Source organism: Epinephelus lanceolatus, chromosome 22, assembly GCF_041903045.1.
Source record: "Epinephelus lanceolatus isolate andai-2023 chromosome 22, ASM4190304v1, whole genome shotgun sequence".
In the NCBI taxonomy this organism is placed as follows: Eukaryota; Metazoa; Chordata; class Actinopteri; order Perciformes; family Serranidae; genus Epinephelus; species Epinephelus lanceolatus.
The window spans coordinates 29,425,948-29,481,001 of NC_135755.1; the positions used below are offsets into that span (position 1 = coordinate 29,425,948).

At 41.0% G+C, this 55,054-nt stretch overlaps 7 protein-coding genes across 10 annotated transcripts; 6 read left to right on the forward strand and 1 right to left on the reverse strand.

Annotated features, from left to right (window-relative positions):
• The first annotated feature begins 570 nt into the window (after positions 1 to 570).
• On the forward strand, positions 571 to 4,318 carry LOC117272778 (G-protein coupled receptor 4). The gene is made up of 3 exons (XM_033651826.2): positions 571 to 1,056; positions 1,155 to 1,999; positions 3,405 to 4,318. Exons 2-3 carry the CDS (start codon positions 1,419 to 1,421, stop codon positions 3,826 to 3,828), a joined length of 1,005 nt encoding a protein of 334 aa, XP_033507717.1. The 5' UTR covers positions 571 to 1,056; positions 1,155 to 1,418; the 3' UTR covers positions 3,829 to 4,318.
• Positions 4,319 to 4,387: 69 nt separating this feature from the next.
• LOC117272775 (prostaglandin D2 receptor 2-like) lies at positions 4,388 to 30,205 on the reverse strand. Of its 2 annotated transcripts, none has more exons than XM_033651824.2 (2): positions 30,093 to 30,205; positions 4,388 to 7,298 (listed from the first exon to the last, which is right to left on the reverse strand). In XM_033651824.2, the coding sequence occupies exon 2, from the start codon at positions 7,233 to 7,235 to the stop codon at positions 6,102 to 6,104; it is 1,134 nt and encodes a 377-aa protein (XP_033507715.1). In that variant the 5' UTR covers positions 7,236 to 7,298; positions 30,093 to 30,205; the 3' UTR covers positions 4,388 to 6,101. The 2 variants fall into 2 exon arrangements, with proteins under 2 accessions (XP_033507715.1, XP_033507714.1); XM_033651823.2 differs by lacking the exon at positions 30,093 to 30,205 and adding an exon at positions 9,161 to 9,336.
• On the forward strand, positions 26,732 to 29,649 carry LOC117272777 (tyrosine-protein phosphatase non-receptor type substrate 1-like). 2 transcript variants are annotated; one of them, XM_078164068.1, is made up of 5 exons: positions 26,732 to 26,890; positions 27,000 to 27,701; positions 27,829 to 27,960; positions 28,041 to 28,084; positions 29,388 to 29,649. In XM_078164068.1, exons 1-5 carry the CDS (start codon positions 26,848 to 26,850, stop codon positions 29,511 to 29,513), a joined length of 1,047 nt encoding a protein of 348 aa, XP_078020194.1. In that variant the 5' UTR covers positions 26,732 to 26,847; the 3' UTR covers positions 29,514 to 29,649. The 2 variants fall into 2 exon arrangements, with proteins under 2 accessions (XP_078020194.1, XP_033507716.1); XM_033651825.2 differs by having other exon boundaries at positions 27,844 to 27,960.
• Positions 30,206 to 33,407: 3,202 nt separating the features above from the next.
• LOC117246362 (immunoglobulin kappa light chain-like) lies at positions 33,408 to 37,160 on the forward strand. Its single transcript, XM_033610224.2, has 5 exons — positions 33,408 to 33,471; positions 33,607 to 34,305; positions 34,407 to 34,532; positions 34,679 to 34,722; positions 36,934 to 37,160. Exons 1-5 carry the CDS (start codon positions 33,417 to 33,419, stop codon positions 37,051 to 37,053), a joined length of 1,044 nt encoding a protein of 347 aa, XP_033466115.2. The 5' UTR covers positions 33,408 to 33,416; the 3' UTR covers positions 37,054 to 37,160.
• Positions 37,161 to 38,596: 1,436 nt separating this feature from the next.
• On the forward strand, positions 38,597 to 43,647 carry LOC117246379 (uncharacterized). Its single transcript, XM_078164408.1, has 5 exons — positions 38,597 to 38,660; positions 38,773 to 39,480; positions 39,560 to 39,694; positions 39,946 to 39,977; positions 42,533 to 43,647. Exons 1-5 carry the CDS (start codon positions 38,606 to 38,608, stop codon positions 42,650 to 42,652), a joined length of 1,050 nt encoding a protein of 349 aa, XP_078020534.1. The 5' UTR covers positions 38,597 to 38,605; the 3' UTR covers positions 42,653 to 43,647.
• Positions 43,648 to 45,908: 2,261 nt separating this feature from the next.
• Positions 45,909 to 50,971, forward strand: LOC117246242 (immunoglobulin kappa light chain-like). Its single transcript, XM_033610072.2, has 5 exons — positions 45,909 to 46,025; positions 46,135 to 46,845; positions 47,216 to 47,344; positions 47,437 to 47,477; positions 48,577 to 50,971. The coding sequence occupies exons 1-5, from the start codon at positions 45,932 to 45,934 to the stop codon at positions 48,694 to 48,696; spliced, it is 1,095 nt and encodes a 364-aa protein (XP_033465963.2). The 5' UTR covers positions 45,909 to 45,931; the 3' UTR covers positions 48,697 to 50,971.
• A 1,765-nt stretch (positions 50,972 to 52,736) lies between these two features.
• Positions 52,737 to 54,511, forward strand: LOC117272704 (uncharacterized). Of its 2 annotated transcripts, XM_033651731.2 has the most exons (5): positions 52,737 to 52,849; positions 52,983 to 53,690; positions 53,808 to 53,924; positions 54,007 to 54,050; positions 54,202 to 54,511. In XM_033651731.2, exons 1-5 carry the CDS (start codon positions 52,795 to 52,797, stop codon positions 54,319 to 54,321), a joined length of 1,044 nt encoding a protein of 347 aa, XP_033507622.2. In that variant the 5' UTR covers positions 52,737 to 52,794; the 3' UTR covers positions 54,322 to 54,511. The 2 variants fall into 2 exon arrangements, with proteins under 2 accessions (XP_033507622.2, XP_078020535.1); XM_078164409.1 differs by lacking the exon at positions 54,007 to 54,050.
• The last annotated feature ends 543 nt before the right edge of the window (positions 54,512 to 55,054 follow it).

Here is a 55,054-nt window from a genome sequence, read left to right on the forward strand (position 1 = left end):
TGTCTCAACATACCCATTCTTCCCCAAAACAATTTCAATTGTGTAAGATTTTTTTTTTTCCTCCCAGTAGTACATGAGCAAAGTTCACCTCGGGTAAATCAAACATTTGCTGGTTGTACACTGGATAAATGATATAAATCATTTTCAGTTAAGAAGGAATGCTGTCAGTGACACTGAATTAGATTTAAGCTCTACATTGACTTCTTTTTACTGCAACAAATGTTTGTTCTACATGGCTGTTTGTGTGCTCTCACTTTCTGTGGTCTTACAGTAGTCTTCTGTCAATCAGCTGTCTTGCAAATCTGATTCACAATTTTCTTGTTTTTGTCAGTAAGAAAGACATTGTATTGACATGTATTCATTCTCTGGAGACAACCCCCCTAACCCCCTAACCCTAACCCCCTAACCCCTAACCCTACCCCTAGTCCCAACCCTAGCACACACACAAAAGCATATCAAAATTTGATGGTTTACTCTTTCAGTCCACACACACACACACACACACACACACACACACACACACACACACACACACATTTAACAAGATGCACAATATAAACAAAATCTTACGGCTCTATTTAATCATAAAAACAAATCTAAGCTGCTAAATTAAAATTCTGTATACTTGCAGTGAAAACACTATTCAAATGTGTAGAAAAGCATGTTGAAAGACAGCACAGCAGAAGGGTTAATGTCTTTACTGGCACATAGCCAGCAACCGACAATCTAAAGGGCATTAGTGGACACCCTACATCAGTTCCTTCCCTCACAGCTCCTGTTCACCTCAATCATCCTGTCTGCTACTGGAGTAAGAGAGCCGGAGACAGGGAGAAAGAGAGAGTATATGTTTTTGTTCTGGGACAGAAAGGCGTTCTCCTGCCTCAGGATGTTGCCTTTAAAGCTGAAGAAGTGGGTTTCCTGTGGAGGAAACGATCACAGAATAGAGGAGGCTTGGTCGAGACACCGTGTTCCCAGCATTTTTTGAGCACAGGTCACCCAGCTGCTGAGCGGGCAGCACGCTTTTGTAGAACAAAGTCAGCCTCACAGGCTTGAGAGGTGAGTGAAAAGTCTTAGTTTGAGTTGTACAGCTTGACTGTTGATGCACCTGCTGGCACCAATACAATCTGAGAATGCTTTTGATATCTGCTCTGTAGGGTTGTGTTCCCTAATGGATCCTGGATGCCTTGAAGACTGGTTGACTGACAGCACTCAATCCAAGTCTGAGCTTTTCTACAGGAGAATGCATTTGTGAATATTATGCAATGGACAGATAACAAGTGGATGCATCAAACTGATAACTTTTGCCTTGAGTGAATGAATGGGTTTTTCCACACCAGCTCATCATCCTGCAAGTGTCAATCCATGTCTGAGCAAGGCCACCTCTAGTTTCCCATGTCAGGTGCTTGACTAGCAGAGACATGTCCAATGACAGCTGCAACCTTCCGTTGGACACGGACACATTTGGCCTGACCTGTATCTATGGCCTGAGCTTCTCATTGGGTCTCCCCAGCAACCTGCTGTCTCTCTGGGGACTGTACCACCTGGGTCGCTCAGGTGGAGGAGGCTGCCAGCTGGTCTACATCCTCAACCTGCTGCTGTCAGACCTCCTCCAGTTGCTCACCCTGCCACTGTGGATCCTTTATCTCCAAGGTGCACACCGCTGGCCATATGGGCAGCTAACCTGTGAGCTGGTGGGCTACGTGTTCTACGTAAACGTCTATGCCAGCGTCATGTTCCTATGCCTGATAGCGCTGGACCGCTGCCTGGCTATCGTGTACCCGCTGAGCAGCCGCAGGGTGCGGACTGTCAGGGTGGCAGCAGTGTCCGGTGTGGCGGTTTGGAGCCTCACCTTCCTGTTCTGCCTGAGTGGGCTGCTGCCATCAGTGTTTGATGCTGACAGACTGCTGTGTCTGGAGCAGTACCCCGTCAGCCCCAGATATGCCCACTTCAAGATCACCACCGTGGCCCTGGGCTTCCTGCTGCCATGTGCCATACTCGGGTGAGTTAACCCTAATGTCCCAGTGAGGATACTCCTGCATGTTATGCACTGTCGTGCTTCCAAACCTATTCATGTAAAGGTTCTGTGGTCAAATGAGTCAACTTTTTTCAAATGCACAGGAAATTTTTCACGTCCAAATTTTTAAGGGGAAAGGGAATTTTCAAGTTGAAATCATTCAATTCAAATTTGGTAGACAATCGCAACATAAACTGAAAACATTTGTATATACAAAACATCAAGAAAACCCTTGTGACTGAGCCACTGCGCTACTTTCCTTGTGTGTGACTGCAGTTAAGCAAAATAAATGGTGTAAGTTCCTTTATTATCTATTTTCCTATAATAAACATCAAACCATTGTATATTCTGACTGCTAGAACTGCACTTAATCTAAGTATACTGAAGGTCCAGTGTCTAGAATTCAATGGTGTTTAATGGTGAGGTTGCAAAACTGAAATCTCCCATGTGCCAAGCATGTAGGAGAACTATGCTGGCCAACACAAAAACATGAAAACAGGAATAGCCCTGTCTATAGCCATTGTTTGATTTGTCCATTCTGGGCTACTGTAGCAACAACATGGCCAGCTCTGTGGAAGAGGGCCCGCTCCCTATGTAGCTGTAACAGCTCATTTTAAGATAACGAAAACATTTTTAGTCTTAGGTGATTATTTACTCATGAAAACATAAATATGAAAATTAAATTCCATGTCCCCAAATCCAGCACAATGGACACTTAATATACTTATTAGCAATGTACTAATAATGTACTCAGACCTACATAAAAAAATGGAGTACAATGAACTAGACTTAATGTAAGTATACTCCATGTACTTATTAGCAATGCACTAAAAGTGCGCTTTTTTTATGTACTAACAATGTACTTAGTATGCTAATACTATATCATTAGTAATATACCATTAATACTGTATGCATTAAAACATACCTAAATATAACTTTAAAAAAATATTAACTTTGATTCCACTTAAAGTATTTTTAAGTAATATTTTAAATGCACTAGAATTCATTACAGATTTAAATAAATTATACTTAAAATGTATTTTTTTACCTTTTAATTCAAATATGTTTATTGCAATATTAGCATTCATCTGAAACTACATTGAAATATATTTGAAAACGTAAAGCATTAGTGATAAAAGATGTACTTAAGAATATTTAAGTGCATCTTAATGGTGTCTCAAAAGGTTACAGTCAAATACACTTAACCGTATTTCAGTGTGTCTTAAGTAGGATAAATGGTATGTGTTAGTTTGTTAAGTACTCTGATTAGCACACTTTCAGTACATAATAATGTGTTAATGGAAGTTTACTAAATATACATAAGTATACCTTTTTTTTTATTTGGGCTGACAGGCTGAGTACTCATCTGCATCTCTGCTTCCTCCCTTAGCTACACTTCAGCCCACATCGGGGTGACTCTCCGGCGATCCCCCTCCCTCTCTGACCATGAGCGGCACAAAATCGTGGGCATCCTAGTCGTGATCACCGTCAACTTCATTGTTGTGTTTGGACCCTATCACCTTGTGGGCGGATACAGATTTGTGTCCTTGCTGCTGACTGATGAGCCGTGTGAATTTGAGCGTTCCATTTTCCTCGTCTATCGCCTGTGCTACGGTCTAACCAGCCTCAACACCCTGCTGGATCCCCTCTTCTACATATTCCTGTGCCCTGACGCCAGGCTGGAGCTGCAAAGATCCCTGCCCTGTTTGGGGAGAGGGCAAAACACCCGCAAAAAGATTACCCTCAATACCAGAGCTCGCCCAGACAACCAGAGGGAGAGTGAAACTGGACATAATAGTCTTCTAGCAATATGACTTGGACTTGACCACAGAGCTGGGATTTGGTCAAAGCAATTGTGCCACCCAGTGGAAATGCAGAGTGTGTTTCAGCTCTCGGTGAAGACACTCATTTCAGAGAGTTTCAGCCTCATCAGCAAAAACACTTCCACTCGGTTTATAGTTTCTTTCGCTGATCTAAATACTGTGTGAGAGTAGGATGGAAATAGAAACATTTGTGTGCAGCACACAGATCTCAAAGTGCAAAGACTTGAACCGTTTCTTAACATGAACTCAACACTATATAACTGAGTAGAGACATTGTTTCATATTTGTCAAAAGATCCACTCTTTTGTAATATCCATACCTATCCACTGTAGCCTCAAAGCAGACATATACAGCCAAATTCTGTCTTTTACTACATCTGCTTTTGGTTAAAAAGTCGGAGCAGTGTATGGAAATGAACCATTGTGGACATTTTACAATCAAACTACTTTTACTGTTTATGACAATTAAAAATGTATCTTAATCACCGGTTTACTGTCAGTTACTTTTAAGATGAAAGGGGTGTGAATTACTAAGGAAACAAAAACATGACTGTGGTTATAACAGCAAGGCAAGTGTCACACTGCAACAGCAGAACACTTCCCTTTGTATTTATTAATGCTTACAAAAAACATACAGACATTACATAAGTGGAAAGCATTAAGCATTGGAGCATATATACAGTACAACGTTTAATCTCTATCATCTGTTTTCTATTATAGAAGCAAGAGCATACTTTATGTAGCATCTGCAGCAACTGATAACATCAGGTGAGAGAAATGTTTTTTTGTTTTTTTTTTAACCTCATGTGCCTGTGACTTACAGTGCGATCTTTTTACGAATCATAGAGGCAAAAAAAAAAAGGAGCAATAATGTACGTCCACCAAAATATACACATCTTTTAATCATCTGATTAAAAACTAACAAAATCATAAAGTAGGCGGTATGTTTGTTCCAGCAATTGCCATTCATTTGGGGTTTACACACTGCAGAGCAATGCTGACTAAATCCTAAATCCTAAATCCACTCTGCTGTCTTTTTTAAATGATTAGGTTTCTACCAATGAAATGTAATACTTCCTGCCTGTCTTTCAAAGTAAAAGCCTACCAAGAATGGAGGGGGTTATTCCAACTGAACTTGTTGGTAAGCTTTATGACTTGCATCCAGTGGGCCCTGTCCCCTAACTATTTTATACTCCTTTTTCCTGGTTGATTGAAAGTATGTCTTAGTTAATTATTTTAAAGGGACAGTTCATCCCATTATTAAAAATACATATTTTTCCTGTTAGTTGTAGTGCTGTTTATCAGTCTGGATAGTTTTGGTGTGAGTTGCCGAGTGTCTGAGATGTCGGCCGTAGAGATGCCTGCCTTCTCTCCAGTATAATGGAACTAGATGGTACTCGGCTTGCGGTGCTCAAAGTGCCAAAAAAATGTATATGAAAAACTCAACAGCAATGTCTCTTTCCAGAAATCACGAACTGGTTACCCAAGATAACCCACAGACCTTGTTGTGAGCAGATTTATGTAGGAGCTATTTTCTTTCTACCAAGATACACTCACCAACTTTATCACTGCGCAGAAAAAAGCGTGAGTCTACTGCTAGCTCACCTAGCACAACTGAGCTAGCTAACACAACAGCTTACCCTCACACTGTCATGAGCATTAGCCACTTTCTCATGAGTAAAGGCACACTAAGATACGTATTTTTGATTTTGAGGTGAACTATCCCTTTAAATGTAATAATGTTTTGAGCACAAAGAGATATTTATTTTTTTCTGTTTGTTTAAGTTATTTCCTTATTATTCATCTACCTCTCTTGTTTATTCCCACCACGTTGGAATGAAGCACCGAACACTTTCAGAGCCGCTGGATGGGTTTTACTTTGAAACATCAGTGCAGGAAGAATTGCGTTTCACTGACAGTATCAACTCAAACAAACCCATCATGGAAGCAAAGGGAATTAGAAAGTGATAGGAGGTGGATGAAAACTATATTTCTTAGCAGTAGATAGCTGAGTATGTCTTAACTGTAGTTGTAGTGGAAGTATTTACAGAGACGGCAGGTAAACATGGTATATGTTTTGCTTTGGAATTAACATCAATTGCTATCAACAGCAAATTCAAACTGGAGCAGATCAGAACACTAACTTCTAACTGAAATATGCTAAGCTATAATTGTTACAATAAAGGCCTGTGTCATATATAGATACGTTTTAAAGAAGCAAATAATAGCCTGGGCACTGTTAGAGCATTAACACAATATTATCGCTCAGCTCTGAGCAGAGTTAACAAGATCTTCAGTTTGGTCTTGTTCATCTGCTTTTGTATAGGTGGTAATAGCATTCTTCTTTAACATAACCTCGGTGGTGTTGCTGATAGAGGTGCGAGCGGTGCTGCGGCGCCGGGACAGCTCTGCCAGATCCTCAGCCAGAACGCTCTCCATCACCGCACCCAGAGAGTGCCTGATCTTCCTGCACAGATCAGGGCAGCTGAACACATACAGAATGGGGTTAAGGACACTGTTCAGGAAGCCGATGGTTGCTGCGATTGGGAGCGCACGACTTGCAAATTTCTGTGCAGAATGCTCATTGGGGGCCATCACCTCCAAGACTATGAAGAAGTGGTATGGAGCCCAGCAGAGAATAAAAGTCACCACCACAGCCACTACGAGCCGAACGAAACGGAAAGGGCGTCGACAGCCTCTGTGCGCCAAGCTGGTATTCACGGCAGCATAGCTCAGGATGATGATCAGTAGAGGGATCAGGAAGGCGAGGAAGAGTCTCATGAGGGCCAAGGCCTCCTTACGCTGCTTACACAAAGCTTCTAGGTCAAAGGGTTCAGCAGGGAGGAGGCGAGCATAATTGTAGTAACACAGGATCTTGCCACCAGGAAGAGGAATGGTATCACGGAAGATGTAGAAGGGGATGGTGAATAGCACAGCTAAGGCCCAAAGCACCCCACAAATCTTCCCCACTAGTCGGATGTTCCTGTAGTTCTGCGCCCAGACGGGTCTCAGCACCACCAGACAGCGGTCCATAGAAATGGCCGCCAGCAGGAAGGCACTGACAAACATGTTGAGAAAGAAGATGGAAGAATGGATGCGGCAGAAGGTCGGGCCCAAGGTCCAGGTGTTGCCGCGGGCCATGTAGAGGGTGAAGAAGGGCAGGGAAGAGGTGGCCAGCAGGTCAGAGGCGGCGAGGTTCAGGATCCAGATGCTGATGACAGAGCGACGGACATGGAAGCCCACTACTCCCAGGATGAGGAGGTTTTCAAATATACCAATGGAAGCGAAAATGCCATGGAGGGAAATGGTGAACAGGTTCAAGGAAGTCACCTTGTCTGTTAGGTTTGATGGGAGAAATATGCTGGTGTTTGCTTTCTGGCTCACAGGACAGTACAGCATCTTGGAGGGAAGATGTCTTGATGTTGTCCTTTAACTCAGCCCTTGGCTTCACAGTGCTGGGATCTACAACAGAGATTGGAACTTGTTAAAAACAGGTAAGTTACAAAGCTTAGGGACAGAAAGTTTTCTAAAATACTTGCTCTTGTAATGTACACAGATGATGATGGTGTCAGGGCTTAGAGGTAAGTTTAACTCTTTTCTCTATATGGCTATTGAGATGATTCTAAAATAACAAATAAGGCATTTAAATCCATCGTAAAAAACAGTTTCAGTTATTTTATAGCATGAAAAATTCACAGTTTGTGGTTATCCTGATGAGTGGTGTAGTGAAGGGGAAACACATGTATACAGGGCATACCCACCTCTTTTTCTGGCTGTTTACAGTTTACCCACTTTTCAGCCAAAAAGCCACAGGAATGTATAGAATATATACCCACTTCCTCCTGGATCACCTCCACAATTGTGCACCCACCTTATGAACCACCACTACACCACTGTTCCTTATTGCACATGCGTTGTTTTGTGGTTCCCAACTGGTCCAGCCACGGGGTCCAGATTTCTCTTTAGTCATTAGTTCTATGTCCACACAGTGGACACATTCAGTGTCATATTTGTGTTTGGCCATGCCATCAAGCTGGTTTGCTGTCTTTGTTAAGTAGCTGTCCGTTAGTCACTCACTCTACAGCAGGAAACAGCATTTCAAAATAAAAGCTCTGTGCTGGAAATTCAATGTACTTCAAAATAAAGTGTGATTTTTACAAACTTCACATGTTCGCAAGTCACTTGCTCTCCATTCAGAATGATCCTGCAACCCATTTTTGGACCGCAACTCACCAGTTGGGAACCACTGGCCTAAATGTTATACCACCCACCATCCCCTCCTGTTTATTGCAAAGAATAAACATAAAACATTTAGGCCAGTTAGTTAACAGTTAGTAGTAATTGCTTTGACACCATTATCTTTCCTATGTGGTCAACCAGCAGTACGATGATGAGATGAAGAGCCACAAGTCCCACCATGAGTTTACCCCTACTGTATTGAACTAGTGTATAAAAACCTCACTGACCAGTAGCCATTTGTCTTTGCAGACTTTTATTGTAAAACTTCACGTTACTTCTTATGTGTGAACCTTAAGTCAAAGAACTGCTTTTCTCACTGCATTTTTACCTCTGAAAGAGGCATCTATCACTCTGTTTGCAGACTTGTGGTGCCACTGTGTTTTTCTGCAGTCTTATCTTTCACATTTCCCCACATCCTCTCTATAATTCTGTTCTATGTCACTTGCGTTACTGTCAGCCAGTTTCATATGATCATGTAACACAACATGAATACACTATATCTGCATATGAATAAGTTTAACATATTGTAACAAACTCAAAGGCTTACATCATATCTGAGTAATACATTTTTTTGGGAAGTTATGCACCAAGCACAATGCATGTGGCTCATCTTGTTAAACGCAGATGTACATGCTTAAATTGGAAATACCATTGCAACTAAATGCACTAACACAAAGATTAGAGCTAAAACCACAGGACTTCAGTGTTAGCATTTGAAATAAAAAACTTCAGTGGCGAAAACGTATCACTTGTGTATCACTTGTGTATCACTGACTACAGCCATTGCTCGGTTATTTCTGGTAACTACTCTGCTGCTGATGTCAACTCTGCAAAAGCAAAGAAACAAACTTTGCAAAGATAATCCTCGTGCAAAGTCTTAAAATCATCCTTTATCTTAACAAATAATCAAATGACATTTCCACTGCACATTCACTTGATTTAAAAGTTAGTGAAAGTGGATATATCTGTATCATTGCGAGATACTGACTTTAAAAGTGGAACTTGTGAAAACAGTCTCCTCTTTCTTACCCCCGGTGCTAAACATGCTAAACACATAAACCTTCCCTTTGCAATAAATCACCTACCTGTTTCTCAGTCTCTGGCAGGTCTGATGAGATTTCTGTTACTGTTAGACACGGTACTCAGCACTAGCCTCATGGGCGTACAAGTCCTAGATAATAGGAAGTCACAAACCTCAAAGGAACAAACTTAGAAGATGAAGTAGAGCTAAGTGTGACACCAAAGTAACTTGACCAGACCTCTAAGGGTCACGCCTTTGAAGTCTGTTAGCTTTCTAAAAAGAAATTGAGTGAGGAAATGAGAGTTGTAATTCATAGTGTTTTATGTGTTATGATTTGAGTTGATCACATTATCTCAATATGCAAAGATATTTGTAGGTTACCATTTCATAATCATTTCATTTTCAGTCTGTTGATCTAAAAAATATTTTTTATATACTCTTACGGTTTTTGTTTTGCACAACATGTTGCTTTTTGGCATCATAAAAGTGTATAAACATGACCAATATGAACAGAGTGCAGTGACCTGGATATGCTCAATTAACAGGAAAACATCAGACAGTTATGATCATGCAGCATAAAGACAGAGAAATTCACATACTATCAAGCACTGGAAAATACTATTCATTGTGAGGTGCCAGCTTTACTTCCTAGATCACCAAATCATAGTCAGATATTCAAGTTTTGGAAGTCATTGCCCATAGGCTGAGTAAAACACAATTAAAATCGTCTTTCTCATATAATACATCTTCAAAAAATGGCAGCATCATGGTTTGTATATAAAAACAAATGATAATAGAAGCAAGATCATTGAAGAGCAAATAAATAGATGCACCGCACACAAGAGGGCTGGATTTCTTCTTCAAATCTTCATTTGAAATGTTACAATCTGATGTTTCCTGTAATCACCTGCGCTAAGCTAAAAGGACTGACAGCGCTGTGCATGGGGCATGTGCTTTTGAATGAGATCTCTTAAGGGCCCATACAGTATAGAGCTTTTCTACCGGCAGTTTTGGCCGCGCCATGTCAAACCATGCCACATTGATTTACAATGCTCCTCTTCCACTTCACAAGAAACCCACAAATGTCTGGCTTTTGTATTTAATGGGAAAGGTTACAATCAGCATTCACTCCAGGGTAAAATGACTCTGCCAACACATTCTCACTCCGACCTCATTGCATATTGACATTTGGTCATTGACTTTCCTTGATGTTTTGGGACACCATGAGAAATTTACTGTTTACATTCAGTGTCTTTCAAAATAAACGTGCTACGTCGGAACGACAGTGAGAATTTACTTTTTTTCCCTTCAACAATTAACACATGTGGTTAGGTTTAGGCAACAAAAACATGTAGTTGGGTTTAGGAAATAAGAACAAGGTTTGGCTTGATAATCTTACGGGATGTGAACACAGCTCTCCTGGGTGAAAGTCAGTGTTTGTTGGACCCATCCACCAACTTTCATTCCTATCCCACCACATTTTCTCCTGATGCCGTGTTAAAGGCTGCCTTTTTTCACGGGTGTCCGATGCCAGAAGTCACTGTTCAAGTGCTGGATTTCGTCAACTTTGGAGTGAGACCCGATTGATTCTGCAGTAGTCACTGATATTTACAGGCTCCAGCTCCTATTTGCTTGAAGCTGTAGTAATAAAAATACGATGCAATGGCAGACCACTGCAAAATACTGTCCATCTTTGTGCAAGCAGAACTCAAAGAGTGTTTCAAATTTATTCGGCACCTAGTTTGAGAGACTGAATAAGAAACAGATATTAAAAAGATGTAACCTCTGTAATACTGGCCTTCATGTTGCTTTCTACTGTTTACTTATCTGTTTTCTGGCCTGTCTGTGATGTCAAACGTGACACACCAGAGAAAAGAAACAAAACAGATAAAGTCGTCTACTGCCAAGTCATGTGCACGGCTCTGGTCTACTAGCAATGGGAAAACAGTGTATCATCTATCACCTATAAATGACGTGTCATTACACTGTGATGAATGTAATTCTGCCACAGCTACTTTAGTCAAAGCAGTATTTCCTGTTCTAAGGAGGTTAACTACTTTTTTCAGCAAGTTGTAAGAAGGTGTTGCTGATCGTTTTCGGCACATCAGAGACCCTGCCCACACTGAGGGACAGTTTGCTGCTTATGGCGATGAACTAATAAGCAGCAAAGTTTTACATTCAAACTCCCTTCAGTGTAGCATTAGCGAAATGATTTCAGGAACCTTCCATCTTGTATTAGTGCACATAAAGCCCCATTAATGAACAATATGTGGTGGTGGTTTAACTGCATTATTTGATCTCTTGGAGTGATATGCAGATTAAAGATGATGCATGGATTTTTATTTGCAAGTCATAATTAAATGCAAGTAAAAATGATAAGTTTTTTCTTAACACAGTGTGCTTACATGTGAGTGTCATTATGCAGAAGACTTCAGAGAGAAAGAGAGAGAAACCAGGCAAAGCAGAAGTTACCAAACATGTGAAAACATGAGTCAATCCCTCTTTTACATCAGTGCCAAACATCACTGCTTGTGTAAATGCTGAGAGATGTGGGTTAATGTTTGCCTTATCACTGTGAGCATGTGATGTGTCCTCAAATCAAATACATGCTTTAGGTTTAACTGTGTTTGTGTTGTAGGTTTACGCTGACACCTGCTGGGCCACTGTGGTGCTGACACTTTTGGTATTAAAATTGATTTCCTGTTTGATTGATTGATTTCCTGCTGAAAGAAGCATTCAAAGCTGCACATTTTAATGCTACATCACTGTCTTTTGTCATCTAAGATTTTTAAATACATGATACATCCTCCTAGATAATGTTCATATGGTGAATAAGCAATAGATGAAGTGACAAGCACTTCCTTCTGCTTTTTGGCTTACTGCTGTGTGCATTTGGGTGTGTGTGTGTGTGTGTGTGTGTGTGTGAGGGAGAAAAAGAGAGCATGTCTGTAAACAGAGTGACATGACAAACACGTACTCCCATGGAAAATTTACCAAACCTCTGTCCTATAAAGAGTAAAACTATAAAGAGAAAAAAAATCACTTTTAGCAAAAATGAAACACAAAGAATCATTGCAAGTCAGAAAACATCCCAAACATCAGCAGTCTGCTGTGTAAAGGCAGATCTATAGTTGTTTGTCAGACCCTACATCATAGCCTACGCACATAGCTTACACCCTTGTGAGCCTTTATTCTTGTGCGGCAGTGTGACAACAACACTCTGCAGTTACGCTGTAGTGCTGTAGAGTTTGAGTAACTCAAAACACACCTAAGACACACATTAAACATGGCTTAGTAGCAACAGCTTCAAACACAAGTAAACAAATTGGCTTCCTAACTCGCAAGAGTCACAGTCAAAACACTTGCCTTTTGCTAGATGTGTACTCCCCACAAAAACAACATGCTAATGTTATTAGCACAAGCCCATGGCATTTTACATTGTATAAATTAGCCTAGTGGTTAGCAGAGTATTCCTCTATGAAGCCAGGATAAATCACACACAAGACTTAAGGTTCCATTGTGTGGGGGTTTTATAGTCTTCAGAATTCATTGTTTCTTATCTGAAGAATGAAAGTAAATAAAAGCCTTGTTTTCACTGAGGTGAATGGTTTGAAGTTTTGTTTTTTGTTGCGTCACTGCAACATATAGTTACATCTCTGGAGAGGCTACGGTGTGGGGTATGCGTCTACACAGAGCCTACAGCATAGGTACGACGTTGATTCAACGCTGACGTATAAACCCCACTGGAAATTAGACTTGCAACTGTCAATATGTCACAGCACACCCACGACTAACCCACTTTCGTCCATACTGATGCTAAATGAGTGATTCTGTCGTCTTTTTTGTTTTGTTTTTAAGCATTGAGTGGTTTAGGGCCAAAATACATTTCTGCTCTGCCTTGCTCTGGGACAGGTCTGCTTACTGTCCATCAAAGCTAAAAGTGAAGCAGCGTTTAGTTTTTATGCAACAAAATCCCGGAAGACTTCAGATCTTCTCCAACTCTTTAAATCAGAGATCAAAAAAATTCTGTTTGCAGCTGCACTGCTCTGTGACAGTGTTCCTGTTTAATCTGTTTTATTGTATTTGATCTAGTTCATTTCTATAACCTCTTTATTTCACACTTTTTAAATCCTTTTCATATGTATTTTTACATTGCTTTGTGTTTCTTTTGTGTGTTTTCTTAAAGCTGGGTTGTTTAATTTTGGTGTAATTGGGCAAAAATCCCATTATACACTTTGAGCACATTGTAAATCAAGTGGACTGAGAGAGAACTACATTTCTGAACCTCCTCTTGGCTCAGTTTCCAGGCTTTAGAAAATCTAGTCAGTGACAGGAGACTATAGCCAATCACTCAGGTCATTTCAGAGAGAGGGTTTTCTACTGGCTGTTCTACAGATGGAGATGAACATGCACGCCCCCTTCAATGAAAACATGATTCAATGGTAGAAAATCCTGCAGAGGAAGTTCTTACCCAACCCCAAAAAAATGACAGTAGAAAGAGAGTCTGACAATACATGAACTAAAAACATGTTGATATCGGCGAGAGAAAATGTTGCTAATAGCTTAGCTATGCTAACCGGAGCTAAAGACTTAAAGCTGCAGTTTCAACTCCATATTTATGTAGCTAACGTTAGCTAGAGCCTCAAATCAGAGAGCCTCACCCCCAACACTACAGACCATCATGCCTAAAGGAGAGTGGGCAGCAGATCAGGGGTCTGGAGACGGACCCCCAGCCACCAGCTCAAATCCAGCCAATTTCAAGCTGCTACAGCTGCCAACGAAAGCTCCGTCTCCCAAGCTGCGGCCCGCTCTCCTCCCGAGACCACGGAGTGGCTAGATAGTAAATTTTTGTCTCATTTGGGGTCTGATTAAAACAGAGAGAGAGAGAGAGGCAGGGGCAAGAGGGGGCTGAGTGGCCAACGCCACCTTGGGAATTTCACCCAAGATAATTATTGAGAATGCTTTGAGCTAATGAGGTCGCACAGGTTCAAATTAATCCACAGGGTCAGAGATGTGTTACCATAATAAGAAGGAACTTATTTAATGGCCAGGATTTAATGATGAACTGATCTTCGATAATAAACTAATAGAACTAGCACTAGGCAGGGGAATTTAGGGGACTGAGGACAGGTCTGGGCCTTACCACGGCAGGAGGGAATTAAAAAGATGAGAGGGGTCCGCGAACTAACCATCCGTTATATGACATAAGATTTAATAAATCGATGTATGAGAAACACTGGGTTACTGTATGAAGCAAATGCAGAGGGGCCTAGAACAGAGAGGAGCAAGCTACAGGAGAAGCTGTATTTTCAAATTCTGCCTTATTATTTCTTTTCCAGATTTCTGCCTACCCCAGCTTTAGTGACATTTTTTTGTCTCATGTCTTGGATTGCCTTGTTTTTGAAATGTGCTGAACAAATAAACTTGCCCTGTCTTGCCTAAGAAAAGAAAAAAGACACAAGGGAATAGTAAACATCTCATTCTGTGAAAATGCTGCAGTGTAGTTGGCGCCCCCCTCAGGCAAATTATGGTATTGTTCAAATAAGTGAAAACAGTCGTGAAGCAGGCATGTACACAGATAGACCCCTAGTGGTGCCCTTTTACCCTCTGTCTCAATAAGTGCCCTTTCTGCAATGCGAACTGAAACAGTTTAAAGTGTATATGGCCGTCAACTCTCAGTTTTCCAATCATACCTAATTTCTGTAATTGCAAGACTATTTAGGGACCCCAGTGTGCAGAACTAATTTTGAAAGGTGTCCATGTTCCTTTTTCCCTCGCCAAAATTTAGCGTAACTTTGGAGCGTTATTTGGCCCCCCTTCTGACACAACATGTTTAGTACCATTGGAGTTCTTATGTCCTCTAGTTTAATACAATATCTGTGTCTGAGCCTGATACAGCAGGTTTTATTTGCTAAAAACGAGTCTGCCTCACTTCTCACCTTCAGCTCTGCCTGGTGTACCTGCTGCTCCTGTCATTACTTGCCTCTCTTCTTCTTTTAGACCTTTCAAGACAGACCTTTTCATAGCCCCTCCCTCCCCATTGGCCTTTGGCTGGGGTCATCTTTACCCTTTGACGCCCCCTGATGGCGGGCCTGGTCCCACATGAGGAAATTCTTTATGCAGCAAGGCACCATAAAACTGTGACTGTCAAGGAAAACACAGTCTGTAGGCTCAGAATGGTCGTGATAAAATATTACTGATGAAACATGCTATCACTCTCATGGATAATTCCATAGTTCACCTTGACCATAAATCTACTGTGGCCTCATTTTTCTGCCTTCAACTCTCAATATTCATGTTATAGGCGTCGGCAGCACAACAAGAAGAGAAGTGGAAAGACAGGCAAGTGAAGGTGTCATAAGGTGGAAAATGATGTGTCAGTCCCTCTTTTACATCAGTACCAAACATTTACACTGTTTGTTTGTGTAAATGCTGAGAGACATTAATGTTTGCCTGTGTACCCACTGTGAGGATGTGAATGCCTGAGGTGTGTCGTCAGGGCAAATACAACTGTCAAGTTTAACTGAGTTGTCTTGTAGGTTTACGCTGACACCTGCTGGACCACTGTGGTGTTGACACTGTGGTATTCTCAAACCTTTTCTGGCAGCTTCCTGTTGTGAGAATCCATCAAAGCTGCCCAATGTGCTTTTTAATGTTACATCACTTTCTCTCTCTTATTTTGTGTTGGGATAATAGAAAGGATGTCACCAAAACTTTTGTCATCTAAGATTTTTGAACACATGACACAGACTTACATTTTAGTAATACTTATATGGGGATTAAGCAAAAGATGAAGTGACAGGCACTTCCTTCTACTGTTTGAGTCACTGCTGTGTGTATTTGGCTGTGTGTGTGAGAGAAAGAGAGTGCGTCTTTACACACTCTTTACATGGTGATATGACAAACATTACCAAATTTAGAGGTCCAACACGCAGACAACAAAGTAGTGTTCCAGTCCATATTGATAGAGCATTTTGTAATACAACTACTTAACTTTCATTGAAGTCATTGTCAGGCATCATGAATGCATAATGGTAATATTATGAAATATTTCTAACTGTGTCAAATAATGACATCATTTGTTATTTGTTGTATATATCATTTGTTGTATTCACAAGATCTGTGTGTCCTTTGAAATAACAATAATCAATCCAAAAAAAGAGACTACTTTGGACTTGTATTTATTGGTACAAAAGGTAGTGAGAAGATTTTCCAGCACTTATTATAACTGACCTATTGACCCTACGTAACCCCAGATCTTTCCAAAACGTCCTTAGCTGGTTTTGGCTGAACGTTATTTGACCTTCTGTGGTTTAGATGTGTTTTCAGATGTATAAAGTGTACCGGGCTTGCATGCACTATTACTCTGTATACATTTGTACATGCAAATGATGCTTCACATGACTATTTCCCTTTAAAAATTATACTAATTTGTCTGACAGGGGTGTCAACAACACTGTAGTATTTTTACAGAATGAGATTTCTACTATTGCCTTGTGGATTTTTTCTTTTCTTAGGGCTGTCTGTGCTGTACACAATTCAACAACATGGTAATCCAGGGCATTAAGACACATGACAGAGACACCAGACAGTTTAAAATGACACTTATGGAACAATAGCCACTTAGTACTATTGTAAAGTGAATGTACATGGCATCCATATAGTTACTGTGTAATAATAATCTGTATTTAGGGTTCAATGATGGGTTTTAACCCTTTTGTTTCTGCTTTGACTTCATTTTTTTCTCTCTTCCAAACCAGTGTAATAGCCTTTCACAAAATTTGGCCATCAGTCAATGAGGGTTTGTTTAAAACATCATCAAAGTTGGTGGCCTTTTTCAACTAAGCCATTAAAGCATGTCCTGAAAATGTTTCTGCAGTTGACCAATAGGCCAAAGAAAAGTGTGGCCCAGTAGGAATTTGGATGTTAATAACTGAGCATAAAACCTGTTGTTTATCTTTCATGCCAGTGTCTTAAACTGGCAATGGTCTTGATCTTACCCAGATTTACAGTTTTAAAAGTCCATGCTGGCTTGAACCCTGGAATTGCTGCTTGAAACAATATTTTTTTTTGCTGTTTTCTGCAGTTTGAGCTAGCTGTAGCACTTAAATGTTAATCAGAGGAGGCCCGAGATTTATTCCTTGAGGAACTCCACATCAGGGTTTTAAATATGATGGAGCTATGGGGAGCTCGACTCCCCAGAAACAGACACGAGTTCTCCAGAAAGCTTCCTATAAGACATTTAAGTGAAGCTCTAATATTGTAATTTCTGACGACATTGTTTATTTCTGTATATTTTTATGCTTTCCTGTATATATAGGTTTCTGAGTTAAATAATGGGCTAGTAGTAAATTATCATGCTCGTTCGTAAGACTAGCAATTTCTGATCATTTGTATCTAATAAATGCAATGCTTTTCTGCTGTGGCCTCCATGTGTGGTGGTACACTCAGCACAGAGGTGTATTTGTATTTTAACGTTATCTCCAGAATGTTTTACTGTGTGGCGAGCACTGGGTGTTGTGTTTAAAGTATCTGTTGAAAATAGTGATCTTAATATAGTTTCTGTAAGACCAACATTTGAGGAAGTGGTTCATAATTGTCCTGGGATGCGGTCTAGCGTGGTTCTGTTTAATTAATTTCCTGACATGATGTCGCATTTTAATTAATTTCCTGACATGATCAGGACAGTAGAATGTGGATCCTAGATCTGTGTTTAAACATCTCTTCTCACAATCTCTTTCCAGACAATCATGCTTGGTGTACGCTATGATGAGGATCAAGCGTGTAAGATTTTTTTTAATATTTGGGGGGATAGTATATGATGAAAAGGGGGTTTAGGGGTCCTCCAAACACCTAATTTTTTAAATTCTGAGATAGAGTCAAAAAGTCATTCAGAAGGATGTTTTATACCCTTTTACACCTGTTTGTTCTCATGGGTATGACTTGTACGATAATTTTCCTCAAAATATGACAGTTTCAGGTCTCTACTGCCATAGTTTTACATTTCCGATCTAATATTGATCAGAACTGAAAGAGAAAAGGCCATGATGCAGCAACTTTCAGTCCCCAGTGTGGGTTAAGCTCTAAAAACACTAGATCTTACATCTCAGATAATGCAACTCCGCAGACATCACCAGACTTTGGAGAGCTCCAGAGTCACAAAAGGCTCTATCCAACTCTTTTCACAGACTCAGTAGTTCTCTTCTTGATGAATTATGTGTAAACTTGCTGGGGTGCCTCTTTAAATGTACTATGAGACCTTGCTTCTGTTCAGTTTGTTGTGTGCAGTTGAGCTCTTGGTCAGTAGGGAGCAGCAGTTCACCTACAGTAGATATCACACAGCTGTTACATCATGATGCTGATACCTTTTTTACCTTTTTAAAATAGTCAATACATCTTACTTAACTGATCCCACAACAGTTACATGTGATGACCAGGCGGCTAAGATTGTAAAGATAAGTTATTTAAAGTGAACACACCGCAGAGAAAGTGCTTCTGAACATTTCAAAGACACTTGCCGGGTGTGTCTACTTTGGTCCACCCACAGAGGGATGTGTTTGGAGAGACTGTTGTGGTCGACTGACGTACATATCTCTACCCTTTTTTTGAGAGCACCATCAGTACCATGACATCAACATTTCATGTCATGAGGTTAGTGGCAGTGCTCAGTTTTATGGTTTCCAGCAGAATGTACATGTATTTTGAAGTTATGGAATTTCAGCTGCCAAATTTTCTCAGTGAGCATCTTAATACATGCATGCATTTTTAATGCATCTTAACGATCATTCATTATTTTCTATATATATATATATTTATCATGGTCACGGTCTCAAATGTGTTTTTTTAACCATCCCTCTTCAAAAAACGAACGAAAAAAAAAAGTCAAGTCCAGCACTACGTCATTAAGGTTCTGTGTTTGGCTCAACTTTGGAGTTGTTTGTCTCAAACACTCATGAAGACAGTGATGTGTTTTTAAGTCCTGCAGCCATCTGACTAATAAGAGAAGAAAAGAAAAAAAAACTTCTCGCCTCTGAGTTCCTGCTCTGGTCAAGCTCACTCACATCGAGTTCAACCCAAGTGGTTTTGTCGCCCTCCTCTCCCCCCACCTCCCCTCCTCACAGGATATCTATGTGGTTTTATATGTGATGCTGTTTGTTTGTTCCACTTGCCTCACAACGACGCCTCTGCTTTTTCACCCCTCAATCTTTTGCATATATTTTTACGCGTCAATAAATTACAAGCTGATACATGTAGTCCCACATAACATAAACATAAAAAGCACTGATAAAAGGGCGCTGATGCAGCCGCAAGGTATAGAGGAAAGAGGAGGAGCATTATGACACGGTTATAACGGGGGCCGGGCTTTACTGTCTCTTGTCTGCAACCACATGTTTTTTATTCTGGCTAAAGCTTTGCCTTCATCTTTCTGTTTTTAATATTCATCTTTTGACAGATGTAAAGACCAAAACATTTAAGTTATAAACTATGAACTGCAAATAAGCCACATAAAGGTATTTATGTGTTTAACAGTGCAGAAGTATAGAGGAAGCATATTTGCCCCTTACTGACCTGATTTACTTCTTACTGTCAAAAGTGCAATGAAAAAGTAAAAGAAATAATATATCAGCTGTCCAAGGTGAAGCTGTGGTAGCCAGTTCACAGTGTTTCTGACCTATTTTCCAGTTGTGACAAACACGTTGACTACGGAAAACAAACAACCCCATGCAGACAATCCACCCCTACTGTTGATTTCATGTCCACAAAAACCACTATCAAGATGCTCTATTTGTGTATGAAGAGATACAACTGGCTTTAGTGGTTATAAAGTTTGATAAGGAGAGGGTATCACATTTAACAGCTCAAAGAAATAGCAATGAGATAGCAGATGTCGAAGTGGTAAGTGCAAAGCTGACCTTTTTATATCTTTACTCATTAAAGCTTCCACTCCACAAATGACTTATGCAGTAGTGGATCTCCTGATAGGCCACAGAGGAGGCCCCACTACCTACATGGTTGCTACCACTCCGGGGGGGGACACCATCCATGGGGGGGACACCCCTAGCCCCCATCCGCTAAAAAATAAAATAAATAAAAATAAAACACATTAAACATAAATGAAAAATTACCCAAAGACTTAATGATAACAGTCACTCTGTAGTAGTACCACCTCCAGTACGAGCCCGGTCTCACTCTGAAGGTGTCGAAATACGGCACTTGAGCAGTGACTTGCTGTGTCAGAAACCAATGAAAAAAGGCATCCTTTAACATTGGCATGATATGTGGCCAGTTGCCATTGTAGTTTAACAGCGCCCAGCAGCATCATGGGGAAACGCAGCGGGACAAGGGCGAAAGTAAGGCGGGGAAAGACCGACTGGGGTGGGTTGGATGGGTGGTGGAAGGATCCAACAAACAACAAATTTCATCCAGGAGAGTGGTGTTCCCATAAGATTCTAAAGCCAAACCCTGTTGTGTTTTGTTGAAGAAAAAAAAAAGTCAATTTGCGTTGTTGTACAGACGTAGTGCATTTATTTTGAAAGAGACTGTATGTAAATGTTAAATTTCCTGTGAAAACAGAAGTGTATTTTGAAAGAAGACAATGCATGTAACAAGCAGAACTTGACATGGTGACCCAGAACGTCAACAACCAACGCAGCCAGGGTACCTTGCACATCGTATGTGGACATGGAAAGTCCATGACCAGACGTCAATATGTGACGAGGTCGGAGTGAGAACATATTGCCAGTCCTGGCAATGCAGTTCACCTTAACGTGTTCATCAGTGAGTGATCATCACAGTCAGAACACGCTAGAGCCTGGGTCTTTAACAGGGGGTCCTCAGAGCTACTAAGCCAGTACACATAATTAATGATACGCTAACTGTTACCCATGAATCTTTATGCAATTATGTGAGCTAGCTAGCGCTAAATCACTGTGCGATACCTTTTTTTTTCTTCTTTTTTTTTCACAAACTGGCCGATTAGTTGTATGATTATTATAGTGTGCGGACATTCTAGTGAGCCACAATGGATTGTTTTGTAATTTTTCGAGCAAGTGTCTCTGACACACTGGCCACCTCAGAAACCACCAGCAAAAGTGCAGAGGGTGAGGCTAGAACACCTAGCCATGCTACAACTGCTGCTGACTTAGCAGCTACAGGCAAGTAAAAATGAGAGAAGGCCAAAAACTAATTAATTATCTCAAGTGCACCTCAGTTTAAAACAAAATATGTAGTAAGGAGTCCCTGCTCCATCTTTCTTTCAGCTAAAGGATGTTTGCCTGAAAAATGTTGAGACCCCTGTACTAGAACATTCAAGGGTATGGTGGAGTGGCTAGCATTAGAGTAAGATAAAATGAATGTTATCACATTGTTCGTCAGCAAGTTGTTCATTTTATTTCATGCTAACACTTTACAATAAGGTGCACAAAAAAGAGTAGTTACTAAGGAACTAATGAAGAACAAATGAGTTACAAACCATTAGTTAATGGTCAGTTCATGAGTAACTCCCAATCAAATGTCATACAGTAACTAATCATTAGTTAATAATTAGTTAACTGATGATGACTGAAGGAACTACTTGTTTTTTGTGTACCTTATCAAAAAGTGTTACCTACTTCATTTATTTATTTTTGGTAGTGGGGGGTTGGGGGCACCAGTGGAAGCTTGCCCAGGGCGCTGAATGTGTTATGTGTGGCACTGATATAATGACATGTACTGCTCTGTGGTAGAAGAGTTTGAGACCACATGTGGTTTGGATGAAGAACAGTGTAGTCATGAACAAAAGCGATAAAGTCAATCAATTTATTATGACATTTTATTTTTATACCTTACTGTTCTAAACTGTCCGATTAAACTCACGTCAGCTCCATACCTTTCTGGATATTTGCCAATACTGCAACCCTGCTTGCAGCAGCTCCTTGTGGCCCTGCTGTAAAGAGATTCTGCAGTAAAACAGACAAGCTACTTTTGTCAGTTCAAGACATTGGGCATACAAACTACAGGGCAAAATGTGAGCAAAAATTTTGAATAAAAATATAAAAAAGAAAGAAAACCTCTGGGTTAGCCAGACTTAAAAAATAAAGGAGCCCTTTCTATAGTGAGCTGAATGTCAGCAGATGACCTGAGCAAAAAAAGTCCTCAGCACAGAAACACGACAGCATTGATCACTTAGCTTCAAATGATACTGAAATGACTTTGACAGAGTAAAGTTTGACAAGCAACCACGTGCAACAATTCTTCTTAATAAGAAAGTTCCTTTTTTGCTGGTACTCAGCAATTGTTATTTGAGTAAAGGCTTGGGGCTCTGCTTCCTCTTTTCATTGTTTGCCACATGGTCTGACTCACATTCTGTTGAGACAAGAATGGGAGGGTCTATTTTCCATTTAAGGTTTGAGAAACAGCGAACATCAGGCTGTCCCACTGTCACTTTGCACAACTCAGGAAGTACGGCTGCAAGTGAGAAGAGTGTTGGTCAGTAATGCCTCGTCTCTACTGAGTCAACAACTGTAGAGCTTTCACCGCAGGTCTGTTAAAGCATGTACATGCAGACCACAAACATCAAAAGAGTTTGAGTTGCACGCAGTGGCCTGCTTTTGCTTGTTAAAGTCTACTGCATGAGTTGACGGTGCTGTGAAAACTGCAAGGCAGAAGCCAGTGGAGACTGAATACTAAATTTGCTTAAAGCGTGGGAACAGATGCAAATACAACAATCATATTTTTTCTCACCCCGACAGAAACACAAGCTCCTGCTTCATTATACACGCATAAACAGTGAAGTATCTTAACCACATGTTAAAATCAACCAGTGTGAGGCCTTTATGCAAAGCAAATCTTCAACCCTCTCCAGCCAGCTACTGTTTTAAAGGATAATACCAGTATTATGTGTATTTAAGACCTTTTCATAAATATCTTTGTTTAATATGGTGGATTATATTTAAAGCTACTTTCTGAGAATTGCCAGCTGATTTTACCATACTGAAATTTTAAATTTTAAAGTTTAACCAACAACTGTCTGGGCAGCAACAATACATTCGTCAGTCTAATGTGAACTGTAACAGGTTAACTGTGATCTGTAATAGGCATTATTAAAAAAAAACAGTCTTATTTATCACTTTATCTCATGTTATGTTAGTAAAACTAGTCACCTCACTTGCAAAATATTAGTCACAGTGGCACTGTTAGCTCTTTATTGGCTACATCTCAAGAAACTTGTAATTTTTTGTTAGTTAAAGCCATCATAGACTGTGAAATTTTCCAATCATTGCACCACAACTTTGGACAGTCTGGTAATTTATCAAAACTGCATCATGACCGACGAAAAGAAGACAGCCAACGCTAGCTTGCACCATTCTTTTCTCAGTGTGGTAAGAACATAGCAACGAATGTGCAGGAGCTGCCAGTGACTCAGCAGGTGTTGCAATAACATTCAAGTTTATGTGTAGTGGGAACTAGTCTGACTCACCAGAGGTGGCTAAACATTGCCCCACCTCCGCTATCTTCCGCTACCATATTGATACTGGACTCCAAGTGAAGCTGTTCACCTAGCACATATGCCAATAAAAAGTTTCTAGCTTCCAGGTTTACTTTCGCAGCTAATGAATTTGTGCAGTAATGTTTCTCCCACTGGCTCCGCCCATAAGTTCCCTCTCAGCTCATGGATTTTGAAATCGCTTTTCTTGGCTCCAGGAAAGTTTTACAAATATGAAACTGCCACGGCTCCAAAAGTGTCCTGTCAACACTTGATACAGGTGTCCCTTTAATTATGGTGGCCTATGGGGAAAAGTCTTTTTGGGTGACAGGGGATATTTTTGCTGCAATACCATGACTGGCCACTAGGGAAAATTGGTTGTAAGGCTGAGTGGCTTTCCTACGGGCCTGTCCAGACACCCTGGAAGTGCACCAGACTTTGAGGCCAATTTAACATACAGTTGCAGCCAAACCATGTAACTACAGTTCTGGGTCTGTCACAACATGACATTGTGCCCAAAAATACTTTTTTTCCATAGACTTACAATGTGAAAGAGGTCAGTGGATACATTTTATAGGCATCACAATCCCCACATAATGACTTGTTTCACAATAGGGATATGATCCATTTGCTTTGATAACATTTCAAAGTCTAGAAGAGCCGCACTATTAAATCATTTCATCCCCATTAAAGTTAGAGGGGAGCTAAACTTGAAGTTAGCCGCTCCGCTGCCATAGTGTGCTTGCTCTTTGGGCCCTATGGTGCAGAAGAGCCAGGTAATCTTATACCCGGGAAGTCAAACGTTTTTGGCTTCATGCATCGATGAGGCAAATTTCATAGGAAAGAATGGGGCCCCGCCTCCAATGCTGCATTTCTCTTCATACAGCCATGGTGTGAACTAAAACTAGGCTATCTAGCTAGCAAGCCTCCAGTTATTGAGTGCAATATCACCTTAACAGCACAAATGGTAAATGGACTTGTATTTGTATGGCGCCTTTCTAGTCTTCTGACCACTCAATGCACTTTTACACTACGGCCTCTAGTTTCGCAGACCGGGCGAGGCGGAGGCGGAGGCGCAGCGCACCTGCGCTTCGCCAACCGGATTTTGCAAGTTTGGCACACCGTGAGCGCTGCCGCAGCTACTCCTCGATCCCACTTCCGTCCCTCCTACCTGCGCAAGTCGGAAAGAGGGAGGAGAGAAGGCGTGGAGTGGGTTTTACACACATCACACCAATCAAATGAGCCCCTCTCCTCGCCCTTAAATGCGCCGCGCGAAGGCGTAATGAGAGTTTACTCAATTCACCATGGCAGAAGAGAGCAGCAGCGTCAGACGGCCAAACTTCTCCCAGGAGGAAACTGATGTTTTGGTCTGGGAGGTCCAAGCTCGTAGTGTCCGAATATACAGTCCTGCGAGCAGACCTCCACGGGTTTCCATTACGTGTGCCAAACGGTGCCAATCCCCTTTGATCTGACATGACATCAGATGTAACGGGACAGTCGATATAGAGATACATTTATGTGCTGATTGCAGATAGTTGCATTGAATAGTGGTTTTGTGGGTATTTATTGCATTGTTAATGTGCCTGACATTCTGGAAACCTGCCTGTGAGGTTTTGGTGACGTGTGCGCACTGTCCACCAGTCAGCCAAACTTCGGCTTACACCGGCTGCGCTTCCCCTGCGTTGACAGTAGACCTGGTTTCAGCTGGCGAGCTTTTAGCGCACCTTCGGCGAAGCCTTTTGACACGAAACTGTCACTGCGCCAAGCTGGATCTGTCGACACTTCCCCCTGCTGCGCCGCCACACCCATCTCAGCGCACCTCGGCCTGCCAAACTACCAAACTGAGCGCACCTCTGGTTGTGCTGCTCGAAACTAGCTCTGCGCGGGGTTCGCCACCCTGCGCCACCCTGTGCTGCGCCGGGAAACTAGAGGCCTTCATGTCACCTTCACCCATTCGCACATACTCATAAACAGGTGGCCGAGGCTACCATACAGGTGCCATCTGCCACTTAGTTGCACATGTACACACACTCACACACCAATGGCACAGCAATCGGAGCAATTTAGGGTTCAGTATCTTGCCTGAGGATACTTCGACATGCGGACTGGAGGAGCCGGGGGTCAAACCGCAGCCCTTCCGATTAGTGGATGATGCACTCTTACTAAATGTGGTACAAGGACAAATGTCCTAAATCACTACTGGTGAAGGCTACTTTACGTTTGTACGTCTTTGTATGTGTTAGAAAAGAGTAGGGTTAGGCAACAATAACAGGCTATATAGAGCTATACCATGCTTCAGTCAGCAGCACACCACGGTAGTCAGATCCCAGTCACACACTGCCATGGAGGATGCATGTTTAAAATGAAAATATATAGCCACAATAGCTGCAGTATCGTTTTTATTCAGCAATTTGTTACACAAGCCCCGGCTAAGGGGCAGCTATGGCTCAGGTCGAGCGATTGGATTCCCAGCTATTCCTGTCCATGTGTCAGTGTCTCACATAGCATCGAGGCGAATGTGCAACATAACCTTTCAAAAATATGTAAGGAAAAAATCCAAACACAGTAGAGGGCAGTGATGCAACACTGAATTAAATACATCTCGCAGTCAGAAACACCAAAAGAAGAACAAAAGCAATGGCTCTGTGCAACATTATTGTCAGTCTTCACATGTGGTTTCCCATTAAGGAGAAGCATTTGACCAAATGCCACATCTGACCTGGGGGACATCACTGGCATGATGGGGCATTAAAAAGACCAACCTGTAACCCCAGCTTGTAACTGTGAGTTATCAACAGTAACTTTAAAGTACAGTACAAGTATATGGGTTAAATGACTTGACCTGATTGTGTTTTTCTTTCTTGGCTACATCCCTCCCACACACTCTCTTTCAACCCACACACATCCCCAAAAACACTTTCTAACACAAGCAATCCTATAAATAAACATAAAGGCACGTCTAAATCTAACAAATATAATAAAAACCTGAAGAAAACAGGATGTTTCCAAATCCCCTGTAAGCACTGCGCAACACTAACATGCACCAAGCTCTACACCTCCATTCATTCTTCTCATGATACACAAACATGTGGTCACACCTACTGTTCTCCCCTGTACAACAACAATGATGTAAACAAAAAGACCCTATCAACCCCAATTACACCTCTGGTCACCTGATCATCTTTTGTAAAAGACAGTCAGTCTAGCCAATCACAAACAACCTACGTCTCCTATAAGAGTTGGATGCATCCGTCGCCACACACGATAGAGACTGCAGAGCTACAGGGATGATGCCACTTTGCATTTTTCTGGTGCTTCTGAGTCAAATGTGTGAGTATTTTACGCCCCTTTTCACTGTTTTCATGTGCATTAATATCATTTTGAATGGGAAGGATGAGATTTAACTACTCATATTATAACTGTATGCATTTCTTTGCAGATGAGGTGCCAGCTGATGACAAGACCTCAAGTATAATTCAGCCCAGTGGTGTCGTAACAGCTAAAGCTGGGGAGAATGTGACTTTGCATTGCATTTGTCAGGATGAAGCTGTAACTTTCCTTTCTTGGTACCAGCAAAGCTTAGGAGGCAAACCTCTCATCATAGCGACTCGCATGAAGCACAGCACACAAGCTTCCATCTCCCCAGCGTATAAAGAAAGGTTTCAAGTCCACGCAACAGGTCAAGACGGCATCAATAATCTCATAATCACAAACCTCCACCTGTCAGATTCAGCAACATACTACTGTGGGATTTTAGAATTCAACGCAATTGAATTCGGACAAGGAGTTTTCCTTCACGTCACAACAGCGTCATCCAACACTCAAGCTGAGGTCCATCAGCCAGAACTGGAGCCACTTTGGTCAGGAGAATCTGTGAATTTGAACTGCACAGCATACTTTGAACCGTGTGCAGGAGAGCAGAGCTTCTACTGGTTCAGATATGGTGCAGACCAGCCTGCAGTCATGTATCCCAGTGTAGGACAGTGTAAAAATATTCCCAATGAAGATTCTCACATGAGGAACTGCACTTTAAATCTCTCTTTAAAGTCTGTGAGCTCTCCTGATGCAGGGATGTACTACTGTGCTCTGGCCTCGTGTGGGGAGATCGTGTTTGGAAGAGGAGTGAAGGTCAAGATTGTAGGTAGGTGATAAAAGCTGATTTTTCCATCCTGACTTTTGATATTAACCATTACATTAATTAGATTTATTGTATGTCCAGAAATATACATACATAAAAGGGACATTTTTTTCTCTTCACTGCATGTTAAAACGTTCTACCCAAGCCACTCCTCTCCTTGTGTATTCCCTGATTGTGGCGCTGGCAGTTTCCATTGTCGTGCTCCTTGCCTTGGCTTTCATCATGTACAAGTTGCAAAAAAAGTCATGCTCTGTCTGTAAAGGTAGGACTTTCAGAATAAAAGTGTTTAACATTTGTTCTACACTGACATGGCTTGATCATTCATGTTCCTTATTTTTACAGGAACTGTTTCTCACGTTGCATGTTCTGCAGCTTCTGAAGCCACGGTAGGTGAAATAACTGATGAAAGCCCATATAATACTTAAAGAATCATGACATAAGATTTAAAGGTCCAGTGTGTAGGATATAGGGGGATAAAATGGCAGAAATGGCATATAATTTAGCATGTTGTCTTTAGTGTATAATCACCTAAAAATAAGATCTGGCTTGTTTTCATTGCCTTAGAATGAGCTGTTTTCTGCAAAGAGAGCAGATTACCATGTTGCACCATAATGTTTCTATAGTAGCCCAGAACAGACAAACCAACAGGCTTTAGATAGGACCATTTGCATTTCTTGTGTCGGGCACCGTAGGTAGCAGCCCCTTCACAGAAGGCATTATAAAAACACTGATTTGTCAAAGTTAATTGCTTTATTCAGTGTTCTTAACAGTTTAAATCACTGGGTCTGTTGGTTCTTGAGAGAAAGAGACCTCTGCGGATAATTTTCTTATCGGTAAAAACCTTCTGAGAAGCTTCAGCCAAAGTAATAAGAGACAATAGGTGAGCACACATTAGCAGTTTCTGTGCTAGCAGCCAAACAGCATTGGAGAAACACTGATTTGTTGTGTGAAACAGCTTTATTTAGGGTTTTCACCAGTTTAAATCACCTGGTCTGTTTGTTCGGAAGAGGAAGAGATCACTATGGATGATTCGGCTCCCCGTAAAAACGTCCTGAACGTCTGGATCTCAAGTCACACAAGAAAAATGGGCGAGCACACATTAGCAGTCGCTGGGCTAGCAGCCCATCTGTGGGAGCTGAACAGCACAGGAGGAACACTACATTTTTAATGTGTAACTACTTTATTTAGTGTTTCTAAAGGTTTTAATCCCCTGGTCTGTTTGTTCGGAAGAGGAAGCGGCCTCTGTGGATAATTCAGCCCCCCTATAAAAATGCCCTGAACATTTGGATTTTAAGTCATCAGAGAAAAAAGGTGAGCACACATTAGCAGGTGCTGGGCTAGCAGCCCATCTGTGGGAGCCAAACAGCAAAGAAGAAACTCTGATTTGTAACTTTAAAATGCTTTATTCTGTGTTTCTAAAGCTTTTAATCCCCTAGGCTTTTTGATTTGGAGAGTGTAAGACCTCTGCGGATAATTCAGCTCCCGGGACAAACATCCTGACCAGTGAAAACTACAGTAATCCTAACAAGGAGAAGTTTCAGCCTGTTGCAATCTGCAGTCCTCACTGCTAGATGCCACTAAATCCCCCTTCATCCTACACATTGCTCCTTTAAATAACAACTATTTGATTTTTTTCTTCCAGCATTGTATTTCTCATGTAATTTGCAATTGCTATTTTGTCATCACCAGAGCAAGGATGAAGATGGTCTTCATTATGCTGCTCTGAGTGCGATCAGAGCCAGCGAACGACATCGTCAAGAGGACAACATGGAGAGTGTTTGTGTGTACTCTAGAGTAAAGAGCAGGAAAGAGTGAAGTAGGGGCTTTGCTTTCACATTCAACCACTTCAACAAATGATAACTCTGTCCTGTCAATCACTTGCAAGACAACAACACTTCACGTGACTAAATATACAATGTAAAATAATGGTGGAAGAAAATAAAATAAGTTTTGTCCAATGTGTTTCATTTACAGTGTGTTCTGCCGAAGTCACACGCGTCTCCGCACATACAGAATAAAACTGGATACAGATACAGATGAAGCAGGCTCATGTAAACCCCCTATGATCTATTTATATCTTCTTCTTGCCAGTAACGTAAGTACAGGTTGCACCTTTCAATCTGTAGCCTAGTCTCACCGTTTACCTTCACTCCTGTGGTGAAGGTGGTGTGAACTTCAGAGTAGAAGTTTCCATGAGTGGAAACACAAGTCCTAGCAGAGCTTAAACACAGGAAGACCCATACAGTAGCGTCCAGGCCACAGTGTCTTGCACATCAGTGAACCTGATCTCAGAACTTTGCAAAACAAGCATCATGTCTTAGATGCAAAACAATGGTGTGCATGAATAAAGGGAATGCACATTACAGATATACAAGTGAAAGAATTTATACATACCTACAACTCCAACAGTCCAGATTGATTTCTTAGCTCATGTGGAAGCTGGTCTGAGTGAAGCTGGTAATTCAGTCAATCAGAATGTTGTTTCAGTCACCAGGAATGGTTTAAGTTTCACAATTTCACTTCCCTAAAACTCATATGTTCAAATTTAACTTGAAGATCTTTCTTTCCTAGGAAACCCGTCTTAATGCTTCATTAAGACGGGTTTCCTGGTTGACTGCAGTAAGTCACAGTGAACTGATCATGCAGAAACATTCATCCGCTCATAAAAACAACCACATTTTACTTTACTACAAATACCATCCCAAAGAGGTGGGCAATAGTGGCTGCAAATAATATGAAAGATTTTCTATTACTGTCAGTATCATGGACATCATGTGCAATTATAAATTAATAAAAAATGATACCAGGGGTGAACCATGAGAAGAGGAATCCTCCAGTAGGATATCTCCACAGTGAACTTGAAACACCTTTCACATAACCAAACTGGCCCTTTTCAGATACTGTCCACTTCCAAAATATGATCACATAAGCAAGCAGAAATGATGATCCATATTTCAGTTTTGTTTTTAGGTGGTGGCCTTTAGTGGCTATAGTAACTATTACGGAAGGAAGTCAGGCAACTTAAAATAAAGAACGAGAAGCTGCCTGTTCTTACTTCCAGGTTGTCAAATACTGACACTTTGTCACTCCCCTTGGCATGTCATATCATTGCCAAAGGCACACCTTAGTGTCTTTCTGAGATGCCCTAGGCTTTAAAGGGATTATCTACTCACCCATATGCCGATGGAGGCTCAGGTGAAGTTTTAGAGTCCTCACAACACTTGTGGAGATCCCAGGAGAGAGAGGCTAGCAACAAAACTCCACCTAATGCAGGCTGGGCACCCCAGATTAAAACGTCCAAATCACAAAATATCTCCATACTGCTCGTCCGTAGTGATCCAAGTGTCCTGAACCCCCGACATAAAAAGTTGTTTGGAAAAACGTCATTTGAACTCTGTTTTTAGCCTCATTGTAGTCTCTATAGAAAGACTCTACATTCAGTGAATGTGAAGAAGAGCGGAAGAGCCTTGGTTTCTGGTTGTAGGCTGTTTGTAGTCCGCGTGATATTGACCAATCACGTTTGAGCCGGCTGCAGTTGTTGCCAGGTTAAACGGTCCATGCGGTGAACTAACGAGGCGGAACATAATTGGCGTTACTGCAAACTCTGAATCCATCGCAATGGTTCAGCATATTTACTTATATATAAATGGAAGTCAGAAACGGAAATTCGCCTCCTCCGCCCAAATCAAACCAGAATGCCAAAAAATCGGGGGTCTGCCCCCAGAAGCTGTATTGCCGTCTGCCGGAAGTCAGATGCCGAATACAGCTGATGGGTTCCGAGGATGGCCTCATTGCAAGTGCGCACGCGTGAGCTCGGTGTATACAGAAGCAGTCAGAGCTACAGGCTACAATGAGGCGAAAAACAGAGTTCAAATGACGTTTTTCCAAACAACTTTTTATGTTGGGGCTTCAGGACACTTGGATCACTACGGACGAGCAGTATAGAGATATTTTGTAGTTTCAATTATGTGTTTTTGGACATTCTGGGGCGCCCAGCCTCCATTAGGTGGAGTTTTGTTTCTACCCCCTCTCCCCTTGGATCTCCGCAAGTGTTGTGAGGACTCTAAAACTTCACCTGAGCCTCCATCGGCATATGGGTGAGTAGATAATGGCTGAATTTTCATTGTTGGGTGCACTATCCGTTTAAGCTAACTCCAATGTAAACCCATCTGTGGCAATACTTGACACTGAGAGCAAATGTAGTATAAAGAACAAGAAAGTCTGCATAAGGTGGGAGGGTGGTGAGGTGGATGGGTCAAACAAAACCAGACTTTCACCCAGGAGATGGCAGTTTGTGTCCCATGTAAAGCCAAAATTCACGGTTGTTTTTTTAAACGCAACATTGTGTAATTTACATGCAGTCACTGCACACTGAATTCACCCATGTGACATATTTGTGTCACACTATGATACTTGACAAACACTCTTATTTTAAGCAAGAGGTGATCTTTTTTCTAAACCTACCCAAGTAGTTTTGGTGCTTAAACCTAACCGCTACCATTTCACAGCATAATTTTTAATTGTAATGTTTGTTTTTTTTTATTTTATATACTTTATTAATCCCTGAGGGGAAATTAATTTTTTCACTCTGTTGTCAATTACACACAGGTCCAAACACACACATGCACAAACAGGACCTATACATGCACTAAGTGATCTTTTTTCTAAACCTAACCATGCAGTTTTGGTGCAAACTGCTACACATGTTAACACTGCGACTGCTAATAGTCATACGGGAGCTATTCTATTGTCCACTGGTTAGGTGCGCTAATTTCGGTAATGCTCCAGTGGGTCATATTTAGAGGTAGGAACGTAGAACCTTTGTAGTCATTTGGGTTGGAGGACTTGAATGGTAAATGGATTTGCACTTACATTGCGCTTTTCTAGTCTTTTGACCACTCAAAGCGCTTTCATGCTACTTGTCACATTCACCCATCCACACACACTTATATACATTAGCATACCATGTGCCAGCTGCTTCTCATTTTTTTAAACATTCAAACGCACAGAGCAATTTGGGGCTCAGTATCTTGTGGAATAAAGGAGCAGGGGATCAAATTGCAGATCTTATGATGAGTGGACAACCTGGTTTGCCTCCTGACTACAGTAAGGCACCATATATCTTCTTTGTAATTTCATCTATACAAAAAAAAAAAAAAAATCTGAACAAAAGAATATAAATGTTATTATCGGGTGGTCAGATAAAGCTCAACCTCTCCAATGTGTCTTTTGTAGAATCACAGATTTTATTTTAATTGGTGACAGGGAGTTAACACACATGTGTAATATGTGTCTTATAATGTCAATAAAAAAACAGCAGGTCTAAATATACCAAACAGTAATGGAAGGTCAAGGGGAGGAGTCTTGTCCCTCCTCCTCATAACACATCCCAGCCACAACCATTTTGAACAGTGTTATTTTTAGAGACATTTCACAATCTTCTGCATTTAAACTGCTACGGGTTACAAGGCCTTTAAAAATATCATTTAAATTTGGGGTCCAACTCTCCTAAATAAGTCCTGCTTTCTTGCCAGATCCAAATTCTGCTTTGATTTCCATTTTTAAAAAATCTCTCAAAAACCAAAATCAACACTGTAGGGGGCAGTGACCATGTGATTCTTCAGAGGCATCTCTGATTGGCCAATTAAACACAGTCTTCTCTTTAAAAAGCAGACAACGTAAAGAGATTCTGTCAATTGGTCACAACAATTCAACAAAATGACACCTCCGATGTTTGCTTTCTATGTGACATGTCTGCTCTTGGGGAGAGTGGGTAAGTTTTATTTTTTGTTGGTACATTTTATCACTTATCTTCTGGTATTTTCTAATACAATTTGAGTGTTATAATATGACCGAGTCATGATGTAAAGATAATTGTCCATTTTCTTGTTCTCCATTTCCTCCTCAGCTGATATGACGGCTCTTAAACTATCATCATCTTTACGCTTCATGTCAGTCAGCGTTGGTGAAACAGTGACTTTGGAATGTTTCTATAAAGATAATGTGGCGGTGATGTTTTACTGGTATAAACAGACTCCAGGACAGAAACCACAGTTGTTGTCTAAATTCTACAAGCATGACAAAGATGCCATTTTGAATGGTGAATTTAAAAATGACCCACGCTTTGGAGTGGATGTAACCCCTGGTAAAAATCACTTGACGATCTCAGATGTGCAAATTTCGGACTCAGCTACTTACTACTGTGTAAGTGGTTATTCATATGTGTATGACTTTGCGGAGGGCTCTATTATCCATGTAAAGGGTTCAGGTTTGAATGTCCCAGCTTCGGTCCATCAGTCAGCGTCTGAGACCATCCGGCCAGGAGGCTCTGTGACTCTGAACTGTACAGTACACACTGGGAGCTGTGATGATGGAGAACACAGTGTTTACTGGTTCAAAAACTCTCAAGAGTCTCATCCAGGACTCATTTACAGCCACGGAGGCAGGAATGATCAGTGTGAGAGGAAACCTGACACACAAACACACACCTGTGTCTACAACCTGCCGATGAAGAGCCTGAATCTTTCTCATGCTGGGACCTACTACTGTGCTGTTGCCTCATGTGGACACATACTGTTTGGAGACGGGACCAAGCTGGACTTTGAAGGTCAGTAACCCTCTGGCAAAGCTTCTGTTAGTGGTTAAGTAGTGATTGACACTTTCTATAATATTTGGTGGGAGTAAAAAACTTAAAATGTTCATCTGCAGATGAGGAAGACTTTTTTGTCTCGGTGTATTTCTTGAGTGGAGCGCTGGCATTCACCACCGTCCTGGCTGTTTTCCTGGCTTACACAGCATGTAAACTGTACATGACAAACAGCTGCAAATGCAAAGGTTGGTAAAACTAATGTTGTTAAGTTTTATAGCATTTCTAATGTGGAAGATATTGAAGATCAGGTAAGTATTTAATATGAATTGGCTGTCTTACTATAAGCATGTTGAATTTTGAAGAAGGCTTTTGTTATTTTTTTCACAACCAGACTCTCAAGCAAGATCCTCAGCTGACTCGACTTCTAATGCAGAGGTAGGAATTTTCAAAGTGTTGCAACAAACAGAACGAGAGGGTGCACACAAAAGAGCAAAGATTAAAGGAATACTTCACCCACAAAATGATCATTGGTATATCAGTTGCTCACCCCATGTTAAGTGGAATTCCTTTCATTTTTCTTGCATGCCTCCATAGTGCACGAAGAATCCAAAAACAGAAAATTCCTGATGAATTGGAGTGAATGGTGTCCACATTTAACAACAGCAAAACTATATCAAAACATCAGTTTACAAACTCTCACACAGCTCCTGCAGTATAATCCAAGGCCCAGTCCTAATACACCCGTTGCCCCTACCACTTAGCCCTTACTCCTACATTTTGCGTGCTTATGCCACGGTTTGGGCTACATGGCCCTCCAAATGATGGCTTTTCAGAGGCACACACCAAACTGACTGTGATGTAAAATTGATGGCAAGATGGCTGCACAAGCAACAAAAGAAACCCACAAATGTATTTTCTTCATTGTCATAGAAAAAAAATGGCCATAACCATCCTAGTGTCTTAGTTTAATGTCATTTCAATGTATTGTGGGCCTTTTGTTTATAACAACAGTAGTATGCTGATGTTGAGGTAGCTAACTAGGTAGCTAGTTAATGTTACATTGGTATTGCTGATTTGCTGCATGACAGTTCAGCATTTTGACATATTTCTATGTTGCTCTAGGGGATAGTCTCTATATACAGACTCTACATTCAGTGAATGTAGAGTCTGTAGGCAAACCCCGGAGATCTTGCCTCCGGAAGAAGAGCGGAAGAGCCCTGGTTTCTGATTGTAGGCTGTTTGTAGTCTGCGCTATATTGACCAATCAAGTTTGAGCCGGCTGCAGTTGTTGCCAGGTTAAACGGTCTGTGCGGTGAACTAACGAGGCGGAACATAATTGGCATCACTGCAAACTCTGAATCCATCGCAATGGTTCAGCATATTTACTTAAATATAAACAGAAGTCAGAAACGGAAATTCGCCTCCTCAAACTGGAATGCCAAAAAATCGGGGGTCTGCCGCCAGAGGCTGTATCGCCGTCTGCCGGAAGTCAGACGCAGAATACAGCTGATGGGTTCCGAGAATGCTCTAGGGGGACGCTTTATCACTCCCCAATATCTCATGTACACACATCTGTGGGGAGTTATGAGGCCAGAGTCCAGGCGCTAAACTGTTTGTTCTGTTGTTGAAATAAACATTTCAAATGTGAGTCGTCTGACTGAAATCCAGTTGTATTCTCAGTACTTCCCAAACACATGTATTTTCACTAAAACCATAATATTTAAAACACACGGGCATAGGAGTAGCACACCAGGGCAAGCACACAATTGACTTGTGGATTCCACTGAGCAGAGTTCAGACACATGCGCTTGCCTAGGCATGCTGTGTGTGAGAGTATTTAATATACAAATGATCATTTTGTGGATGAAGTGTTCCTTTACCACCTGTACATCTGTAAATCCAGTTCAATATTTTACATTAAGTACTACATACCAGTTGTGAGGACTGATTGAAGACTGTTAAGCACTGGCTGATGGCCATTGTGCAACACAGAAGTTGGTACTGTTGTTCTGGATTGCATTATTTTGGGGGGTGCTTTTGTTATTTTTTTCACCGCTTGAAATGCTAAAACCACAACAAGACATCTCTTATGTTGTGTTCACACCAAACGCGATGTGAATTTTCATGTCCCATTACTTGCGCCAGTTTGAACGCTAGAATATTTTGTGTTGATTCGCTTCATTTGCATGTGAAATCGTTGAATTGATGAATGAACTTCCGGCAGTATGTGCTTGGCATCATACATCCCCGAAGAATTTCAATGCTGATTGGCTATTGCGGTGCAAATTGGTTGCTGTTCAGATTTTTCAACTCCCGCGAAAAGGAATTTGGCGCAAAATCTTGTTACTCACGTAATTCGTGCTACTTAAAAACAAAACGTAAATGTCATTTGCACGACATCCAATGCACCGCCTGGTGTGAATTTGCATCAAATTGCATCTTTACATTGACTTTTCATGTAATTCCCTCACATGAATTGTTTTACTTGCGCCCCATGTGAACACATTAGAAGTTAGTTTTGGAGGGGTTTGCTTAATATAAATTGCGTTAAACCCTGCAAATGTGAGTAATGCTGTTCTTAATCTCTATATCAGTCATGAGACATACACTAATATGACAATGAACTCTTTTATATTTAATTCCCAGGGCTGCCAAGGTGCAGACAGCCTCCATTATGCTGCTTTAAAGGTGAACAGGGCCAACAGATCAACAAGACAGAGAGATGACACCTGGACTGAGTGTGTGTACTCCAGTGTGAGGCAGTAGAACTGGACATTTGTACTTTGTGTCTGTGTTACTAGATGACAATTAAGTTTGCTTTCACCTCCATATACTGAATGTAAAAACTGACCTTGCAAATCACCCAATAAAGTCTTCCCTCAGCTACAGAAAAGCCCGGACTCCTTAATGTCAGGTGCAATATTTCCACTCTCACTTCACTCGTTGTCAACGATGCACAAAAGCACAACCACACATACTAACTGATGACTGTGGTGACTGTGGGCTCGAGAGACAGAGAAAGTTTACACGCCTGGAAAATCAATATAAAAATAAAGTATCCACTGCTGAAGGCGTAATGTTTCCCCCCTTCACACAAAAAACATATCTGGTTCTTGACTGTGGTTATTCAGTGAATCAATAGCACATCAAACTGTCGTCTACACTATCTCAGAGCTTGTGGGACAATCGGTACGGCATTGCAAACATCAAGCACGTCTGACTCCTTCAACACATGGTAGTGTGCAGAAACATCAGAGCCGCCTTTCTCACAGCAGGGTGAAAACAAGCCCCGCCAACATGTGATGTATAACATATACATTGCATGCAGCATGAATTAATGGGTGAGAGCCCACCCTAAGTGTACCGATAGTGTGTATTATTCCACACAGGTTGTTTACTGTAAAGATGCCGATTGCACATCACAAAGCCAGAGATGTAAGGTTCATTTTCATAGCCTCGCTGTGGTCGGCAGTCAAAGATTAACTCTCAATATACTTTGGTCACGTGCTCTCTAGGACCCTCTGCTCTCTTTGTCTTTGTGGTTTCAAACAGGAAGTTTGCAGTGCTTGTATGCACAGAAGCCACACAGCATCTACTGCCCAGACTATTTTAAGATAGAGAGATCAGAGAACTGTTCTAAAAAATCAAACTAATATATTAAACTGTGACATATGCAGATTCAGAGCATGGGCTAAGACACAGGCATTCCATTTACTACTGTTGTATCAATCCAACAGTGGAACAAAGGCCATGATGTGTGTACTTGGGAGGAAGTGACTGAGGCAATGAACATCCCTGTAAAACAAGTTATTGTTACCTGCAAAACTAGTCACATGTAGCAACAATAACCACAACAAAAGAAATTGCTGATTTATTCCAGCAACACAACAGCATGCTCTTCCCATTGGCACTGATCATTTTGTTTGTTTAATTCTGAAAAAATGTTCCAGCCCCTGTTGTCCCAAACAATATTGGTCAAAAGTCCATAGTGGATAAGAATTCTGCATATTATAGACCCATCATACCATTGCTAATATGTGGAAAGAAAAAAAAAGTAAAATAAATGAGTCTTCAAAGTGCCTGATAGCATGCAGCTAATGAAAAATTTGAAATCACATGAGTGCAACGTCTCTCTACAGACCTTTTTTGAGCTTACAGACCTCTCTTACTGAAATGCATCTAAGGCAGCACTGAACATGTGTTGTTTCCAAATCAAAATTTAGGCGTCACTTCTCGGTAGCCAATCAAACAGCATTTTCTCTCTTAAGGGTGGAGAATGTGTTGAGATTCATTCATTCAACGCGGCATTTTGAACACGATGACATCTCCGAGGTTTGCTTTGTATCTGACCTATCTGTTCTGGGGAACAATAAGTGAGTTGTCTACTAACTAATAACTCCACAATGTTTTATTTATTTCATAAGATTACAATAGAAATAGCTTATATTGTTGAATTAAATGTGCTCTTTCTGGATGTCTTTTCAGCTCAGATGACCCATGTGGAATCGTCCATTTATGTGCGCCAAGACAGCGGTTTTATATCAGCGGATGTTGGTGAAAGCGTAACTTTGCGATGTTTCTATGAAGGTGTTGCAGTGATCATTTACTGGTATAAGCAAACTGTAGGACAGAAACCAAGACTCATCTCTACCTCCTATAAACATGATAAAAGCGGCACCTTTATGGATGAATTTCAGAATAATACTCGTTTCACACTGGACACAGGAAACGGTAAAAATCACTTGACAATCTCTGATTTACGCTTTTCAGACTCAGCTACATACTACTGTACAGGTTGCTATACATATGATTTAGAATTTGTAGATGGGGCTACTGTCAGTGTAAAGGGTTCAGGTTTGAACGTCCCAGCTTTGGTCCATCAGTCAGTGTCTGAGACCATCCAGCCAGGAGGCTCTGTGACTCTGAACTGTACAGTACACACTGGGAGCTGTGATGATGGAGAACACAGTGTTTACTGGTTCCAAAACTCTGACGAGTCTCATCCAGGACTCATTTACAGCCATGGAGGCAGGAATGATCAGTGTGAGAGGAAACCTGACACACAAACACACACCTGTGTCTATAACCTGCCGATGAAGAGCCTGAATCTTTCTCATGCTGGGACCTACTACTGTGCTGTTGCCTCATGTGGACACATACTGTTTGGAGACGGGACCAAGCTGGACTTTGAGGGTAAGTAACTTTTCATACAGTATATACTGATCACTACCACCTCAGTGTTCTAGAGCTCTGTAATGTCTCCTATCATTAGGGTCTGCAGATGAAGGTGATTCTTTTGTCTTGGTGTATTTCTTGATCGGAGCTCTGACTTTCACCATCATCCTGGTTGTTTTACTGGCGTATGCAACGTATACAATGAACAACAGAAGAGGCTGCCAATGTACAGGTAGGCTAACTGTCAATTGTTGCTTTTGATAGTGTGATTTTTTTGCACTTACAAGTTAAGGCAAAAGTTGATAGGAATAATAAAGGCAAATATCTACTAATTCTACCATGCAGATTATTGTTTACTGATTCATTTAATGTGAATATGTGCTGTGGTTCATTTTCCATCATATTACTCATAAAATCAAGAATGTCAAAGCATCAGTCGTCTCTCTATTAGCTTAATGAAATTTGATTTTTTTCCCCCCCCAGACTCAAGACCTTCAGCTTCCAGGACTCCAGTGGTGAGTATTTCTAAATTATTTTACCACTGCAAATAAATGTTACAGCACAACATCACTGTATAGGGGAAGAAAACAAAACAACACTTGTGCAAACTGATGCAATTCAGTACAATAGCTCTGAAATACAAATACAAGCATGCAGCTGTTGGTCTTTCTCACTACAGGAACTTACCAACCAATAATCTGGACTTTTAAGACACTGTTCTACATGTAGTGCACAAATTACGTGAAATGGTCAATACCTCTGAACATCACATTACACTGCGGTGGCCTGAAATGTGTTACAATTACTTGCCGGCACCACGGAAACAATGCCAATGGAAAGTCATCTAAAATCCTTTGTCGTTGGTGACACAGGAATTCCCTGAACAATGTAATGCAGTAGGTTGTATAAGGAGCGAGGCAGTCTGCATAGGGAGGAGGTCTTTGAGCCAGGAGATTGCGTTTGTGTCGTCTTTGCGCAGGGTGGCGCACCCCGTGCAGAGCTAGTTTCGAGCAGCGCAACCCGAGGCGCACTCAGTTTGGTAGTTTGGCAGGCCGAGGTGCGCTGAGATGGGTGTGGCGGCACAGTAGGGGGAGGTGTCGACAGATCCAGCTTGGCGCAGTCACAGTTTTGTGCCAAAAGGCTTCGCCAAGGTGCGCTAAAAGCTCGCCAGCTGAAACCAGGTCTACTGTCAGCGCAGGCGGAGCGCAGCCGGTGTAAGCCGAAGTGTGGCTGACCGGCGGACAGTGCGCACACGTCACCAAAACCTCACAGGCAGGTTTCCAGAATATCAGGCACATTAACAATGCAATAAATACCCAAAAAAAACACTATTCAATGCAACTATCTGCAATCAGCACATAAATGTATCTCTATATCGACTGTCCCGTTACATCTGATGTCAGATCAAAGGGGACTGGCACCGTTTGGCACGTTTGGCACGCGTAATGGAAACCCAACCTGATTTAATTAACACAGCTGCTCTCAGCCAACCACAAACAGCCACAGCATCAGATACGGAGTATATATTCAGCATCTGTCATCTTAGAAAAGCCAAAAGAAAAGAAACAGAGTGAGACTGCAAGAGAGAAAGAGAGCGCACGCCCGCACGAGAAAAACGCAACATAGATTTACAATTGTGGTGACCTCCTCCCAGGCTACCTTTGCATCATCAGCCCATGGAGGTCTGCTCGCAGTTCCGTATATTCGGACACTGCGAGCAGACCACCCTGACCAAAACATCAGTTTCCTCCTGGGAGAAGTTTGGCCGTCTGACGCTGCTGCTCTCTTCTGCCATGGTGAATTGAGTAAACTCTCATTACGCGGAGTAGCTGCGCCAGGCGCACGGTGTGCCAAACTTGCAAAATCCACCTGGCCACACCCAGTTGGCGAAGCGCAGGTGCGCTGCGCCCCCGCCTCGCCCGGTCTGCGAAACTAGAGCTAAGTTATTTGAACTTTAAGTAATTATGTACAGTACTTTATGGAACTTTGTCACATTACGTGGCATGGTTATGTTATATGGTTACGTGATGTTTTGTGGCGTAATTATGTCATTTTGCTGCATACTGGCGTCCTGGATGTACTTATTTGTACTGAATCTATGACCTTTTACTAAACCGAGTCCAATATTATTCCACTAAACCTAACCATACCTCAACCCTTCGTGACATAAACTGTGACCCTTACTTAATGTTTACCATGTGTTTAAAACTGTGACTGTTTGTAACTGACTTTCCATTGGCACTGTTTCTGTGGTGCCGGTAAGTCATTTTAATACATTACATTCCAACACCATGTAATACAGTTAAGAGGTTGTGGTCATTTCATGTATTTCTGTGGGACCAGGTTGGTACAAACAACAATGTTTGGATATATGTCACTGATAACATTTAACAGTGTATATGTCGCATGAGAATGCCAATGGACTACATGTGTAGTTACAGGTTGTTTTGTTCCTGTGGTAGAAATAGTCGGTGACAACCGTAGCTGGAAGCATTATATTTTTGGGTTGCCTGGCCATCCGTCCTATTCTCGTGAACTCAATATCAAGGTTGAACTGAAGAATTTGGTGGTCAGAGGTCAAAGGTCAGGGTCACTGTGACCTCACAAAACATGTTTTTGGCCATAACTCAAGAATTCACACATTAATTCTGACAAAACATCATACAAATGCCTAATAGAATAAAATAACGAGGTAATGACATTTTATATCAAAAAGGTCAAAGGTCAACTTTCGTTGTGACATCATAATGTTCTGCAAAAATATAACTGGTGACACTGATCTTGGGTGTCCACCTTGAAACTGCTTAATATATAGATCTTATGTGCTGCCAGATTGAAAATGTGTGTGAAGCATCAACATTTTAGAATTTGTAGTGTCTTTGCAGAGACGTCCATATTTGAAGCACAGTCTGTGCTACAGCTACATACGAGTCTGGACAGACGTGGATGTAAAGTGTTACTGCACTGACAACTTCACTGATTTCAGGAGTTCAATGCTATGCATGTGTGTATCATACAAGTGATGTGTATTAATATGGTGATTAAAAGTTAAAATATGTTTCATTACCAGGATTACCAAGATTCTGACAATCTGCATTATGCTGCTTTGAGGGCACACAAGGTCAACAGATCAACAAGACAGAGGGACGACACACAGAGTGAATGTGTGTACTCCAGTGTTAAGCACTAAAGCTCACACTGTTTCATCTTATCATACTATATAATGACGAAAACTCTGTGTGTGTGTGTGTGTGTGTGTGTGTGTGTGTGTGTGTGTGTTCAAACGTATTTCTCCTCACTGACTTGGTCAATCCATGTGAAATTTGGCACAGTGGTAGAGGGTCATGGGAGGATGTGAATGAAGCAATATTACATCAATTGGCCAAAGGGGGGCGCTATAGCAACCAATTGAAATTGCAAACTTTGAATGGGCATATCTCATGCCCTGTATGTTGTAGAGACATGAAACTTTGCACAGAGATGCCTCTCCTCATGAGGAACAAATTTGCCTCAAGAACCCATAACTTCCAGTCATATAGATTTTCCGCCATTTTGAATGTGTGTATAACATCTCAAGGGTTTCACCGATCACATCGCAACTTTGTAGGCATATGACCACACATAATCTGAGGGGACCCCTCCATTATTGACCCAATCAAACAAAATGGGGGCGCTAGAGAGCTAATTTCTTATCTAGGCCTAACCGCCATATCGATTTTCACTAAACTTGGTAGATATGTAGGACGCCTCAAGGTGACTGGAGAAATTTAACTCTAATTGGCAACTGGGTGGTGCTATAACAACAGAAAAATGCTTAAAAATAGCTAAAATGCGACGGATCGCTGTGGCTCCCCCTGTGGCTGAATGTTGTTGTTTTTCTGATTTTCTGTATGACTAAGTCATGGTATGGTATGCTGTACATAATCACAGAAATTGTGTGTCATTCTGTCAGTCAGTCATTCTGTCTGTCCCACATTTTTTCTACTCGCTGACGTGGTCAGTCTATGTGAAACTGCACATAGGCATTGAGGATTGGCATAGGTAGAAGGTGACAAAGTTACCAATGGGTATGGACTAGTCTATAACTATTTTATGAATGTGTCTATCAAGCTGAAGTAAGGATTTGTAGTCAGATTTCACCTCAAGATATTGTATGTAAAGTCCTGCCTTGCAGTAAACTAATAAAACCATTGCTTTCAATTAAGGCTCTGCTTCATCATTGAGTGTGTGTGCATGATTACAGAAAGCGACCACACTTTAGAGATGCTTTGTCGTAGTTACGTCTCACTTCCTGGGTGTTATTGAAACCTTGATATTTGTACGGTGACCACACTGGACGATGAGCTGACATCATGCGGCAGCACATTGTGCAATTTGTGCATATGCTTATTCAAAAAAATATGCAAGGACCTTCATTTAGCCTTGGTGCTGACGGCCAATCAAAGATTAGCTGTATATATACTTCAGTCATGTACTTCTCTAAGACCCTCTGCTGTTTTTGCCTTTGTGGTTTCAAACAGGAAGTCTCTGCAGTGTTTTTAAGTACAGCAGCCACACAGTATAACTCTAATGCCCAGGCTATTTAAGTAGATCATGTCAGTAAGTTAATCTGTGTCAAAAGCTAAATCAACAACAACTCTGTAACATTGGTATATATAGCCAACCATTCCATTATTTTAAAAATTTGTATAATTTAGAGCATAGAGTAGAGCTACTTGCTGCAACAGCTATAACTGCTCTCAATAAACATGCTAGCGGCATGCTAGTGGTATGGCTCAATGATGGTTGTGCAGTTGGTCCACCACTTTGATCCAGACTCAAATATCTATGATTTAATACCTTGTGGTAATTTCTTCAATCAATTCTTGATTTAAACCCCCCCCTCTGTGGGTGTGAATGAGGGGCCCACTTTGGAAAATGTTGTCCCCCTGCCCATATATCCTAACGGCTGGCCTGCCTCTAGTGCCACCATCACAATGAAATATTTGGTTTTATGTTGGATGTCTTGCACTCTGCTTTTGCCCAGTATCACAATTTATTGTTATTGTTTAATGAGTATTTGATGAAGGTCATAAAATTCACTTGACAAAAGTCAAGAGGGACCAAATGTTAGCATTACCAATAAATTGTGATGTAGGGCAAGAGCAGCATGTGGGGTCTTCTTTTCAAGAGTCAAGTGATACTTTCTAATGCACCTGCGCCTGAGATAGCTGGGTGGGCTAATATCTCCCTTCAAATATGTTACATTTCTTGACAGCTATCAACTAGATGGAATTTGGTACATATATGCATGCAGAGGATAAACTCTGGTGACTGTAAGGATCCCCTGATTTTTCCTGTAGCACCCCCAACAGATCAGAGTTCTGCCCATCCTATCACTACGTCTATTCTATCTACTATTAATAACATGACAAAATATTAATGGTCATGGTCCCCAGAGGCTGACTCCCTCTGACTTTGATGATCCCATGACTCTTCGACAGCCACCAACATGAGGTTCACGTTTGCAGTTGTGAGTGAAATGTCTTGACTGCGACTGCTACTGGATGGATTGCCATGAAATTTGGTATGCCCATTCACCTTGCCATACATTGCCATCATCCTAAGCTTTATTTTGTCTCAGATAAAGTAAACCAAGATGTATTAGCACAGCTGTACCTAAGTACAGCCTAAAAACCTAAGCCTGTGACACACCTCAACAAAGAAGCCACAACAGATGAATAGTGTTATTGTGTGGCAAAGGCTCATTTAACACAAATTATTCCTATCAAATGACAGTAAAGACCACACCAGGTATAACAGGTATTAGACTAGTTGCATTTTAAAGCTAGTTGCATTTCAATCTAGCCCACTCTCATACACCTTTGCCACCCCTGTGGTGAAGGTTGTGTGAACTAGTGAACAGTTTTCCATTGGTGGAAACTTGGGTTATAGCAGAGCTTGAACACAGGCAGACTGACATCTTGCTTGAAATATGTGATGACTTTGAAAGGCAAAGAACTTACTTTGTTGAATAAAGTGTGACACGTGTTTCTCCTTGTGGAACAGATGGTTTGTTGGCAACAGGGCAACTTTGCATTTGTGTCTAGCTCAGCAGTGTTTTGATGTGTTTATCTGGGCTGGTGTAGTAGATCAAATGACATTTATACACCCTTATACAGTAAGTATCTGAGAAGAAATGTCTTCTTGTGTTTATGTCTCTTGGTTCTAAAAAGCTCTCTTTAAAAAAACCTGCTGGGACCAGCTCGAGCTTTTTCTTGTTACCAAATAATTTCTGTTGTTTGTGATTTTAAACATCAGGCTTACTAATCACATTGTGGTTCTGGTTCCTCTCCACATCTCTAGAATGTCTAGAAAATTGACAATGTAGGGGGCACTGAACATGAGTTCACTGTTTCCAAAATAGGACATTCAGTGTCACTTCTTGTCAGCCAATCAAACACAGTCCCCTCTTCAAGAGTAGAGACGTATGGAAGATCTCAACATTCATCAAGACATTTTGATCACGATGACATCTCTGGAGTTTGCTTTATTTCTGGGTTGTCTTTGCTTGTGGAGAGCAGGTAAGTTTGAATCCTTACATACATGCATTGCTAATATAATTTCAAATCATTATGATAAACTTGTATCATTGCACTCATTGTGCCTTTTCTCGATCTCTTTTCCATTCAGCTCTGACAACTTCTCTTAAATTGTCCTTGTCTGTGCGTCAAGAGAGTGGTTTTGTATCAGCAGAGGTTGGCGACAGTGTGACATTACGATGTTTCTATGAAGGTGAAGTTGCAGCAATGTTTTACTGGTATAAGCAAACTCTGGGACAGAAGCCAAGACTCATCTCTACATTCTATAGATATGATGAAAGTGGCACTTTCAGTGATGAATTTAAAAACGACCCACGCTTTACATTGGAAACTAATAATGGTAAAAATCATTTGACGATCTTGAACTTGCAGATTTCAGACTCAGCTACTTACTACTGCATGAGTTGCTATGCGTACAAGTTTCAATTTGCAGAGGGCATCACTGTTGATGTTAAGGGTTCAGGTTTGAACGTCCCAGCTTTGGTCCATCAGTCAGCGTCTGAGACCATCCGGCCAGGAGGCTCTGTGACTCTGAACTGTACAGTACACACTGGGAGCTGTGATGATGGAGAACACAGTGTTTACTGGTTCAAAAACTCTGAAGAGTCTCATCCAGGACTCATTTACAGCCATGGAGGCAGGAATGATCAGTGTGAGAGGAAAGCCAACACACAAACACACACCTGTGTCTACAACCTGCCGATGAAGAGCCTGAATCTTTCTCATGCTGGGACCTACTACTGTGCTGTTGCCTCATGTGGACACATACTGTTTGGAGACGGGACCAAACTGGACCTTGAGGGTAAGAACTATTCTAGCAGAGTAGTTGCAATTACCTCTTTTTAGAATTTTACTCGGACACAGAGACAGCAGCTAAAAGGTATAACCTGCCCAATATTGCATTTTTGAGGTAGATGCTGATATCGATATTACAATACAAAGATACAGTACATACTGAGCGGGATATATTACACTGTAAGAATCAACTTGTCAGTGCTCTCTGGTGGACGAACTCTGTTATGAGGACATCATTTTCTAAACCTAGTTTGGCATTTCTTGTTACTCATCTACCAAAATATGTACCGATACTGACATAAGTTAATTTTGGCTGATTCATGGGTCTATTGCTGCTTGAAAATTTCTAACGTCTCCTTATCTCCAACTATCTGCAGATGAGACTGACTCTCCCGACTCTCTTGTGTATTTCCTGAGTGGAGTTTTGGCATTTACCACCATCCTGGTTGTTTTACTGGCTTTCCTAGTGTGCATGATGTACAAGAGAAACTGCTGCCAATGTAGAGGTAACTGGTACTGATTTTTACTAACCGCGTGTATGCTTGTATTGGTTGAACATAGCTTTTGAATAAAGAGCTTTTTCTATGTTTCACAACAGAGTCTGAAAGAGTTTCAGCTTCCACAGCCACAAACGCAGAGGTAACTATTATCTAAAACAACTTTTAAAGGTCCAGTGTGTAGGATTTAGGGGGATATATTAACAGAAATTGAATATAATATAAAAAGTATGCTTTCTTTAGTGTATAATCACCTGGAAATAAGAATTGTTGTCGTTTCCTTAGAATAAGCCATTTATATCTACATAGGGAGCAGATCCTGGTTTATGGAGATCACCATTGCCACCGCCATACTTCTACAGTAGCCCATAATAAACACACTGCCTCCAGATTAGGTTATTTGCCTTTTTGTGTCAGCCACTGTAGACAGAAGACCATCTGTGATGAGCAGCGCCAGAAGAACTTGTAACATGAAACTGCATTATTAAGTGTTTTTAATGATTTAAATCACCTAGGGTCCCATTTAAAAAACAATGTGTAGGATCCATTTTGGCGTGCGCCAAAAAATATTTGACAATTTCTACAATCAGTCTTCCATCTCCCCTTCTGCATCGCCAATTTCCCGTCTCCAAAATGTTAGTAAGTCTGTTTTTATAGATCACAACTTTGCATGGGAAGTTGTGTACGCCTCTTTAGGCCTTGTTTTGTGAGATACAATGTTTATATTGTTTGGAGAGAAATAGAACTCTGTGGACAATTTGGCTCACGTTAAAAAACTTCCTGCTTGGCTAGATCAGAAAAAAGTGAACATATATGAAGTTATCTGAGAAAAATATGAGCGCACAAAAGCATATGGTGGGTAAGCCGCCCATCTCCACCATGCCAAAAACCATCAGAGAAACATTGATTTGTAATGTGAAACTGTTATAGTAAGTGTTTTTACAATTTTTAATCACTGTGTCCATTTATTTTGGAGATGAAAAGACCCCTGCAGATAATTCAGCTCCTGGTAAAAACCTCCTGAACAATAAATACTGAAGGAATTCTACCCAAGAGAAGTTTCAGCTGGTTGCAATCTGCAATCATCACTGCTAGATGTCGCTAAATCTCCCTAATACCTACAAACTGAACCTTTAAGTTCTGACATGTAACAATATTATTACAACAATAATGGTGTTAATAGTGTTGTGGACCTATTTCTTTCACTTACTTGTGATTTATTAACATATTTTTCTCACCAGGGTTATCAAGATGCAGACAACCTCCATTACGCTGCTATACAGGAACACAGGGCTAACAGATCAAGGAAACAGAGAGACGACACCATGTCTGAATGTGTGTACTCAAGTGTGAAGCAGTAGAACTGGACATTTTTCATATTTATGTTGTGTTTTTATTCCTCCACGCCAGTGATAGCTGCGGCCAGAGGCATCATGTTTTTAGATTGTTTGTCCGTCTGTCCCATCCTTGTGAACACGATATTTCAAAAACAGCCTGAGGGAATTGAGAGACCACTTGGACTCAAATATGAACTGATTAGGTTTTGGTGGTCATAGGTTACAGATCAAGGTCACTGTGACCTTGTCTGCCTCATTCTCATGAACGGAATACCTTAAGAACACCTCGAGGGAATTTCTTCAAATTTGGCACAAAGCTTGACTTGAACTCAGGGATGAGCTCATTAGAATTCAGTGGTCAAGGGTCAAAGGTCAAGGTCACTGTGACCTTGCATCTCTCTCATTCTTTTGAACGCAACATCTCAAGAACAGCTTGAGGAAATTTATTTAAATATGGCACAAATGTTTACTTGGACTCATCAATGAACTGCTTGGATTTTGTTGGTCAAAGGTCAAGGTCAATGTGACCTTGCATCTGTTTCATTCTTGTGAACTTGATATCTCAAGAACACCATAAGGGAATTTGGAATTTGAACTTTGGACATCCACTTGCACTGAAGAGTAAGCTGATTAGAATTTTGTAGTCAAAGGTCAAGATGTGGGTGGTGACCTTACAAAATATGTTTTTTGGCTTTAACTAAAAAATGCATATGCCAATTATGACAAAAATGTCTGATAGGATTTGATAATGAAGTGATGACATTTTATATCCAAAAGGTCAAAGGTCAGCATCACTGTGACATCATAATGTTCTGCATAAATCACTTTTCTGGCCATAAATCAATGTCTCAGGAACAGAAGGGGAAATATTTGGTCAGATACTTAATGGTGACACTCATCTTGGGTGTCCACTTTAAAACTGTGCTGATTGTATAGAACTTCTGTGCTGTCAGGGGGAAAATGTGTGTGAAGCATCCATGTTTTCACAGACATGAATGTAAAACTGTAACAGAAACTTGACTGGTGTGCGGGGGTATACAACCACAGGGCGGTAATTCTAGTTTTTCTGAAGATGTTATTTTGTTAACACCTCGTAACACATTGAGAAGGGATATGGATTTTCTTAAAATAGAATAGGTATACTGAATGCAAGGCCTTGGGTTGCAGGAAAGTACTTAAACAAGATTATGCAATGACAGTTCAGCTGTCTAATGTGTTTTTTTTATGTGCAGGCAAATGTGCCATACTACCACTATACCTATTTTATCAGCCTCTGAAAACAAAAGACGTACCATTTTATTTTACCAAGCCAAACCTTAACCACTGACAACGTGTATGTTTAAGCATCAAAGAAAACAGCAACATATTGCTCTGCACTCCTCTGGGCTGGTCAGTACTGAATGCTTTATTCTTTACATATATTTGTAGATGTTGCAACAACCCCACTGATGTAAGAATCTTTGTGTGGCTTCCCTTGTGGTCTGCAGTCAAAAGATGAGATGTATGCTTTGTTAAGGTTTAGAGGTATGTGTAAATGCAAGCTCTCTTTGTTTTTGTGTTTTAGTGGGTTCAAGCAGGATGTCTTTACATTGTAACTGTGTTTGCTCTCTTTTTTGTAACAATTTTGTGCTGTAATATTTTAATATCCATTGTGTTCAACTAAATGCAATACTATGAAAGTGCATTTTCTGTCATTAATAACTAATACCATGACTCATGTTACTCTTTGACATTGAGCGAATGTGTCTGTGTATAGTATATAAACTATGAATATCTACAAATACAGCACTGTCATGTCAGCAATAGCGGGGCAGGCTACATCAACACTGCTGTGGTAATATGATGCTAACTGTGGATTTGATGTCATTAACGACATCACCACTTTTCCCCCTCTAAACAACAAGACCACAGTGAGACAACCACCGCACTGTAGAGACCACTGCACACATCTGGATTAAATCTCAAGGACTACTACCTCCAAGTTAGTTGTGTGTTCCAATGAACACACCTTGAAATTAATGAAATGGAAAGCCAGTGAGTGATCACATTTTAGCTCCTTGATTGCACTTCAAAAGAAGTTGCTGGTGGCTTTGTGTATCAGATGAGGCACAGGGCTGTCTTCACCCTCTTCAGCCGACAGAGAAAATAGAGACAAGGACTTGCATGAGGAATTGTTTCAAAAGGAAATGTGCAGTTTGTGCTTGTTAGATGCATACAGTGTTTTTCAGAATGAACTTATAACGTCACTAAAACACCTTGTTTTAATGTTGATTTCCTTGTGCAACAAAAGCATTCGGTTAAGTTTGGCAATAAAAGCATGTGATTTGGTTTAGAAAAATCATGGTTTCACTCAATATTCACGCAGGAAGCGACAGTGGGCTCCCACGTGAAAGTTGGGGGTTTGTTGGACTTATCCACTTCCCCTTCTTCCTGCCTTACAGGGACTTTGCAGCTCCTTATATTACACTGTTACCAGCGTTGCGTCAAACTGGCACCATCCACAATTGGTGCCTTTCTGCATCGGTGTCTGATGCCAAAATCATTGATAAAGCATTGCTATTTGATGAGTTATGAATGAGAACAGGCCGAGAATACTCATGCTCAAGAGACAGATGAAGTCAAAACCTCTTAAGCACCTTGCAAAATTCCCCTTAAATGCCTAGCCAAGCTATACCCAAAGTAAATTAATAGCTGTTCTTGTTCCATTTTTAGCACGTGTATATTTATGGTCTCTCTTAAAGAAGACCTAAGATGATAAGACTGGGTTATACCTTTAAGACAACAGATAAGCCATTTGTTTATCATTACCTACATTTATAACTGTCTATGATGACAATAAGGGATTAAAAACTCCTCTGAAGGTGAGGTGTGTCGTTGACTACAAAACCCATAAGCCATTGGGCCAATTGCTGGCTATTGATTGGTGTTAAGGTCACAGGTACAAGGGTAGGCACTACCTTCAACACAGGCCCTAATGAAGCCTAGACTGTCAGTATGGAAGCTCCTATTGGCTCAAGTGAGGTGTCAATCAAAAGGTCAGGAGTTCGCCACCATTTTGACACAGAGAAGTTAACATATTTACATGCAAGCGGAAGAAACCATGGATATTATGTGGAAAAAAATGAACATTTGAAATGATGCAACAGCAGTTTGTGGATATCTATGGATGTAATAATGTGTTTGGATTAAATATTTCACTGGATTTAGATCGTCTGGATCTTTGGGAATGTACGGCTGCATGAGTAGCATTTTTGTTGGCATAATATCAATATGTGGATTATAATGACACTTTATAGGTGAGTTATAGGTGAGTTATAACTGTCTGCTTGTTTGTTGTTTGTCTGACAGAGGTGTTTATTGAACCTGCTGTGGTGGATGTACCTGGAAATAGTCCGAATAAATCTAACCGCAATTGGGGTAGCTTTCAAACGACAGGTTATATGACTGAACCACTTAAACACAGCAAATGCAGCAGTTGTCCACATATCACAATCAAATAAAAGCCTATGAATACCAATGGATGGGCCGTCAGATTTCTAATTAACACACTTTGCTCGGTGTAAAAGCTTTTATGGCATAAAGCAGTAGTTATGCTCTATATAATGTTTCATTTTGGCACTGCTCATACTATGAATGCAGAAACAGTAGAGACATTTTAACTTTACCCCATTCTTTAGCTTTGTCAGTGCACCAGCTATTGTGGTTTTCTGCAGGATGTGGATGTGGTTGCACATTTTATAAGTACTCAACATTATTACTTGTTATTTTTAACAGGTAGGTAGATCATCAGACCTGCATGTTACTGTAGTATCTGCTGATCATAATGATGGTCAGTCCACTGCCAAATGTTGAGCATAATTAGACTCTAGTGTACATATATTTAAAGGACAACCTCTTATTTCCCCCTAATTTTACATGTGATACCATGATAAAGAAAATATTTTCTTCATATATCTCACACCACGTGAATCTTTTCAAGAACCAAACGTGACGGAAGTGAGCATGTAATCGTATCATAAGTAGGGCATACAGTGTGACATCAGGTTGGGCAATCACGTCTTGTCTCTGAAGAGTGGGGAAAGTATCAGGGTTCTTTCCACTCAGCAGAAGAAACTGAACACGATGGCATCTCCAAAGTTTGTCTTCTATCTGACATGTCTGTTCTTGGGAAAAATGGGTGAGCTGTGTTTTTGTGGTTCACTTTCTTTCTTGATGTTTATAGAACTCTCCAGGGAAACGTTTTTAATATTTTTATAATAATTTTTCCAAATTCCATCACAGTATTTGCTTTGTCTCTCATTTCACTTCAGCTCATACGAGTGATCTGAAACACTCCTCATCTGTTCGCCAAGAGAGACGATTTGTATCATCGCATGTTGGAGACAATGTGACTTTGCAATGTTTCTATGACGGTGAAGATGCTGCATGGCTTTACTGGTATAAACACTCTCTAGGACAGGAACCAAGGCTCATCTCTTCCTTCTATGTGTATGATAGAGTCACTTTTTCTCATGAATTTCAGAATGATCCACGCTTCACACTGGACACTGAAAACACTGCAAATCACTTGACAATTTCAAATTTGCAGATTTCAGACTCAGCTACTTACTACTGCGCAAGTAGCTATGCATATGTGTTTACCTTTGCAGCAGGTACTTCTGTCAGTGTAAAGGGTTCAGGTTTGAACATCCCAGCTTTGGTCCATCAGTCAGCGTCTGAGACCATCCAGCCAGGAGGCTCTGTGACTCTGAACTGTACAGTACACACTGGGAGCTGTGATGATGGAGAACACAGTGTTTACTGGTTCAAAAACTCTCAAGAGTCTCATCCAGGACTCATTTACAGCCATGGAGGCAGGAATGATCAGTGTGAGAGGAAAGCCAACACACAAACACACACCTGTGTCTACAACCTGCCGATGAAGAGCCTGAATCTTTCTCATGCTGGGACCTACTACTGTGCTGTTGCCTCATGTGGACACATACTGTTTGGAGACGGGACCAAGCTGGACTTTAAAGGTCAGTATCTATCCAGCAAAAGTTGTTTGATTTGATAAACACACATTGGTACTACCTAAACAAACTTAGATAGAAAATACCTGCTCTAAGCCCTGGCTCTGTTTTCTGTCACTGCAGATCAGGCAGACTTAGTGTATTTCTTGAGTGGAACGTCGACATTCACCACCATCCTGGTTGTGTTGCTGGCTGTCTCAGTGTGCATGATGAACAAGAGAAACAGCTGCAAATCTTCAGGTAACTGGTACTGTTGATATCTGACAGCTTGTATTCACTGAATTTGGCTTTTAAATTTAAGCTCTTTCTGTTTCACAACCAGAGTCTGAAGCAACGTTCCAAGCTCCCTCCACAGCTGATGCACAGGTCAGTACAAACTCTTTACTATATAATGACGGCTAAAGTACCATTTAGCTGTGCCTTACCTTTTTATTACAGGAGACATTGTTTCCTGGAAAATACTTTAATTTCTGTCAAGGACAAAATAATAATCAACTCATATATATTTTCTCACCAGGGTTACCAACATGCAGAAAAACTCTATTATGCTGCTTTAAGTGTCAACCTGTCCAACAGATCAAGAAGACAGAGGGATCAGACCTGGAGTGAATGTGTGTACTACAGTGTAAAGCAGTAGAACTGGACATGTAACATCTGTATGTTGAGTAAGACAGGATGTTGTTAGTGCTTCTTTTGACATGTAATATACATTTATATCTACCTTTGAAATAAATATGCTTTTATAGCTTTGTTTTAAGCAGCCAAAGTTGAAGTGTTCTATGCTCCGCTATTGTGTATATTTAAACCGGATATCTCCATTCTGTTATTCATTTTCAGTTTTTTTTTCTTTAATATAAAATAAAATGAAAATTATATTTTGAAATAACACTAACAAAAGAAAAAATAAATATGCAAGAAAAAACAAAACAATTAGCTGCTCAAATACTTTAGTAACACTGATGTGGTCACTGAACACAGGTTTTTATCCTTAGAACCTAGATGGGATGAAACCCACATAGGTGCCATTGGGATCAGGAAATGTGTCTCTGATCCTCCACACACAGCAGCTGGGGATAACAACTCAACGCCCACCTCCAAGTGACCCATACTGTAGGACCATCTATTGTCTGTACGCTGCATATCTGAATTGTCTGTTACTCTCCCCTGGGTTATTCTGATCCTCTACAGCCCTCAGATCATTCCAGATTCTCCTGGCTATGCACAAGTGACCCCCCCATCAGTACATAAATGTCCATGCGTGGCATGATGGACAGGCATTCATCAGGTTGGTGGCCACAGCACTTTCTCTCCAGGTCTGTCGGCATTTTGCGGCACCTCCCACACACCTCCCTCACACCATGAGGGTCCAG

Bases quoted from the DNA above. Each gene is read 5' to 3' on its own strand.
- LOC117246242 (XM_033610072.2), top strand. From the start codon at position 45,932: ATGGAAGATCTCAACATTCATCAAGACATTTTGATCACGATGACATCT. The intron at 46,026-46,134 runs GTAAGTTTGAAT...TTTTCCATTCAG, and splicing joins TCTTTGCTTGTGGAGAGCAG to CTCTGACAACTTCTCTTAAA. The intron at 46,846-47,215 runs GTAAGAACTATT...AACTATCTGCAG, and splicing joins GACCAAACTGGACCTTGAGG to ATGAGACTGACTCTCCCGAC.
- LOC117272775 (XM_033651824.2), bottom strand. From the start codon at position 7,235: ATGCTGTACTGTCCTGTGAGCCAGAAAGCAAACACCAGCATATTTCTC.
- LOC117246379 (XM_078164408.1), top strand. From the start codon at position 38,606: ATGACATCTCCGAGGTTTGCTTTGTATCTGACCTATCTGTTCTGGGGA. The intron at 38,661-38,772 runs GTGAGTTGTCTA...ATGTCTTTTCAG, and splicing joins TCTGTTCTGGGGAACAATAA to CTCAGATGACCCATGTGGAA. The intron at 39,978-42,532 runs GTGAGTATTTCT...TTTCATTACCAG, and splicing joins CAGCTTCCAGGACTCCAGTG to GATTACCAAGATTCTGACAA.
- LOC117246362 (XM_033610224.2), top strand. From the start codon at position 33,417: ATGACACCTCCGATGTTTGCTTTCTATGTGACATGTCTGCTCTTGGGG. The intron at 34,306-34,406 runs GTCAGTAACCCT...GTTCATCTGCAG, and splicing joins GACCAAGCTGGACTTTGAAG to ATGAGGAAGACTTTTTTGTC. The intron at 34,723-36,933 runs GTAGGAATTTTC...TTTAATTCCCAG, and splicing joins ACTCGACTTCTAATGCAGAG to GGCTGCCAAGGTGCAGACAG.
- LOC117272777 (XM_078164068.1), top strand. From the start codon at position 26,848: ATGATGCCACTTTGCATTTTTCTGGTGCTTCTGAGTCAAATGT. The intron at 27,702-27,828 runs GTAGGTGATAAA...ACTGCATGTTAA, and splicing joins AGTGAAGGTCAAGATTGTAG to AACGTTCTACCCAAGCCACT. The intron at 28,085-29,387 runs GTAGGTGAAATA...TGTCATCACCAG, and splicing joins CTGCAGCTTCTGAAGCCACG to AGCAAGGATGAAGATGGTCT.
- LOC117272778 (XM_033651826.2), top strand. From the start codon at position 1,419: ATGTCCAATGACAGCTGCAACCTTCCGTTGGACACGGACACATTTGGC. The intron at 2,000-3,404 runs GTGAGTTAACCC...TTCCTCCCTTAG, and splicing joins CTGCCATGTGCCATACTCGG to CTACACTTCAGCCCACATCG.
- LOC117272704 (XM_033651731.2), top strand. From the start codon at position 52,795: ATGGCATCTCCAAAGTTTGTCTTCTATCTGACATGTCTGTTCTTGGGA. The intron at 53,925-54,006 runs GTAACTGGTACT...TTTCACAACCAG, and splicing joins AAACAGCTGCAAATCTTCAG to AGTCTGAAGCAACGTTCCAA. The intron at 54,051-54,201 runs GTCAGTACAAAC...TTTTCTCACCAG, and splicing joins CCTCCACAGCTGATGCACAG to GGTTACCAACATGCAGAAAA.